This window comes from Vicia villosa, linkage group LG6, assembly GCF_029867415.1.
Source record: "Vicia villosa cultivar HV-30 ecotype Madison, WI linkage group LG6, Vvil1.0, whole genome shotgun sequence".
NCBI classification, from domain to species: Eukaryota; Viridiplantae; Streptophyta; class Magnoliopsida; order Fabales; family Fabaceae; genus Vicia; species Vicia villosa.
The window spans coordinates 121,894,318-121,956,419 of record NC_081185.1 but is presented as its reverse complement, the minus strand read 5'-3'; the positions used below and the strand labels follow the sequence as shown (position 1 = coordinate 121,956,419).

General features: G+C 36.0%; 2 protein-coding genes across 3 annotated transcripts; both read right to left on the bottom strand.

Moving 5' to 3' along the window:
• Positions 1-3,603: 3,603 nt before the first annotated feature.
• LOC131609802 (DNA ligase 6-like) lies at positions 3,604-23,800 on the bottom strand. The gene is made up of 20 exons (XM_058881599.1): positions 22,576-23,800; positions 16,241-17,584; positions 15,972-16,089; positions 15,762-15,843; positions 15,022-15,124; positions 14,836-14,932; positions 14,062-14,164; positions 12,493-12,621; positions 11,272-11,319; positions 9,999-10,096; positions 9,792-9,857; positions 8,689-8,848; positions 8,482-8,589; positions 7,247-7,296; positions 6,549-6,583; positions 6,369-6,430; positions 6,113-6,274; positions 5,925-6,013; positions 5,007-5,106; positions 3,604-4,109 (listed from the first exon to the last, which is right to left on the bottom strand). The coding sequence occupies exons 1-20, from the start codon at positions 23,516-23,518 to the stop codon at positions 3,801-3,803; spliced, it is 4,206 nt and encodes a 1,401-aa protein (XP_058737582.1). The 5' UTR covers positions 23,519-23,800; the 3' UTR covers positions 3,604-3,800.
• A 10,533-nt stretch (positions 23,801-34,333) lies between these two features.
• On the bottom strand, positions 34,334-37,152 carry LOC131612242 (SAGA-associated factor 73-like). 2 transcript variants are annotated; one of them, XM_058884053.1, is made up of 7 exons: positions 37,065-37,152; positions 36,725-36,895; positions 36,530-36,595; positions 35,198-35,436; positions 34,897-35,010; positions 34,704-34,769; positions 34,334-34,622 (listed from the first exon to the last, which is right to left on the bottom strand). In XM_058884053.1, exons 2-7 carry the CDS (start codon positions 36,873-36,875, stop codon positions 34,551-34,553), a joined length of 708 nt encoding a protein of 235 aa, XP_058740036.1. In that variant the 5' UTR covers positions 36,876-36,895; positions 37,065-37,152; the 3' UTR covers positions 34,334-34,550. The 2 variants fall into 2 exon arrangements, with proteins under 2 accessions (XP_058740036.1, XP_058740037.1); XM_058884054.1 differs by having other exon boundaries at positions 37,029-37,079.
• Positions 37,153-62,102: the final 24,950 nt, after the last annotated feature.

Genomic DNA, 62,102 nt, shown 5'->3' with positions numbered 1-62,102 from the left:
CTAAAGGTTTATCTTGTACCTGTGACTAAACCTGCCCAATTAGCATATGTGAAGATAGAAAAATTTATTTCACTAGTATTCTTAAAAAATAAGCCTTTTCCAGGATTTCCCTTGGTTTTATCATGTTGAACTAGATTATGAGCTATGCTAATAGCAACTTTACTGTCAAAGTATAATTTCAATGGAAGCTCAAATTTTATCTTAAGTTCTTCTAGGACTTTAAGGATCCATAATCCTTCACAAATACCTTGAGACATAGCTCTAAACTCGACTTTTGCACTACTTATTACTATAACTCCTTGTTTCTTGATCCTCCATGTCACAAGATTACCCCAAACATAGGTACAATATCTAAAGGTTTATCTTGTACCTGTGACTAAACCTGCCCAATTAGCATATGTGAAGATAGAAAAATTTATTTCACTAGTATTCTTAAAAAATAAGCCTTTTCCAGGATTTCCCTTTAAATAAATCAATATTTTATTGAGTGCCTTGAGATGTTCCTCGTAAGAAGAATGCAAAAACTATCTTACTACACTAACTGAGAAAGCAATATCATGTCGGGTGTGTGACAAATAAATCAATTTTCCAACCAATCTGTGATATCTTACAGTATAAACAGGAACAATACCATTCTTTGACCGAGCAACCTCCATACCAATAAAATATCTCATGAATCCCAAGTCCTTGTCATTTCCACTATATCGTCTCCAGTAAGGACAATATCATCAACATAAACAATCAGGGTAGCAATCCCGTCGTGGGAGAACTTTGTGAACAAGGTATGGTCAACCTGTCCTTGAATGTATCCTTGTTTCTTCATGAACTGGGTGAACTTTTCAAATAAAGCTTTAGGGGACTGCTTTAATCCATACAAACACTTATTTAGTTTGCATACATTTAATCCAAATTTGTTTACAAAGCTAGGAGGAATGTCCATATATACTTCTTCTTCATGATCGCCATTGAGAAACGTATTCTTAAAATTTAACTGATATAGGGGTCAATCCAGGTTAGCAGTAAGAAATAAAATAATTATGACATCGTTCAATTTTGCAATAAGGGAAAGTGTCTCTAAGTAAAACCTTTAGCCACCAAGCGAGCCTTGTACCTTTCAATTGACCCATCTGAATTATACTTCGTAGTAAACAACTATTTGCATCCAAATGTCTTCTTGCCATCTGGTAGTGTCATTACACTCAAACTTTTTTCTTTTCAAGAGCTTTCATCTTCTCAAGTGCAACTTCCCTCTACTTTGGACTTTCTATAGAAACCTGTACATTTTTTGGAATTTCAACAATAGACAATTTTGAGGTGAAAGCAGGAAGAGATGAAGACAAATTTGAATATGATATAAAATTGGACATGGGGTGTTTAGTGCAAGATCTAACAGGTTTTCTAATGGCAACATGATCATATGTATAAGGATACAAAGTATGACTCTCAGAAACAGAGATAGACTTACCTTTCCTTTTCTTAGGAGGTTAATCATTTCTTAATTAAGATTTCTAACAATGTTGAGATATGAACTCATCCCTTTCTTTGTTGTGTTTTTTCACAAAAACTTCCCTTTCCAAGCCATGTTTCCTAATTCAAATCTATTTTCTTGAAGTGACTCATTATTCTGTTGCATTTCAATTAGATCGTCACTATCACCATCTTCAGGATTCTCATTGTTTTCTATATTATTATCTCATTGTAGCATTTCAATTGAGACTGTTTGTGCTGATATTCCTTTATTTGTTAAGTATGTGAATGAAACGTGGCTGATACCTTATAAAGAAAGGCTTGTTGCTGCTTGGACTAACAGAGTCACTCATGTAGAGAACACAACAACAAACAAGTACAAGGAACATGACAATTTTATGTTATTACATTACTAATCATAATTTAACATTTATGTCAATTTATGGTTTTTAGGAAGAAGTCTGCTCATTGGAGACAAAAAATTATGTTGCCTACAAGTTGGAGAGATTTATGCCGAAGTTGGGATGTTGTGAATATCATGTTGAAGTTGCATCTAGGTTCAATCAGAGTGTCGTTTCAAAAAAATTTTGCCGACATTGAGCATCGTTATAACGCTCTATTCTATGCCAATTTGCACGGTTTTGTTCAAGACAGTGTATACTGCTCATTGGGAGAATGATGAGGGCTCACAGGAGAGTCAGACTACGAAGAGATCATGCACAAAACCAACTGCAAGTCAACCATCAAGTATGCTGATTGGTAGCTAATTGTCCACCAAATCTTCAAGACATGTTTACTTATCACAGTTTCCTGATTTCTTACATCCATACATTGATGATATTATTGATCTTGGTGATTATGGAAATTGTAGTTTCTGTGTTATTACACCTTTACTTGGATGGGGTGAAGAGTCATGGCCTTTGATACGGACGTAGTTAGATACTCAAGTTCATCAACACTCATTTGTTTTCCAAGTTGTTTTATGACACGGTTTCTACTATAAGGAATGTGTTACGAGTAGACTATTTGGGTGTGCAGGGTATCGATAAATGGATGACGATTCCTTATATGGGTTACCATATTGCTTCTAGATACAGTGTTGTATTTATCTCCATTTCCAAAAGACTTAACATCACATTTTTTTCATCTTGCCTTAGCTCCGCCTATGTATACGAGCAACATAAAATCATTGATGTTGGTTTTATCAACAATAATCATTGGGTTCAAGTAAAGTTGAAACTTGATTGCTCATTGCCTCCCGTCACTGGCCGTTTGAGACAAAATTATACTGAAGATGCAAAAGCATAGGAATCAACATATGCAGGTCGCTTTAGGCATTGGGAATCATCCTAATTTGTTTTGTATCCTTATATGTAGCACAATTTTTGTATGTATATATTTTATCGAGTATTTTTTTATCAATTCAGTTATTCGAGAAAAAGTAATAGCAAAAGTGGATTTTGGCAATCTCATGCTATACCGGAAATTCCATATTTCTGGAATTGTTTTGGTAAATTTGGTAAATTTCCGGTAAGATGGTTCTTCTAGTAAAAAATTTCAAATTTCCAGTACCGTAAATTTCAAATTTCTAGTACCGTAAATTTCAAATTTCCAATACTATCACATCTGTTACAGTAAAAACTATAAATTTTTTGTAAATTTCCGGTAATAGACAATATTTTTTAGAAAATCCATATTTACATGAGGGTATAATTGTGAAATCACTATTAATGGAGGGTGTCAGGTACAACTTGGAGACGACAAGTTAAATCCTCTTACTAACTAATGTTGTTGTTACTAATATTTTGCAAAGTCGTGGTGAAAATGTTGAATTAAGAGAAAGTGAAACTTCAAACAATTCAACTTTGGTTAATTATGAACGTGTTTCATCTGGGCAAAGTTTGATGATTATAGTTAATTATGATAATATTGGTAATGGTGATTTCAGTGGAGCTTGGAAGTTTAAAGTCACTGGCATATCTATTTTATGACTTTTTTTTATGTAGTAGCCAATATAGAAAGAATTCGTACTTACGTCATTACAATAGGGAATCAAAATTCCGGTTTTGCCAAAAACATGAGAATTGTTCCCAGGCAATGGCAGAGTGAAATATCGTGCTCAAAATAACAGCCAGGTCAAAAAAGGTTTCATCATAGTGGATTGGCATTAATCAAGTTTCAAAGACATATACATGGGAGCAAAAAAGCCAAGAAAGATGTTAAATACACTCTAATGTAACGCCAAAGTACTAAACATTAAAACATCTACAGTAAGCTGCCTAGAAATACTTTACAATGAGAACATAGTATGTATATAAGAAACAAACCAATGTTCAGCCTTCGGTTGTGACATCCATCTTCCGAGTCTGCGAATGAAACATTTCAACTATATCGGCAGCTGTGCTACATTCTTCTGGATTTCTGTCTGACACGCTGCAAATAAATCTTGGAAATCTGATTGAGATGCCTCGAGATGGATGAACTAAGCCAATAGCAGCATGATGAACTGGGGATACTGTGAAGTCTGCACCTCTTATTTCCCAAACAAGCTGCGGACAAAACCACATGTCTGGTGTCTCTCCTGTTTGATAATATGGTGGCTTTTTTGACAAGACTTTGTCCCCAGAAAAGATTTCTTTCATCTGCATCACAATATGAATCATGCCAATGATGATAAAAGAATGTTGCCACCAAGTCAAAAGTTTCAAAAAGAGAAGTTATAGCAAGCACTTTGTGCATCTTCAGTTAACTAGCATTTATGCAGTGTCTTGAAAACTCTAGTTAAAAACTGATGATGAGGGGTCAATTTAGTCTTGTGCAATTACAACAGTAACAGGATATAACTCATGATAACAGTAAAAACTAGCTTCACACTAAAGTCCTCCTTTGGCTCTGCTCTCACTTCCTCATCCCTGGCTTCATTTTTCTTTCTTCTACCTAAGCCCAAGTTCATGCCAAATGCGGCTAGTGGGCTGAAGCAAATGCATAGTAAACACTAAACAGTAAATGACTTTCACAGGTCAAATTTTGTTTCATAATAAGTTAGTTCTAAGAAGATTTCTACAAACTTTCACTTACTACAGACCGCAAAAATATTCTCTACAGATGATTACAAACTAATTTCAAAAACACAATTTCCTCAAAGAAGTCCCAAAGAGAGCGACCAGGGGGTATCCAAAATATGTGATTTTCTGCAATTTAATTTTGAATATATTCTAATTATGTAACAACATAGGTTGTTTCCTCTGCCATGAAAAATTGCTCTGGTCTTTACCTCGAGTTCTACTTTAGGGAATATTAATGACTACTAGCTTGTAAAAGTCTACACAAGCAAAAGTAACATTGATATTTGATATGGCATATCGACGACTTTAAGTAACGTGAAAGGACCTTCAAATAAAGAATTATGATAATATCCTTCAACTTTCTAGATGAAAATATGTCTAGTGTACTTTAGGGTTAGCTGGCAGCGTCTTCTGCACAGATACATAATTAGCACGCCCAAAGTATTTTAAAGCATATGTCAAAACTACTTGTACCTCTATGTAAAAAGAGTCTGAGAACCCAGACATCACTCGGCATACACTTTGATACTCCTCAGTTTCAGGATTGAAACATGCCATGAGAAATGGACTATACCTGCAAAGTAAAATATTCAGACCAACTACAGTGCAGCAATTCACTCACTTATAAAAAAGGATTATCATAAACAAAGGGGAAAAGGGTATATAATTCCATCAAGCTCCTGCCATGGCAGGATCTAAGGAAGGGTCAGAGGTATTGCACATCCATTCTTGACATCTCTTATCATACATTTTGGAAGAGATTGATTCCAGAACTGGAACCCGTGACCTCTAGTTAGAAGTAACAGCATCAAGCTCCCTCACTTAAAACAAAATATCATAAAGCCACTGAGAAATGCTGTCTTTTTTCTGCCGCTTCCTTTTCCATTGGATGTATGTTAACGAAGTTCTTAAATATTACATGCAGTTCTAACGTTGTTTATCCAATGAAATTGTGAATGGAGTTGTGAAAAGGAGATGCTCACCATGAAATACAGTTTAACCTAAACTAATTAACTTGGAATTTCTTATCCAGAGTCCAGACTCTTCTTTTTTATGATTTAATATCTAACACATATTCTTTCTTGGGTCATCTCGTGTTTGGTCAGGCCCAGAACTAAATACAATCACCAATTTTACTGATTGGAAGTAACTTATGTTATTCATAAAGTTGTTCCGATTATATTTCTTTCCTTTACCAGTTGTGCCTTTAAATGCCACAGAGCTTCTCAACATGCAAAACCATTCTTGGGTCTCCAGCTAACAGTCTAAGCATTTAGAGAGCTGCTTATTGATAGAACTAATGTAGTAATGTGAGAGAAAATGCTTTAAATTTTAGGCCAGTTTCTTTGCAGTGTCTTAAAGATTTCAAAAGACAAAAGAATGATAAACTACCATCCAGCTTTCCTTCCATTTCCATGCCAAGCACCAATTGGTACTAAATCAAGAGTATCATTTAATCCTTCTACATAATCTCGCTTGACCTATAAAATGAAGCCATGGGATATTAGACAGGTGCAATACCTCTATCTCTGTGTGTATCTTGTATAAAGCAACAAAAGTCCTGTAAGACAAATAATAACCTTTAACCATTTGTCAGATCGCTTCGATGGAGAATACCCAGCATCAATATCCAATGTTTTCACCATAATTCCTTCACATGAAGAGCGGAGTGCATCTTCAAGGAAAGCATTTATTCTAGTTAATGTGGCTTCACATGTTAAGCAAGCATCATCTGCTTCGATCTAAAATTGAAGTGTTCATTTATACATTAGCACATTAAATGAGTTTCACTCAAGAAAAAAAATAATAATAATAATAATAAATTGAAACACCTACAGTTGTTTCTTTTGCATATTCAAAATACCCAGGTCGTTCATCATAGAACAAATCCTTCAGATCTGATAATTTTGAAGAGATGAAAAAGCATTATTGGAAGTAAAATTATAAGCTATCGTAAGTTATTGTCTTGCCTGAAAATGCAGAAAATTCATAATATAAATGACCAGATATGCATACACTTTCGTCTTCGGCGGAGTGGAAAACCCAGTAACCTGCAAACAGTGCTTCAATGGATCAGCACAGACTGTATTTGAAACGCAATATCCACTGCTTGACACGAATAGTCGTAGTGTCTTAAATATTATAAAAAAATAAACACTGCCTAAACACATCTACTTTCCTTTAACTTGAGATCCACGTCTTAATTATTATTGATTAACTGCAACACTAATTAATAAGTATAGAAAATGCCACATTATTGCCCTATCTGTTTTTCTAGATCTAAACACAAGATAACATTAATTACACCATCTTGCATTCTATCAATCAATACACCAAAAATATGATAGACTAAAGGCTTATTAAGTACTGTCAATCGTGGATAGCGGATTGTTAAAAATCTGCTGCACAATAGGGCTATATGCCTCTATAGCTGCTTATTAACAATATATTGTACCAAATGGCATATCGCAGAACACTAGTTGTTTGTCTAATTTTGCTGCGCTATGGCGGTATAGGGTCGTCATTTAACAACACTGGTTTAGCATATACTATTTTTCTAATACTGATTCACTATATTACACTGCCTTATACAGTCCAGTGAACCAAAATGGCCAATGCAACAAAAGTCACTTGTAAATGGTCCATCAAAATTTCTAACAAGTTTGCAAATAATTCTCATAAAATTGGGTAAAAGAAAATTTTAAGATAATTACTGTTCTCCATTTGCAAACATGATATCGAAGACAAAGACGCAAATGCCCACCTGTAAAAACAATATATTAGAAAGAAATCCTGAGAATTCAACTAAAAAGAGTCAAAGAAGAGAAGTACAAAAAAGTGTTAGAAATCTCCCTAGAACAGCAGCAAAGGCTCAACACTTCTATTAAATGTAGGAGAAAATGATATGGCGTGATGCTTATAAACTAAGATACCACAATGGAAGTTTCAATTGTTGTTCATGAAATGAACACTTAAACAGAAAATGGACAATATCCAAGATGTTTGTGATGAAACCAAATTTGGCTAGTAGAATTCTTGTGGCACGTGATTCCCACTCGTTGGCACATGAAGCAGAAAAGCAACAATTGGTAAATGCGTGCTGTGCCTTACCAGAATGATCTTATATTCTTATGAGAGTTTTAGGAGTACAAAATAATAATGATATTCCATTAAATATTTAAATATTTATCAATCCTACTACTAAATTAAAAGAGTTTTAGTAGGAGTACACAATAACAAATGATACTTCACCATCCTAAAGGTGGTTTATCCATTTCATAAATATGTTTAACTAGTTGTCTAGTTTTATTCTCCAAGTTGCCTCAAAATCACTGTCCATTATTGTACTTTTAATGTATCAATATTTCCTAGAACTTAGCTTAGGGACTCAGTATTTCAAATTCCACTTTTTGAATAAAAAGACGACAGTTTAGGAGGATTTGTCACCCTTCTTTCTCTATGCAATTATTTTCCTTTCTTAATAAATTTATTCTTTTTTCTACAAAAAGATAAATCTTACCGCCAACATTACCAAGAAACATTTGATAGAAAACAAAAAACTCAGTGGATGATATCCTTGCCAAGCCTTTGTCTCATCCATGTTTCAATTCAATCAGAGACAAACTCGGTGTATTGACTACTTCTAAACCACCCTGACTTTGAATAGAGAATGGTAAGAGTTACTCATCATGCACACGGTTAAATACTGGGTATCATAAGTATGCAAGTTCTAGGGCACTCGAGAAAACATCAAACTTAGCTATTGACTGTTAGTGGTAATTATGTTAAAGACCTAGTTAGATCTGAAATAACTAACAATATTCAGAACATAATTCGAAATAAATCCACAGATTCAGATTTTCTTTCCACAATTCTCTCTAGTCTCTATCATGGAATTCTTTTAAGCATGAATGCTTCTTTGTCTCTTTTGTGCATGCAAGTTACTGACCTTTATGCTCTCTTTAGTAACTAAAGTATCTTTGCCTCCTCTCTCGCGTGAAGATAGCTCCTGGAAAGACATAATTCTATATCCATTTTTTCTATCAATACCAACAACCTGAAAGGAACATAAACCAAAAAATTAGGAGGGAATTACAGAAGATAATTAACCAAGAAAAATAAAAGTTATTATATGGAAGAAAACAGTTATGTACACCTCTGCATCGATTATGAAAGTTGATGCAACTGGCTTGCAAGATTCCCTTATCGTGTCAATCAGATCAGGGAATCTTGAAGTTGATTCATCTCCATTTCTTGAAAAAACATGAATTGATCCATCGACTAATCTGTGAATTTGAGCTCGCTGACCATCATACCTGGAATTATACTTATCTCAGTTTAGCAAGTCATATGAAAAAGAGGTATGATTCGTCCCTTAGCAACAGAGAGGCAAGTAATGCCGGAGGATATCAATATATTTAATAAAATCACTAAATTTAAAAGTATTGCCGCTAGAGGGGACATATCAAGTGAAAATGATTTTTTATATGAGAATGAAAAGAATAAATGTGAGCCATTATATTAAATTGGATGGCTAAGATTAAAACATTTTTTGAGTGAATCTTGTGCCATACATGTGGAGTTTGATAGCAATAATTAAAATAGAAGTTCTTCAAATCATGCAAATTCAAAATTCAACATCAACGGCACATGATTCACTTAAAAAAAGGTGTTGATCTTAGCCATCCAAGTTAATCTAATGGTTCCTATTTATTCTTTTTATTCTCATATAAAAAAAAAAAGTCATTCTCACATGATATGTCCCCTGCCAAAAGAATAAGCAAGATCAGAAATTTTAAGTTTTCTCACTAGTACTTAGGAGTTCCAAGAGTTTATACTTGTTACACAGAAAACTTAAATTACAAATGTTACAGTTTAATTTTTTGCATTTCTTACCACTTCATTTTTGTAAAACAGTGGAGGTAGTATATGTACAACAAGCGTTGCCATTTTTTTGGACTGTATCATCAAATGTGCAAAATTGGGCTTATGAAATGTCAGAAAATAAATGTATATGTTGATTTAAATATAACTAAATGTAATAGTGTATTATTATTATTATTATTATTATTATTATTATTATTTTTTATTTTTTTTTTTTATTTTTGTTTTTATTTTTTTATTATTATTATATCCAAACATGATTTTAGATGACTACTTGCTACATTGTGTCCATGGTTATGTGCAATGAGATGTCAAGGGAAACATGAAGAGAATAAAGATAAATGGAATGTAACATATTCAATAATAAAGACATACTTATATTCACATGTAAAGGCTTTATTTTGAAATAGCTTCAGTGCTTGGGGAATGCCATTGGTGATCCTACAAAGAAAAATACAAAGTAAAAAAACCAGAGGTTGTTATCAAAGTGAGTACTCTTGTGTTAAGAGAAGAAGATTTTAGAAACTTTGAAATTAATCATAAAGCACTCAAAAAAGGGCCAAAATATGGAATGGTATATACTTTGCAAGCATAGGCTTAATTGGGATTCCTGGAACCATTGATAAACTTGAAACTGAAAACTCAATGCCTTTGTTCATGAGAGATGGGACTATGATATCCTGCATAAAAAGACAACGAAAATGTGAAACATCACAAGAATACTGCATTCTTGGTCATATAAGGCCAAAACTATTTACACAAACAAATAAGGCTTGTTAAGAGTCTCACATTGAATGATATATGGCTAGAAAATATGTTTACAAGTGGTGGACAATCCTGCCTTAGAAGCAGATTTTGTATTAATTGGGTTAGGCCCAACATAAATTCTAAGAAGACCATCAAGAGTAATTAAGAATGTTTTAACATGAACGAAGTTATAGGATATTCACATTGCTAAGAGTCTCCCATTAGATGTGATATAGCCTGAAAAATTTTATAAGTGAAACCCAAATTCTTAGTTAGAATTCCAATCCAAAATCTGTTGGACCACCCGCTAACAAATTGTTCGGATCAAGCTCCAAATGTTCAATCCTGGACATGAAGACTATGTGTTGAGAGTCTCACATTGAATGTGATATGACTAGAAAATTTGTTTATAGGTGAGAGTCATCTCTCACCTTATGAGTCACTTTTGTAGGGTTGAGTTGGAACAAACACATTCTAAGATGCATAATAAGCAAATCAGCAATTACTAGTAAAAGTTATATTCAACATAAATAACTATTTGGTCACATTTAATATTGGTGACGTAAACCTATAATGTTCATGTATTCCGACCTTTAACAAAGCTATTTAGAAACACAAATACATGCACACAAACATTTAGCACCAAACTATATATCTTTTAATATGAGAGTAAGAAAAGTGAGAGCAACACTCTCTAATACTCTTTTCAACACTTCCTCCTGGGTGGGTGAAATTCATGTGATCCGTCTCACCACTTTTGGGAGTCATTTTCAATATAATGGGATCTAAATAAATTGTATCCAATAAGTGAGGGAGTGTTCAAAATATAGTTACTATGACTCCTCATAAGAGTAACGTACAATGGCTTGATGAGCGCAAAATACAACAGTTGCTAGCAATACATTCTTTCAACACCTTTTTATTATTGACTGGTATTCATGTGGCTCTCACCGATTAAGGAGTGAACTCTACTAAAAAGAGAGTGGAATCCACATAAATTCCATCCACTAATTAAGAGTGTGTCACTAACATTCCTCTTAGTTTAGTTATACAATCTATATGTAGGTAAGACTAATTATTCAAAATTTCAAATATATTAAATACTTACCAAATTTGGCAGTATGTTATATGCTTCAACAACTGCCACAGAAAGGACCTGGAGAGATGGGAAAATTCATTATTAAAGATATAGATCGATTTCAATTGGAGTGTTTTTGGGACACAAAACAAGCCCCGCGAACCTTGTGAACATGTAACAAACTATTACCGTCAATCCTAATAAGCACTGCATCCCAAATAAAAGTGACAACTTTGCACGAGGATTCATCTTTCCACAGTTTTTAAAGCTTATTTTGGAGAATGGTTACAAGTCATAATATATTCATATAAAAATTGACAATGCAAAACAAGAATGGTAAGCCTTCAAAGTTTGGACCAACAGGAATGTTAGATAAATGAAAAGGAACCCAGAAACCTAATAATTAAACATAATCAATAGATTGCCAAATCATTGAAGATACACAGAAAGTTGGAAGCTGACATACAATTGTTTTTCCAATACCTTGGAAGTAAATGCAAAAAGAATAACTTTTTGGATCTCACAAATCTAGGCTTACCTTCTGGGTTTGATAAGATGATTTGTTTGTCGTAGAGGTTTTAGCAGGAATGTAGAAGATAAATATCTCATGAATGTGAAATATTTTTGCTGCTACTTGGTGAGAGCATGGCGAATGAATAATTAAGAAGTTCCTTTCATCGGTTTCCCCTTTGGACTGAATTATTTATTTATTTGGAGGGGGTTCAGAAAAATTTAGGGCCTAGGGCATCTACCCGTGGAATCACATTTTCATCGGAATTACATAATAATTCAGATCAAGTACATGATTATACAGTATAGATAGGATTGGCAAACTTTGCATAACTGATGTGCTTTCTTTTTTATCATCGTGTATTACATTTTTCTTTCTCTAACTACAATGTACAATCATCTGTTCCTGAACCTCTTTTTTGTAGTATATTTCATCATGCTTCTACTTTTGTCAAGTATCACTTTCCTAGGTATACAAATGGATGGAATTTTTATTTAATTGATGTCAGCGTGTGTTATTCATGTATATCTTTCATCATAGATTCTCCAATGAGGTAATCCTGTTTCCTAATGTCCCACTAAATGAAAGCTCTTCTAGACCTCTACAGAAAATGGCCAATGAAAAGTAACCATTATGACAAAAAATAATATCAACCATTGCAAAATAGGCAGAATAGTAAAATAGCATATTAATATGTAAGCTTGGTCATAGTAAAAAAAGAAAATGATTCCATAATGAACCTGAAGCGCCGCTTTCAAATTTTCTGCCGTTCCTTCTTGGCACACAGTATGGCGAGAATTCAAAACAACAGCATGAGCCAATGCAGGCAAAACAGTTCTAAGCATTGCTCCAATCCTCAAGTTCCTGACCTACACAAAAAGAAAATTTGAGAAGCAAAGACACTTGCATACAGATAGAATCTAGAAAAAAAAAAGGATATTTGATAAATATAATCAGCCACCACCATATTTGTTTACTCAGAATAGTAAATCTTGAAATATGATGTGTTGAGAGAGGAGACCATCAATCTAGCCAGGTACAGTAATTTATGAAATAACTTTACATAGTTCCAGGATTTGAGATAAAACAGAGAATGGGAAGTGATATAATATAACTTCACATAGTTCCAGGATATGATATAACTTCACATAGTAATTTATAACTCTGGTGACAACGTAAGGTATAACAAGCATTTTTAAGCATCAACGATTGCAGCTCTCAGATCTCCAACTTGAAGGTGGACAAAAGATAGATATGGGATGCAAGGGCACTGTCTAGTTCTCAACTTGATTATAGCAAAATATAATTTATTTATCGTTCCTTGGTAGACTTACTAGAGACGGAAGTTGTTCACATCACCATATTAAAACAGAAAAGTATTCAATTTCAAAGAAAGCAGAGTCAAATACTTTTGCCTTTTCACGTGAAGGACCCCACCAATATGAAATGGTTAACTTAAGAAAATAGGATTCCCTCGGTGCCATTTTTCCCTCTTAGGTAGGGTAATCTTTAAACAAAAACATAAACATATTTTCCAAGCTTCTTCAATAAAAATATCTGGGATTAATTATACACAAACGATATACATTATACAATGGAGAAAAACAAAGAGGAGTAATAAAAAAAAATGAAGAAGCTGAATAAGACCATAACAAGAGAAACCCAATGTTAAAATAAAGGCAAATGCTATTGAATGCCCTAAGGGCATTGTTTTATAAGTCTAAAAAAGTATACTTCTATGGGAAGTTGTGTTTTTATTACTGAGAGAGAGATGTCTAACTTTTCAAGGAATAATTACCTTGTTTAGAAACCTTAAACAAAGCCCTTAGGAAACTAGTTAACAGAACCAAAGTACAAAGTCGTGTAAATCAAGTTAGTATTGACCCTAGAATCAAGAGTGATAAATTGGTGAAAAACCCTAGGTGATTGATTGTGGAGCGATGGTTTGAAGATTAAACTAGCACATAGGATGGATTCATAAGCGGATAGGCATAAACTGTGGGGCGCTTCATTCTTGGACTATCTCTCTTTCTGTACTAATCAGAAAAGTTGCATAAAACATGACATTCTCATTTTCTCCAATATCAGATAGACCTAAATCCAAAATACTTAGACTCAACAATATCTCTTCTTTTCCACAAACAATTAGTTTACACATATCTACAAATTTGACTAAAATACAAACCAAATACCGAACAATATTAAATTCTAAGCCCTTAATGAGACTTGTGGCTCGCTATAACCTGGAAATGGAATAACCTTCCCTCCCTCTAAACTCCTATAAACCCAAAAAAATGGGGGACAATTACCAAGGTCCGGACAAGAAACTTCATCTCCTTTTCACGGCAGGAACGCATGAGATGAACAATGATGCCTTTCTTTCGTAATGTGCTTCCATTACCTGCTTGCACACTGATGAGCATTATATAAGAACAAGTAGAACAAAACTAAAAGATTAACCAAGTAGAAATAGAAAATAAAAGAATGAGTAGAAAAGGAAAAGCAATAAAAGCACAACAGAAATAAATGTTACAGCTAATTAGGTTTAATACATTTATGGTCCCTTTACTTCATAATTGTTTGATTTGGGAGCAAGTAGCTCACGTTCATGGTTCGCTTGCTAAAATATACTCCCTCCGTCTCACAATAGGTGTCCTCTTTGAGATTTTCACACTTTTTAAGAAAATGATTAATTATGTTGATTTCAATGATAAAATGAGTCTTATTTACTAAAATAACCTTATTAATAATAGGTAGTTGAGTACTTAAATAAATTAAAATACAATTAATAAGGGTAAGTTAGTGGAAAGAAATAATAAATATCACATTGGTATTGTAAATGGACAAATAATTTGAGACAAATAAAAATAAGAAAGAGGACACCTATTGTGAGACGGAGGGAATATATAATTTAAATAATCTAAATCAATGACATGTTACTACCACATCTAGGGTTCATACTGAACCTAAATCTGCAGTAACAATGCTCAACTAAACATCTGAGGAGCAAACCACTGAGCGGTATATTAAACTATACCCCTAGTAAGGTTACGAGTTACAATACGAAACAGAACTGTTGACACCTTATCTTTCGTAGAGCAGAGTAAATATCTTTAATCAGAAGTGGTGTAGGTGGTGCGAGCAATCTCTGTGTTTGACGACACTCTTGAGCAACATCACCTTTAAAAACCAGATTATTTCAATTATTCAGAATCCTCAAGAGCTAAATAGGTTTAGTTAAAAAAATCAAAACACCAACAATATCCAACCCAGGTCGCCAAGTTTGTTATACATCTCCCTAATTTTCAATCGATTTGTCCCGCACGCCTCTTCGAGTGCTGTAGTGACTAAACTTCCACCAATATTTAGTTCCTGCATTAAATGCATGCCGCGCAGAACTTCATTAGTGCATAATAACCCTCATTGCCACATAGTAAACTCCTATATTTAGTGTCAAACATGACGTTTGTCATCTTGAAGAAGCTAAAGAAACATAAATAATTAACAATCAGAAATAGTGATGTACTTTTCCATAAGAAACCTCAATAAATTGACCATTAAATTGGCTTCTGGATTACAGAGACAACTTTTTTAATTAGTACTATGAATCCCTGCTCCGTACATGCCCATGTGTTATTTACCATCAAATTATTAATAAGTAACTGTTGTCTTGAAACCAAGGTTACACTCCTTGCGCTCATGACTCAGAGAAAATGAGGATCAAAACAAGAAGGGAATAAAAACTCAAAAGCTAAGAGATGAAAAAGGGTGGGTTTTGATCCAAAGAGGCAATAAAAATGAAGGGCTAAAATGCAATAAATTAATGTGTTCTTTAGGAACTCCGGTTTGGCACTTTCAAGTGAAGAGAGCTTTTAAGTCTTGACACCACACATAAAAAAGCACAAGAACAGTATAAACGTTCGGAACTTTCAAGTGAAGTTTCAATCATCAAGGCTAAATACGGTGATAGTAAAAACTTCCAAAATATCAAGACTGAAAATAAACCTACCACGTTTTCATGGTCTGCAGCAATTTTGTTTGTACATAGATACACAGCAGGAAGCACATCTTCTGGAGACAAGGCCAACAAACTATAGAAACATTGTATGTACATTATGTTTCTAAATCAGCCAAATGCTGGTAAAACTATTTCATTATTCCAAAAAAAAAAATGGAGGGGAGATGGATAATACAGAGAGTATGATCGGTATGAAAGGACCTTCTGAACATGTTGCATAGCATTGAAGTAGCTTTTATCTTTCCTTTTTCATCCTCAAGCAAGCTGAAGGTTCGTGCAAGATGTAAATATGGTGCAGGCTGTCCATCACTCCAACACGCTGCTCATTTATGCCAGTTGTAAACATATTTTACAAAACAGATCTTGACTAAAAAGTGCAAATATATAGTTGAATAATTACTTCTAATTTATAAAGGGAGTAAATTTAGTGGTCATGAGGAGGAATAAAATAAAATAAAATCAACACAAACCATGTTCTTTGGGGTTGTATTTATCAGATGGTAAAGATACATGAGTTGCATCTACATTATCTTTTAACACTCTATGCATAGAAATATCAGATATAACTCTCAATTCTTGCGACACATTCTTCTTCTCTAAAGGTCTGTTGATATTGCACTCTCCTTGAACTGATATTTCACTTGCACCAAGATTGCCAGAACTACAATAATATATATCCAATGCTTTATTGATATCTCCTTTTGCCTTTTCAATTATAGTAGCTGCTTGCTTTTTTAATGACTCGTCCCCGTTCATTATTTGTATAAACTGATCAATCTCATGCTTATACAAGTTTCCATCAGCAGTCGGTAACAATTCTTCAACTTCGGGGCTTTCCCCCAGATTCGTTCCGCATTGATCAGATTGGGTATCACCAGGAATCTCAGGCATTGCTTTGCTGAAGAATTTTGTTATCGTTGCCTGCTTTGAACCACTTGATTCTGATTTTGCTTTGACTTTGACTTTCTTGTTTGGCTTACTTTCACTACTCCTCTTTCTTTTGGAAGGGGAAATCTGACTTGGTAGTGTGTGCCTTAGTTTAGTCAATTTGGAGTTGGTCAATTTAGAGTCTTGACTTGGAAAAATGTCCAAATTTTTTAAAGGGCTGTTTGTATTGTTGAGGTTTGATTTTGAAATAGGACTGGAGTCATTCGATGGGCAACACCTGGGTGTTGAAACTGAAGTTTGACCAGAATTTACTTGCTCATGAAATTCAGTTTCACGTTCAAAGAAATTAGAAACTGCTTCAACGACATTGCTCCCAAAGATGCTGATCAAATCTAACACCTGGCTTCTGGTGACCCACGTGGGCAAACAACTACTCAGTTCTTGAATGACCTTCTCTTTTTCTTCTTCATTTAGCAATGTAGGATCTTCTATGCAAGTTTCTCCCATACAAGATGGCAGACTCACAATAACATTTGGATTACTACTATCCTCTCCCACATCAGATGGCTTGACCTCTTTCTCGATGCTCGACCCTGGTTCCAAATCACCAGTTACATCCTTCCCAGTCTCAAAACCCACTACACCAGAATCACACCGCTTAAACCCCTTTAAAAACTCTTGCTTATTGGCCGTCTCATCAACCAAACCAGCAAAATACTTCCTCATTTTGTCAACATGTTTACTATCACTCTTCTCAACATCTAAACCCACAGTCGGAACAACCCTCTTTGGTTTCAAAAACCTCACATATTCCCTGAGCTCATCATAGTTCGAATGCTCACTATACGGCACAAGATGAATCTGACAAGAATCCTTGGACCTAACCGCAAACTTATCGCGCTTCACTTCATAAGTCCATCCAGTAGTGTTTGAGTTAGAAAAATGCTTTGCATTCATTTCAAAATACACTTTGTGTATATTCTCCTTATTCTGTTACAAAGACCTATAGCTACCTTTATATAGTACACTTTGTAAACTGGAAGTATAACTAACTACCTATTGTACTATACTAATCACTTATTGTACAATACAGTAGAGAATACATATAAAAAGGAATGTGAGATAAAAACCAATGTAAGGTTTTATCTCCTAATACTCCCCCACAAGATCAGTGTGGTGGCAGTGGAACCACTTTGAGCTTGTTCCTTAGTTCATGAAATGTTGCTGTTGAGAGTGGTTTAGTCATGATGTCAGCTAGCTGAGCTGAGGCAGGTACATGTTGTATCTTCAATTTGTTTGCCATGACTCTTTCTCTCACAAAGTGAATGTCCAGCTCTATGTGTTTAGTTCTTGCATGGAGGATTGGATTGTGTGAGAGTAGCACAGCACTGAGGTTATCACACAGAAGTATAGGAGAGAAAAACTTCACTTTTAGTTCAGCTAACAGTGATTCTAACCAAAGAACCTCTGAAGTAGTGTGAGCCAAGGCTCTATATTCAGCTTCTGCACTAGACCTTGCTACTAGGGTCTGTTTCTTAGAACTCCATGAAATCAGATTAGGACCAATAAAGATGCAGGTACCAGAGGTGGATCTTCTGTCATCTGGGTCATTAGCCCAGTCAGAGTCACTGTATGCCCTTAAAGAGAGAGATTGGTTAGCAATAGCAGGAGACAGTAGTAAGCCAAGGGAAGATGTACCACTTAAGTATCTCAGAATGCGTTTTACCATACTCCAGTGGCTGTCCAATGGATTGGCCATGTATTGGCAGGCTTTATTCACACAGTATGCTATGTCTGGCCGTGTGAGGGTGATGTATTGAAGAGCCCCCACCACAGATCTATACATAAGAGGTTCTTGCATGACATCACTTCCAAATTTGCTGGGTTTGCAGTTGCTGAGCATAGGAGAAGGAACACCATTGGCATCCTCCATGTTAACTCTGGCCAAGAGGTCCCTGATATATTTAGTTTGAGTGAGGATAAGAGAACCATTGGTTTGGTATTTGACTTCCAGGCCCAAAAAATACTCAGGTTTCCCTAGTTTCTTTAGAGCAAACTGATTATGCAGTTGATTGATCAGTTTATGAATGAGATGTGAGGAAGAACCTGTAACCAAGATATCATCTACATATACCAGGACATAAATAACTATACTTTGATGATTGTAAGTGAAGAGAGAGTGATCACACCTACTAGCTACAAACCCAAAGTGAAATAGTGTTTGATGCAGCTTCTCATACCAGGACCTTGGGGCCTGTTTTAGGCCATATAGGGCTCTATTTAGTTTGCAAACAAGACCCTTGTTATCTGCTTCAAACCCTGGTGGCTGCTGCATGTAGATTTCCTCTTGTAAGTTGCCATTGAGGAAGGCATTGTTAATGTCTACCTGTTGAATCTCCCACTTGTATGTCAAGGCTAAGGTTAGGATGACCTTGATGGTGGCAGGCTTTATAACAGGGCTGAAGGTTTCATGAAAATCAAATCCATATTGCTGATTGAAACCCTTGGCTACTAACCTGGCCTTATGTTTGTTCAGTGTACCATCTGAATTTTCCTTCAACTTGAACACCCATTTGCAGCCTATGGCTTTTCTATGGGAAGGAAGAGTAGTGAGTGTCCAAGTGTTTTTGGATACAAGAGCATCATACTCTTGTTGCATAGCTTTGAACCATTCTGGCTGAGCTAGGGCATGTTTAATGTTTGTTGGTTCACAGTGAGCAAGAAATGTTTTTGGTTTGAGGTGCCCTGTCTTTCCTCTTGTGAGCATAGAATGTGTATTAACAGGTGCAGTAGGTATGTGAAGAGAGGACTCACTGGTTTGTGGAGAGATGATGGCAACATCATGAACCTGTTGAGTGTGAGCTGAGGGACTGTGTGTGTTATTAGTAGCATTAGTTGTAGGATTTAAAGAAGCACTTTGTGCCTCTTGTGGAACAGACCTTTGTGTATTATCTGAGCTGTTCTGTACCTCCAGACTTGTAGATAGGGACTTGGTGGGTGTATGAGCTGGGGAGTTGTCAGTGAGGTTGACAGGTTCAGAATAGGGCACAGTGGACTGAGCAGTGTTGTTGTTGTTTGTCTGTGTATGGTCACCATCAAGAGGTACACTCTGCTGAGTTATGGAGAGAGGAATGGACTTGCAGGGGCCTGCTGTACCAGATGTACTTTTTACTGCAGTGGTTGGGAACATGGTTTGATAGGGAAAAGTCCTCTCATCAAAGGTCACATCCTTAGAAACATAAATTCTGCCTTCTTGACTAAGGCATTTGTATCCCTTGTGAAGGGGTGAAATTCCCAAATACACACACTGAGAGCTTCTTAGTTGTAATTTGTTTTTGTTGTATGGTCTCAAGTGAGGAAAGCTAGAACATCCAAAGGTTCTGATTGTGGAGTAGTCTGGGAGTTTCTTGAACAGGGCATGAAAAGGTGATGTGAACTGAGGTAGAGTAGGTGTTGGGAGTCTATTAAGCAAGTGAACTGCTGCAGTGAAGCTATGATCCCAATATTCCATAGGGAGATTGGCATGAGCCAAAAGAGTGAGCCCCATTTCCACTATTGTTCTATGTTTTCTCTCTACTGTGCCATTTTGGTGAGATGTGTGAGGGCAAGTGAGTCTATGTATAATACCTAGCTCATTAAGGTATTTTGAAAAGGGTCTATATTCTCCACCAAAGTCAGATTGGATGGATTTGAGTGTGGTGTCAAACTGTGTTTTCACATAGGTAAAGAACTGCTTGAATGCTCCTAGGGCCTCAGATTTGTGTTTTAGAAAGTACACCCAGGTGTACTTAGTATAAGCATCAACAAAAGCTATATAGTAAGAAAAGCCTTGACTAGATGGATTAGGGGAGGGACCCCATAAATCAGTATAAAGTAGTTCAAAAGGAGCAGAATATATAGTTGATGATAAAGGAGCATAATGTCTATGAGATTTACCTAAGCAACAAGAATTGCAAAAATCAATAGTATCTTTATTGCTTAAAGAAAGATTACACAGTTTGAGGACAGTTTTAACTGCTACAGAATTGGCATGGCCTAGCCTATTATGCCATAGAGAAAATTTATTAAAAGCAGAGTCTAAGGTATGTTGCACCTGTGTAGAATTAGACAAACTAGCAGTGTTTGCAGCAGGTTGCAGAGTTGATTCCAAAGACAAATTGGGAAAACAATAGAGGCCATTGGCATCAAGAGATCCTTCTAGGAGTACCTCCTTAGATGCCTGAGATTTGACAAAGCAACGGTTAGCATGAAATTCAAAGAAGACTCTATTATCCTTAGCAAATTTGGAAACAGATAGTAAATTGCGAGTAATGCTAGGAACATGTAACAGCTCAGATAAGGCTAACACAGGATAAGGTGCAGTGTGAGTTTTAATATTGGCTGTGCCTACAGAAGCAATGTGTAAAGATTGTCCATTCCCAACCAATACTTTATTGGAGCCAGTGTATGGTTGTATGTGCCTAGTGTGAAAATTATGAGGAGTAATGTGATGAGAGGCACCTGAGTCAGCGAACCAGGCCTGAGATTCAAGATTGTTTGGGACGGAGAGATTGTCTTGGTGAGCCAATAGAGCTGATGCGTGAGTGGAGTTTGTTGCTTTGTCTTTCTGATCCTCAGTAGAAGTGGATTGTTGATGTGTTTTGGGTGGCACAGGCTCAAAATTCTCATCATACCTGTGCCAACAATCAATCACGGAATGTCCATACTTGCCGCATAGCTGACATGTAGGACGATTGCCAGGAGTGTATGTGCCACGAGCTCTGCCACGGCCACGTCCTCTGGAATAGCTGCTTCTTCCACGCACTTGTTGAAAGCCACCTCTGGTGGTTTTGTTGCTCGAGTTTTCTTCAGTGTGAGCAATGTTTGCCGTAGCAGTAGTGATGGCAAGTTCTTGACGATATTTGTCTAACTGTGCCTCTTGAACATAAAGAAGAGCTTCGATATCATAGATGGAGGAGAGTTCACCTTTGCCATAGGTCATCATCACAAAGGGATTGTATTCTTCAGGAAGACCTTGGAGAATCGCATCAATTTGATCTCGATCTGAGATAGGATCGCCAATTGCAAGAAGCGCATCAGCAATCGCACGAATGCGTAGCACATACTCAGAGATTGATCGATTGGCTTTCTTTGTTGTCTTCAGTTCAGCCCTGAGTTGGTGAACCCTAGCTTTCATTACTGCATTGAAATGCTTGTGGATCTGGTCCCAGATTTGATACGAGTGTTTGCAAGAAAGCACTCGTGGTAACACCGATTCGGAAATTGTGGAAAGAAGCCAAGAAAAGAGAGCTTGATCTTGCACGATCCAAGTCTCATATTCGTCTGAAACTTTGTTTGCAAGACGATCTTCATCGGTTTTGTAGATCGGCGGAATCTGTGGATTTGCCACGAATTTGTGGAGTTTGTGGGAGAGGATAATACCTTCAACTTGTTGATTCCACAGCAGAAAGTTGTTTTCTTGAAGTTTGATGGATAGTTTCGGTCCAAAGACGCTATGATTGGTGGAATTGGAAAACGAGCCAAGAGCAGAGCTTGGTTCAGGTGGAGTCACCATGGATGAAAGAAGGAAGAAGATGCGAAATCAAGAGAAGGAGCTTCTCTGAAGCTCAGAGTTCAAGAAACGATGGAGATGGTGAAAACGAAGGTTAGCGGAAGAGAAAAAGATCGCAGGCGATTGATACCATGTTTGAGTTAGAAAAATGCTTTGCATTCATTTCAAAATACACTTTGTGTATATTCTCCTTATTCTGTTACAAAGACCTATAGCTACCTTTATATAGTACACTTTGTAAACTGGAAGTATAACTAACTACCTATTGTACTATACTAATCACTTATTGTACAATACAGTAGAGAATACATATAAAAAGGAATGTGAGATAAAAACCAATGTAAGGTTTTATCTCCTAATAAGTAGGCACAAAACCAACAACCTTAGAGTACCCTCTCTCATTCATAATCTCCTTCATCCTAACAAAATTAGGCCTAAAATAAGGCCAAGTCTCCCCCAACACATTCCACCCAACAACATGAATATTAGTCTCTAAAACATCCTCAGTAAACTCCCCACTCTCTCCATACCCAAGAGCCCTCAAAACCTCCATTTTCTTAGCATCCACATGCACCTTCTTCCTAAACTTCCTAGCAAGCTCAAGCAAAATCTTCTCCTTCCCAATAACATAAGTGGCAACAAGAATCAACACATCATCACCATCACACTGGTTTACAGCATCAACAACATAATTAATAGACTCGTCTTGCGAAGGGAAAACAAACTTAGGATGACAATAAGTTGTATCCAAAAACACAGCATCAGCGCCAATAAATGAACCAAGTGCAGGGTCCAATTTCATTTCAGGAGTAAACCGAAAATCGCCAGTATGAACATACCTCATGGATTGTTGTTGTTCGGACAATGGAACATGGAAGAGGAACTGGACGGCACCGGGACAGTGATTGGCGTCGATGAGGGTGATAGAAGAGCCGTCGATTAGAACAGGTTGGTGAAGGGGGAGAGGGTAGATGAAAGAGGGAGGGATGTTGAGGATGCGGATGAGGAGAGTGGCGGTGGTGGCGGAACAGAAGATGATACCGCGGGACCATGAGGAGGTGAGTCCGGTGTAGTGGTCGGAGTGGAAGTGAGAGAGGAAGTAGGAGACGGAGAAGTCGCCGGAGTGGCGGAATGCGTCGATGAGGAAGCGGGTGTTGGGAATGAGTTTGGAGTGGGGAATGGAGGAAGATGATGATGGTGATGGGAGTGGAGGGAGTGGGAGGGAGGGTTTTGGGAGATTGAGGGATTGAAGAGCGGTGGTGAATAACTGGGTGGAGTTTAAGTCTAGGGTTTGGGATTTGGAAGCCATGAAATCGATACAATGGATCGGTTTTGTGGTGATGATGTAAGGATTGGGAGTGGAAATGTAATGAAATGGGAAGTGGAAGAAGAATCAGGTTCGTGCTTCGGCCGAATGATGAGGAGAATGAGTTATGCTTCCCCTTTGAACAGGGTGGTTAACCTATGGCGCCAAAACAAACTTCTTCCTTTTGCTACCACAATTCTCCTCTTTTTTATTTTCTTCTTCTTTTTCTTAGAATTATTTTTTTGAACATGTAGGAAATTCTTTCTTGATAGCACAGACCCTTTCACAGAGCATTTAAGCTTGTGAGTTTTTTTTTTTTTCATTACTTTATCCACCCTATTGAGTGAGAGCAAGTCCACTAAAAATCTGATTTAGCTTTTTTTTTATATTTTATATTTTGGAGATGTATTTTTAGACGTATTTAGTATACACAAAAAAGTTATTGCAAGTGAGTCACACTCGATTTATACCAAAAACTAATTCGGAAATACATTTTCGAAATAAAAAAAAAATGTTGTAAGTGTCTCACTCAAAAATAAAAAAGGAATTAATCATGTAGGTCCCTGATGTATTTAGATTGCATGAGAAGGAGAGAGTCGTGAGAAGTAGAGCTGTCAAAATGGGCTAGTCTATATGGGCCGGCCCACCAGGCCCGAAAAATTATAAGGCTTAGGCCTTAAAATTAGAGTCCATATTTTTTAGGGCCTTTTTAGCCTAGCCCTAAAAATCCCGCTACCCATTAGGGCTAGCCCATATGGGCCGTGGGTAGCCCTCAAACCTGCATAATTATAAAATCAAAAAAATATATAATAATATTTATATTGTTTACTCCAAAATATCATATTGATTTTTCTCTCCTCAGTAAATTTTATCTCTATTCTATTCGATCTTTCACTTTTAAATATAATACATTAATATAATCAACATTCTTAGATTGTATTATATTAGTTTTTCCGTTATTTTAAATATTCAAGTATTATTTTATACAATTTGAACATATATTGTATTTAAAAATACATTATAATATTATGAGATAATATAGTACTTAAAAATGTATTATGTTTAAAATACTATAATTTTTTATTTTAGTTATAATAAATATAATAGAATTTTTATTTTTATTTTTATTTTTTTAATTAAAAAAACTCGTTTAGGGCCGGGCAGCCCGAAGCCCATCTAGGGTCGGGCTCGGGTAGTAATTCTCGAGCCCATATTAAATCGGGCCTTTTTGGCCCAACCCTAAAAAGCCCAGGGTCCGTCAGGGCCGGCCCATTTTGACAACTCTAGTGAGAAGCATGCTTGACCTCAATGCCTAAAAATTAGTCACGGTCACCAAGATACTTGAGTGAGAAGGCAAGATTCAGTTTATAGACTATGTCTTTAAGCATGTCTTTAGAACCACCTGTTAGGATGACGTCATCCATATATAATAGGAGATAGATGGTGTGACCATTGGAGAAGTATGTGAAGAAAGAGTGGTCACGCATGCTTGCCTTGAACTGAAGTTTAAGAAGTGCAGTTTGAAGTGTTCAAAACCATTTTCTAGGGGCTTACTTAGGTCGTAGAGGTCCTTGTGCAATTCGGACCCAAGAAATGGATTAGAACTCACTAATCCTTGAGGTTGCTCCATGTAAACCACTTCATTAAGGAGTCCATTCAAAAAGGCATTATTGAGATCAAGTTGTTGGATTGATCATTGATAAGTAATAGCAATAGTCTAACCATTAGGAGGAACGGGAATCGAGGACCAAGTTTTATTGTGTATCTTGGAATCAGATTCAACTTGCATAGTCGACTTTCATTGCAAGTCAGCCAGGGCTTGCTTGACTGTCTTAGGATCAAAGTGTGTGAGAAGAAGCCTAGGTTGAGCAAATCCATACTTGGTTGTGGTTTGCATGTTATGAAGGTTCACATGCTCGGATGAAGTAGGTATAGCTAGGGGAGGAATTGATTGCATTATCCGAAGATGAAGAAGTACTATAGGGAATGGATTGGTCAGAAGGTCTGAATTAAATTGAAGGACAATATTGGTCAGAGACATTATCAGGTGTGAGACTAGAAGGTGCAGACACTGAAGTGGATACATTTAAGAACTAAGAGACTGAGGTAGGTTCATTTGTGGGGGTTTAGCAGAAGTTGTTGGGATGGGAATGTTGATAGGATCAGGTGAGTGAGGTAGGTTGGTTTTGAAGGATGAGGTTTTTAGAATAGAGTAAGTGGAGGGACCTGAGGATGAAAAAGTAGGATGAAACACTAGAGGGGACAAAGTAGAGTATTTGCTAGATTAGAGATCAAGGGTGTACTTGAGAAAAGGCTCAAGAAAAGGGAACATACACTTATTAAATATAACATCTTTGGATATGTAAAGTCTTCTACTAGGGGATAAGCACATGTAACATTCGTGTGAGGCTGAATAACCAATAAAGAGACACTCTTGGGACCTAAATTCAAGTTTATGAGTGTATTGTAAGGCCTGAAATGAGCAAAACAATCACATCTAAATACATTTAAGAAGTTATAGTCATGTTTGAGTTTGAATAATAAGGTATAAGGGACTTGGAAGTTAATGGAATATGAAGGTAGTCTGTTGATGAGATACAGATCAATGGAAAAAGCATAATCCCATTAGGATAAAGGTAAAAAGGCTTGACTTAGGATGGTGAGACCAATGTCCACTACGTGTATGTGTTTTCTCTCAACCGTGCCATTTTGATAGTGTGTGTAAGTACATATGATCCTATGAATAATGTCTAAGTCGGCTAGGAATTTAGTAAAAGGTATGAATTCCCTCCCCAATCTAATTGTATAACTTTGATAGGGAAACCATGTTGAAGTTCAACCATAATTTTGAATTGTTTAAAGATAGAGAACTTTGGACTTGGGGAGATAAATCTAAGTGAACTTGGAATAGGCATCTACAAAAGTCATATAATAAGTAAAGCCTGAGGTGGAGGGGTTAGGAGAGAGCCCCCACAAGTCACTATAAGCAAGTTTTAAAGGTTAAAAATATGCAGTGTATGAAGCATGTGAGTGAAGTTTATGGGCTTTACCCATGCAACATGCTGAACAAAATAGAGTATGCAGTCTTTATTATAAAAATAAATATTATAACTTTGCAACACAAGTTTTAAGGCATGAACATTAGGTTGACATAGTCTAAGATGCCACACATTAGGCAAATTAGTATCTACACTTATATAAAAAACACTAGGTATAACTTTATTAACAAAAAATGGAGATGGAAATATAAGGGACTTAACAGGATTATACATGGCTATAGAATGGAACTCATAAAGGTCATCACTCCCAACATGACTTTATAGAAAGACAACACTAAATACTTGTGATTTGACAAGCCATTTGTCAATAGTAAATATGAAATATACATTTTTATCTTTTAAGAATTTGCTAACACTCATGAGGTTTTTAGTTATGGAGGGAACAAGAAGAAGTTTATTAAGTGTGAGGCGTGCATGAGGTAGAAAAGGGGAAGGAGGACTGCTAGAACCAGTAGAGTGAATGTGTGAGTCTTGGTCATTGCATATGTAAATTTGATCTTGTCCTTTAAATGGAGTAAGTTGCTAAAGATTATTTGCATCACTAGTAACATGATAATAAGCCCTTGAATTAGAAAACCAAGATGCATGAGTGAAAGGTAAAGTGTTGGCCACAAATGTGTTAGAATGACTTAAAAGAGGAGAACCATGTCTTGGAGGTGGAGGTGGCCTAGTCTAAACATTGTTGCCATAAGAATTTGGATAATTCTATCAAGAATCTTGATTGTGGGGATTGCCATTGAAGGAAGCAAGATGGAATTGTTGATTGAATCTATGCAAACAGTTTAAAATAAAGTGCCCAAACCTAAAGTAAACTTGACACTGGATGTTAGAAAATTGACCTCCTTTACCTTTACCATTTCTATCACGACGACCAAGTTTAGTGCCTCTGAAGGCTAGGTAATCATATTCAGGAGTTTGTTGAGTGACCTGAGGAGGAGGATGAGGAGGTTCATAACTGGAAGTTTGAAAGTCAACATGACCAGGTGAAGAAGGCACAATGTGATTGATATTCAAGGAAACAAGATTTGGAGTTGATGCTTTCTTGAACTTGGCAAGCCTAAGCTCATGAGCAACCACACTAGAATCTCAACTTCATCCAAGTCCAAGATGTCAAACTTACTCTCAATAACCGAAACAATTGGAGCATAATTTGAGAAAAAAATTTCAAGTATCACATCTATGTGATGTAAACTTGGTAGAGGATCACCAATAGAGGCTAAGGCATCAACAATAGTCTTAATCTTGAGCAAATAGTCCTAAATTGAAAGAGCATCCAGCGTAATAGCATGAAGTTCCAGACACAACTGATGAGCTCTTGTATGAGTTTTCTTTTGAAAATAACTAAACAAACAATCCCAAAGTTGGTGTGCGTGTGGACATCCTAGCAAGCGAGAGAGGATTTCGCTATAAAGCATAGGTTGAAGCCGCGATAACAACATTTGATCCTTTTGAAGCCACATTGAGTACTCTGGATTCACATATCCATAGTTGCGAGTCGTATCATCAACGAATTGAGGTGGAATTCGTGGGCAAACCACAAATTCAGTGAGATTGTGCACATTAATGTAAGGTTCAACTTGTTGAAGCCAAAGATGGAAAATTCATTTCATCCAATTTCTGCGCAATCTTAAACAAGAAATTTAGATGTTGTAGTTCATCATTTGTAGACATCACTTTCGACGCCAAAGCTGTGGAAACTTGAACTGAAACAACACTATCATGGTATACGCCATGCCCTAGGATCGCATTAGCAATTTGATACCGTGATAGAATTTGCACTTAGACTGTTCATTTTTAGTTCTAACTAACTTTTAATTGATTGAATTTTGATTAATTACAAAAGAGAGCAACTGGTTGCATTTATAGAAGTAACCAATTGACCTAATATAACAACCAGTTGTATTTATAAAAGTAACCAGTTGACTTGATAGTAAAGGTGGGATATATTTCCAAGCTAACACATGAGAAGTTATGATAATTCTAACTAACTATCCTAGATATATTTTTGTGTACTATCTTGCAAGTTGTCATTACCATCCATAAAGTATAATTCGATTAAGAGTAATGATATTCATACATCAAATTGTTACACCAATACTTACACCCAACCGTATTTTACAGTAGTCACTAAATTTGGTTAATGCAGTGTAAAAACATGGTTAATGCAGTAATGAAGTTGGTTAATGCAACATCCAGGTATTAAAAATGATTTTTAGCAGTCACCAAACTTGGTTAATGCAGTGTAAAAACTTAGTTAATTTAGTAATAAAGTTGGTTAATGCAACATCCAGGTATTAAAAATATTTTTTAGCAGACATCAAACTTGGTTAATACAGTGTAAAAACTTGGTTAATGAAGTAATGAAGTTGGTTAATGCACGTCCAGATATTAAAAATAAACGTCCGTACATGAATAGTATTCGTCCGTACATGAACAGTGTCGTCCGTACATACGGTGTAGGTGTAAGATTTGGTGTAAGAATAGCATTTTTGTTCGATTAACCTCATTCAAATGGTATAAAAAATGTGGGTGTTTGTTTTGTGTGTACTATCTGACTATAATATAAAATTAGGATGTAGTTATTCCTAGGTGAAAATTGTCCAACCACCACTCTTCATCTAAGAAGATAGTCTTATGCAATGGCTTTAAGAATACTTCCATCGAGATGCATAGAGCACACTACATACATCAATTATTTAATAAATTTACATACATTAATTATTCAATAAATTTATAGATAATTTAAATAATCTTTTATTTATACCAGTAACCGGATAAAGTATATTTTTAAGTACCAATCTAATGTGTATTTATGCAATAACCGATTCTTGTATCTTGTATGGTAATGGATTATGACATTGATTTTTTTTTTTTTTAGAGAAAACACATAATAATGCGAGGTAAAATTTTTTTTAGTAGTTTTTTAAAAGAGTAGTGTTATTTATTATGAAACAATTTTAAGAAAGACAAGAATGTATACATGTTATTATTTTAGAGAATAATATTTAATTTATTATAAATTTAATTTCTTTTTTAATAGGAACTAGTAAGATACTAGTGCTTCCGCACAAATAAATTTATTTGATATTGTATAGTATATTTAGACACATGTAAATTTGAAAAGACTTGACTTAATTATAAATGAACAATAATCATATAAATTCAATTGTATAAACAACCATATAAAAAAAAGGACACATAAGATGCAGAAAAAAATAAAATTTTAACTTTTGAAAATAAAATTTTTCTCTCAAATAAAGGTAATTGTTGATTAAAATAAAATAGATATTGTGTTGATAATGACCTGTGAGAAATAAAAAATTATTTGATGCGATATAAAATGTATTTAGATACAAATGGGAAATTTGAAATAATTTACTTAATTATAAAATAAACAATAATCATATAAATTTAATTATATTAAATAATCACGCAAAAAGAAAAAAAAATATTATGAGATGGAGATAGAAAAAAATTAATATTTAAAATAAGAATTTTGTCTCTCAAATTAAGACAATGGTTAATTAAAATAAAATTGATATTGTATAGTGACCCATGAGATAAATAAAAATTGATTATTAGTATTTTTAGTGATAATAAATAAATAGAGAAAAAAATTAAAATGAAAGTAAAAAAATGTAGGAAAATAAATGTGAGAGAAATTTGAAATTTTAATTAAGAGAAAAAATGTGTATGTTGGGGAAAAACGTTGATCAATGAGGCCAATAAGTAAATAACACTTCTAGGACAATGTGAGAATTTTTTTTAAAATAACCATGTATTAAAAAAATTACACAAATAACCACATTTCATAGAAAATTACGCAAATAATCAGGTTTCAGAAACCTTTTACACCAAGTCGCCATCTGAGATGGCCTTTTCACTTTAACTTTGCCCTAGGCGCCATCTGACATGACACATTCAGTACACCTAAGCCATGTCATATGACGCCTCCACTCATTTTTTAGGAGGAGGAGTCATCTCATATGGCTCCTCCTTGTATATGTGTTTTCTATAAATAATGCCCCCTTTCTCCGCAATTCTTCACACTTTCTCATTATATCTTCACATTTCCTCCCAACTTTTGTCAAAATGGGCTATAAGATTTTCACAAGAGATGGCTATGTATTTTTCTCTCCCTTGAAACCGGCGATAAAAATGAAATTTTGGCACATCCATTCCATGGAGCGTCTTAAGAGAGAGTTGAAACGCTGGTTAGACGGGGACATTCCAAAGGGTGAAGAAATTAGAAGAATCTAGAGAAGAAGAACCGCCACCTCGCTTGCAAATGGAACGTCTCGCACTTGGTTGGAGGAAGTTGAAAGAGATAGAGACGTAATGATGATGATGCACGGTTCTGATGCATTGTTTTGGTGCTTGTCATTTCGTAGATATTTTGTCGTGTTGTTGACATTTTTTTATTCGCTGTATGTGTTGTTTTTTAGTCGTTATGTCATTTTATTTTTAGCAATCGTATGTGTTGTAACAAATGTTCTTAATGAAAAAAAGCCATGTTTAGATCTTAAAAGAAGTGTGCATACAAATTTCAGTTGGTTGAACCACTAGCACGAGTGGGACATTTTTTTTAGTGTCCGACTTGACGACATAAACCACAATTTCTTTCTAGCTTGTCAAGCTCGTCCATTTCAGTTGTGATAGGCTTGCTTTTGGGACGAACCTTTTTATTTCTCCGGATTTGGTCGTTTTGCCAAACAATTTCCCCCTCGTACGCAGGCCAATAATCTTCTTTTGCTACCACTGCAAAGCCATTGTTGTATACGTGGAGCAAGGTCTCGGACTTGTAAATGGGAGACATAAGTGTTAATGCATCTAAGTGAGAATGGGCACATGCTGCAATGACATGGGAGCAAGGCATACGAAATGCTTGAAACTTTCCGCAATCACACCAACGTACTTCTAGTAGAACCCTATACTTTTGTCTTGGTAGCCCCTCGTTATGGTCGATTGTCTCTTTGACCATGATATTCTGGTTATGTCGGTCAAACCTTGTAACCATATGTGTGTTAGCTTTGGCACCTTCTGCCTTGATAAATCATATACAACATTCACTCCACAATTGTCCAGCACGTAACACCGCGTCCCACCTTTCACCTCTTTGTGCAAACAATGAAGCCGTCCTAAAATATGTTGATTTTACCAAAGCGGTTACAGGGAGGTTTCACATACCTTTAAAGACATCGTTAATTGATTCAACAAGATTTGTTGTCACGTGTCCCCATCATTGTCCATTGTCGTATGACCTAGTCCATTTCTCCACTGAAATATTATCAATCCAACTACCTGCATCTGGATTTGATAATCTGATCTCTCTGCGATAATGTTTGAACGGTGGTTGAGTTAATGCATACCCTGCGTTCATAACCAATTTGCGAAAAGCTCTGTCTTTAATCTTTTGCGCGAAATTTTGTACAATATGTCTAATACATAAGACATGCGTAAAAAGGGGGTCATTCCAACCATTAGTCGGGTTATTGTATGCACTCACAATAGAAGCATGTCTATCAGAGATCAAACAGAGACCAGGTTGCGGAGCCACGTGTGTTGTGAGATTTTTGAGAAAGAAACTCCAACCCCCAGCAATCTCTCCCTCGACTAGAGCAAAGGCAATTGGGAAGACGTTACTGTTGTCATCTTGTGTGACTGCCATCAGTTGGGTGCCTTTGTATTTCCCATACAAACATGTTCCATCTATTTGAATAATAGGTTTGGAGAACGCAAACCCTCTGATGCATGGTTGGACTGCCCAGAATAGATGACGGAATATTCCATTTCCACTTACCGAGTTAAAATGCAGTTTGGCATGCTTCAAGATATTTCGTCTGACCCAACTTGCTTGGATCCTTGGCATCAAAAAAGGGTTGATGGCCAGTGGAATATTGATAATTGGCAAGATTTCGCACCGGAGTGGTGTAGGATGTGGAGGAGATGTGCCCGACATGTGTTGTTGTTTCCTGTTTTCCCCGATGAGCATCGTATGCAACACACACACATCAATATATCACATGGTACAAATCGGTTACTAACCCTGAAATGTTTGTGGCTGAGCCGAGGTATTTAGTTGACCCACGCACACGCTGGACATAGACATCAAATCAACAACAACAATACCAACCACCGTACACCACCCAACAAGCATACCAACAAGAATACCAACAACCTTACACCACCCAACAAGAATACAAACAACTGTTCATCACCCAACAACAATACGAACACCAAACCCAACACGCAACAACCTCCCACCAAACACAACGACGACAAAAATCCACAAGCACCCAACCCCAAAGCCAATATCAAAACCAATACACCCACATGCCCCACACCCAACCCCGATGCGGGCCCTTCATCATCTCATCCAAGCCCAGACATGGACATACATGAACAATATTCCCCAACCGACCCAACATACAGCCAACCATCACACCGTAGCAACCAACAAACATATGTGTACCAAACTCCACAAAATCCAATTCCAACTTACCCCACCTTTCCGGATGAGCAATGCTATCGAGTTGGCATGGACTCCACCCCTCACCGATGCGACCAAACTTTGACAATATGGGTCAACGATTATTTGCAAGCTGGACTTCGAAAGATTTTGATCTGACGAATTTCATAGACGCTGAACACATTGATTTCAAGGGGGGCCCTCGACCCAACCACAACAAGAAGGTCCTAGAGTGCAACAACGAACTAGGCGATCTCGCAATAGTCGTTTTCAAAATCCGAATGACAATTAAATTCTATGTAACTTTATTCCTATTATGTAATCGTCTTATCTTAATGAAAACCGTTATCTCATTTCTCAATTGTCATTTATTAAAAAAAATTAAAAAAAAGAAAATGCACTTAGGCGCCATCTGAGATGGCTTAGTGCAAAACAGATGCACGTAGGAGCCATCTCACATGGCGCCTCCTCTAAAAGCTACAATGGAGGCGCCACTCCATATGGCTGATACACTTTAGCAATTTCTGAAACCTAATTATTTATGTATTTTTCTCTGAAACGTGGTTATTTGTGTAATTTTTTTAATACATGGTTATTTAAAAAAAAAAAATTACAGTATGATATGGAGAAGAATTTTAATTGTGACATTTAGTATTTGCATAGCCCTTTTAGTAGTGTAATAATTTAGACAAGATAGGATAGGATAATTTAGATTAGACAAGATAGGATAGGATAATTTAGACAAAGCATGCAACTGATTTTTTATAGTTAGATATTAGATCATGGGATACTAATGATAATGAAAGATTGAGATTCATTCTTTGCTATTCTTATTTTTACTTTTTCACAAATATGCATTTTCATTTTTTAAAAGATGCAATGTCAAAAGAAAATTATGAATTTTTACTTTTTTTTTTTTACAAATAAGCATTTTCCTTTTTTAAAAGATGCAATATCAAAAGAAAATTATGATGCCGAATATAAGAAACGAGATAAGTTATATAAATAGGAAATGACTGTTATGCAAGGGTAAACCAATTAAACTATCCAAAAGAAAAGTTGTGGGGTTTGGAGATATTAATTTAAGTCATATACTAAAATAAAAGTTTCAACCGCAACAAGATGCGCACACATCATGATTCAGTATATTTGTGATCCAATTCAACAACTAATCTCCAAAACACAGCAAGATTCATCCTCAATATATCATAATCATATTAATATCTTTAACAAGGAAGCTTTGAATTTAAAGTTACACTAATATGTTAAGACTAACAAAAAGTCAAATGCTGTTGGAAATTAATTACTATAAGGGGAGGGCAGTAGTGAGCAATTACAATCCAAATGGAAAGGAAACGCATAAAATTGTTGAAGAGACATGAAGGGAGATCAAAAAAGCCATATGTAGAGCATACATTAGGGTTACACATGCTTTGCACACAAAGGCAAATGGTAGTTGCAAGAAAACTTGCTCGACAGAATGTTGAATACAGACATATTTCAGTTCTTATTTTTTACGGCTTCTTTTAGATGACCCTTTTGATGACCGCATTTTCCTTGAGTTTGGTTTGTCACGTTTCTGCCATTCAAGATTTATATTAAACTTTACAGTATCAATATAATTACTGTCTGAAAATTGAAATGCTAGTGTTTTTTTTACCTTCTTTTTGAATCTCTCCTTATGCGGCTTCGGTACTTTGTCATTCATCTTTGGAATTGTATCATCCTAAAAAAGTAAATAAAATATTAGTTTTCCTAGCATGTTTAATAATAAATTCGGTTCTTCAATCGGATAGGTCTAATATTTTGATTTAGCCGAGTTGCAAATGCAATCATACTGTTGAAGAACCAACCTCAGTATCTTCGGTTTCTTTCTCCGAGTCCTCTTGGTTCTCTATCTCACCATCGCTGTTGAGCATGGTCTTCAGTCTGCCTTCCTTGTGTTGTTTTTCAGATCGAGCGTGTCTCTATAGTAATAACAAAGCCATCATTAGATCAACATTGAAGGCAAGTAAAATTTTGACATTTCATCAGAGATGCATAAGAAGGACCGCAATAGTTGAGAGTTTATGACATTCTTCTCAGGCTATAATAGCACAAATAGTAAAGATTGATGCGTAAGGATATTGCGCAACCAGAGAAAAAATGCAGTACCTTTGATTGAAGATGATTCCGCAAAGTATCCTCAGTCAAACAAATGATCCGAGGACATAGCCTGCACTTAAATACTGATTTTATTTGTACGACAAAAGCAGACTGTATATCTGCTGGTAGGGGTTTCTTTTCAGGCACAACATTAAACTTCTTAGAGTCACGTTCACTAGAAAACTTCTTGTTAATAAACACTTCCCTATCATTAATAGTTCCAGCATCATCTTCACTAAATAGCGGACCTGGAGTAATACCAATGATTAAACAATCATGAGACAGTGAGGTGACTCAAACGTCCTCTGTGCAGGAAGCATTTGTGATAGTGAGCTGGTCATAAGAAATCTCATCAAATATATATTCAACAAAAGTGAGTTGAATTGATTTTGACTGAATTGATTTTGTAAAATTAATTCCGGCTAAAAGTGAGTTGAATTGGATCTAAGTGGCAATATTGCAATTTGTACGAGCTTGTGAATTAAAAAGCCAAAAGTTGAAATGTTATTGAAAAGGAAATTCTATGAAAAAGAAAATTCTTATATCCACTCAAACAACATCACCGTGTGATGATAAAACAAAGGGATAGGAATCATCACATGTTAAATATGGTATTTATCTCACCCATGAAATTTCAGTTTCAAATCAAGTTAAGGAAACAACTCTTTCATTATATGGTTCATGGAGTAACAACGAGAGGTTAACGGTTTGTTTGAGTTCACGGAATTGTAGATATTTCAAGTTCGGTTACTAAACTGATAGAATAAAGGACATCTCAATTTATAAATTATTTTAACAGTTCAGTTTTTCTAATGGTAGTTTGGCTCAGTTCATGGCTTAGTTTGAATCTAAACAGTTGTTTGAACAGCCCTACTTCTGTATACGTTCTGCTATACCAGGGCCTAAATCGCACTCTTCTATACACATTTCATCGCTGTTCAGGTCAAAACAATCAGATGTACAACTCTCCAGGTTCCACACACTCCTGCTACCTCACATTCATGAAAGTGTGACTTTTAGACTCCACAAAGGAGACAAAATGGAAGTGAATAAGCAAAGAATAAAGGGACTGATTAACAAGAATAGGGCAAGGATTGTCAATGTATACATTAATAACTTCTATAGAATCAAGGTTGACAAATAAAATTAAGAGAGGGCCGCATATAGATATGATCCTTTTTTTGAAAGCTAGAATATGAAACTTAATCACATACGATACGAGGGGACTAACGTTCTCTAACATTGCTGATGGAATTCGAATTACAAATATCATATCAATACAAATCAAAAAATTGAGCTGAAGGATAATAACTCAAAGCAGAAATTACAAACAAACCCTACCTGCAGAGTTTGTATCAACAGTGTTTGCATCAATGTCATTGGCAGAGCTATCCTCACTTTTATACCCTACATTTAGGTTAAACAAAAGGTACAAAATTTAATGAATTTAGAACATCATGTAACTAGTAAGTGCTAATACATCAACAATAAGACTTTTTGAGAGAGAAAAAAAACAAAGTGAATGAAAGAACGAACCAGATGGTGAGCTAACTTCATTATCATCATCATCACTCTCCTGGCTTACTTCTGTAGTTTGATTATCATAATCTTCGTCTGAGGATGAAGAAGAATGATCTGAACCATCCCTATCGCCATGATCAACCTTAAAAAATCTTCTCTTTATCATTGTTTCGTTTCAACAGAAAACTGTTGCAAAAAGCCACAAGTGATTCTGTAAGAAAATCTAAAAAAAAACTATACAGGTTACAGTTAAATGGCATGCATTGATTAAGATTCAGAAATAAGAAACATGAGAACAAATGAAGAAAACTGAAGATACCGCAAAGTAAGTGTTTGGTTGAAGTAGAGAACTTACGGTGTTACACGGAGAAGAAGAAGTTGGGAACGACGGCGAGAAAAGTTGTAGACAGAGAGAGTGAAACGGGTGAAAGTCTTGAAACTGAGATGGATACGGATAACGGGTTTAGAACCTTGGGCTCAAGTAGGCCCATACATATGCCCAAATTCTTTCGGTGGAAATTTCGCGTGAATTCTACTTGCCAACCCAAAATTTTAAATGCTATCTCCCATTTTTCATTTTTTCATTATTTCAAAAATGTTTTTGGTAAAATAGGAATAATTTATTCCGAACGAAATTTTTGATAATTAATTGAAATTTTTGGTAAGTTGCAATTAGTTCCGGAAATTTTAAAATTTGTGGTAAAATCCTATAAATTTTTGATAATATTCTGAAAAATTTTGAAATTGCTCGTAAAATCTCCTGGAAATTTCAAAATTTCTGGTAAAATCTCCCGGAAATTTCAAAATTTTCGATAAAAATTTCACTTTTAAAAAAAATTGGTATGTGCTTGAAATTTTCGATATCGCCCAAAAGATTTCAATTTACTTTGTGGAAACTTTGAACAAGGTTATTTTGGTCTTTTCATACACTTTGAGGGGGTGTCAGGTATAAGTATGGGGGTGGCAGGTTAATTTTTCAAATTTTGCCCTACTCCTATCATTATCCCCTCACCCCTACAATTTTTCAAAATATTACAATTCTACCATTTTCATCTATTAATTTTATGCAAAATCTCTTTTTTATCAGGTCACCTTAGCGGCGGGAGAAGATGGTGTACCATTAGGGCACTTCACATTCGATGATTTAATTCATAAATTAGATATAAATTCTCAAGTTTATAAACATTTAATTCCAATACTTATCCAAATAAAGTTTTATTTAATGTTGCTCTAACAACTTCAATCATCTTCAATGTTGCTTTAGTTCATTATTGTGAAAATACACATAATTCCTCTGCATATCTTGCAAAATTATGAAAAATTCACCAGACACATCATTTCTCTTCCTTTGTTTCTCTATAGATTTCAACTTAATTTTGTCATATTTCTCAACATTCATAACCAAACCCTTCACTGCTTTAACTTCATAAATCCCATGCCTAACCGGCAAATATCAATGAATTCTCATTATCTCTCCAACCACTTCATCAACCAAAATCCAACACTCAATCTCTGTAACAACCTTAAAACTTCAAAAATTTCAAAACTAGAACACCATAATAAAAACTCAGTTGGAAAATTCTAGTTCTAATTCAACGCTAAACGACAGAGAAGAAACTATTGAAAGTTCATTTGGTTTAAAATCTCATGATCTAAATTATTTGATCCTTGTGCTCACGAGTTTTTCTATTTGTTCTTGTTGTTCTTCTAGTATCACATAATCTCCATGAAAATCTGGGCATGACCCTTTTTCTCTCAGTGAATAAAACGTATACTTGTTCATTCTCTCTTTGTTTCAATCTTCTCCAGAAGCTACAAGATCATGCCACCACCTCGAAGGTTCAATTCATTCATATGCAAAACCATTTCTTTGTCTCCTAAGAAATCTAAAATTCTAATGTTTGATTGATTTCAGTTATTATGACAATTTCTCAATTACGGAACAGTTTCAAGAATTCTAATATTTGATTGATTTCAATTATTATGGCAATTTCTCTATTTCGGAACAGTTTCAAAAACTCTAATGTTTGATTGATTTTAATTTTAAGAAAAGAGTAATAGTTCTTATGAAGCTTAGAAAAGTATTTTTAGGTTTAATGTTATTGGTTAGGTTGAATATCTTCTTTTTACAAATAATGAAGATTTTAATATATATATATATATATATATATATATATATATATATATATATATATATATTTAATTTGTAACTTAAATGAAAAAAGTTTAAGTGGTTTGGTGGTATAGTATCTTGTATTGCAACCAATGTGACCATGGTTTGAATCCATGGTGAGGGTAAAATTTTGGAATTTTGATGACCTTAGTGATAAGCATATGTCACATCAGTGCTAGGTGTATGCCAAGTGCCCCTTTATTTTAACTTTGACTAACAGACCTAACAGAAAGGACTAACGTGGCGTTGTTTGAAGACAAAAGGGTTTGAATCGGTCTTTTAAAATTTAAGGAACCAAAATGAATTCCGTGTTATAGATAAGGGACCAAAAAGAATATATTTGTCTTAATTTTATTATTTGATTTTTCAAATAAAATTAACTTTTTCAAAATTGGAGTATTCTACACCCCTACACTAGTGTATCAGAGAGCTTTGCTTAAAGAATTTTGGTATGTAGTTTTCCTTCACCGAATAAACTACAATAAAAAATTCTAATAGACTTATATGTATACTTGATAACTTACATAAAAGTTACTCGGTATAATAATCATTACCGGATAACTTGATTATAAATTTTTGTTAGTTTTCATGAAGTTCACCTAATAACTTACCTATAAGTTATATGTAATGCAAATTTTCACTTTTTTTATGTTTCACTAATATGAAGACCCCATTACATATATACGATAAAGATAAGATAATTAATATATATTAATGATGCATTCTCAACTGCATAAAAATTTGAGACACATTGCTAAAGAATTCTCGAGGGTTGATTATGTGGGAACCAATACCCAAATATGCAGGTGTACTCTTAGAACATCATGTGGGTTTCCTTGTGCTTGCGTGTTAGGAAGATGTAGACTAGATAATGATCTGATAACTATAAATGTTGTTCCTATCATTGGACGAAATTAAGCATGAAAGGTATCTTAAAATTAAATCAATAACAATTAATCACATATACATGTTCTACATATTATGTCATATACTTTAGAGCAAAATATAATAGATGATACGAACATGTATATAGTTACAGGATCTACGACATGTTAGTATATGAGAGAAGAGATTGCAGAAATACTTGGATCTATTGAGAAAGTTTCTGTTGGTGGTAATTACGAAAGTTAGAAAACAAACAACGAATAAGTGATGGTTATATGATTCTTTCTCAAACGGTAATCCTAATGCCTTGAATACTCGTTAGATGAGGAGAAGCGATAAAATGCTTCTGTATGGTATATTGGGGACCATAGCCTATATACAAGGTGATGACCAATTATAATTCCCATTATTGTGAAATGGATCATCTTGGAATCCACGCATATTTGAGTTCATATCCAATTAATTAATAAATAAATTACTAAATATAAATCTAATTAGCCTTTTAAATTTATTTGACCACTTAATTAGCTCTTAATTTAATAAATAACTAATATAATTAAAATATATATATGCCCACATAATAAGCTCTTAATTTGATAAAAAAACTTATATATATATATATATATATATATATATATATATATATATATATATATATATATATATATATATATATATATATATATATATATATATATATATATATATATATATGCCCACATAATAATTATTGGAATATAATAATCAAATAATATTTAAATTATAAAATATTTCAACAATCTCCCACTTGGACAATATATTTTTAATAATTATATCACAATTCTTTAGGCGCACATTTGAATGTTATTTATTTTTAGATTTTAATTTTACAATCTGGTCCACTTCCTACATCAATAATGGGACCACGACGGCTATTGTCACTGACGTTAGGAATGTTCGAGGTGCGGTTTGGGTGATTTTTACGCTAAAAGTCATCCGAACCGCAAGAGAAAAAAACACGTGGTTCGGTTGGATTTTAGAAATAAAACCAAACCAACCCAAACTAATGTGGTTTGAATTGGTTCAGTTGGTTCAGTTTTTAGGAGATTTTTATTGAGTCATACATATACATATATAAGACAACATAACTTTATGTTTAATCATTCATACGTTATCATAAAATAAATTTATTGTCAAAATAAGTTTATACTTTGCTACATAAATATGAATTGCGTCTTACAATTTTATCTTATGTCTAATGAGCAATATACATGAAATTGTATTATTAAAAAAAATTTAAAATACTTTTATATTTCATATATAAAGGGATATGAAAACTTTTTTTAATCTTATCCTTATCAATGTTAACAAATTAAAAATGAAAATAAATAAATATATAGTGATTTCATTTCAAATAAAATTAACAGTATTTATAATTAAATAATATTGTATTTTTTTATTGATATGTAAATTAATATAAATATCATATAAGGAATACGATAAAATATACACATATGCTTGTTGATTTCTCAAAAGAATCAAAAAAATATATATAATGGTTTGTTCAAGTGTACACATTTTCCATATGCATATAAGAAAAATTATATATAAAATTCTTACAACCAAAACGTAGGAAAGTACTCAAGTTTCGATATTCTAAATTTACTTTAAGATAGTTATAATTGAGACCTAGTAGTCTCACTTAATAATTGAAATATCTCAAATATTATTGTATTTCATGTTGAATTTACTTTCAACATTATTGATGAAACTCTTTTGTGATATTTGAAGAGTACCTCTTGAGAATAATATCTAATTACCAAAATAACTTAATACAAAAGATGTTTTCTCGAGATCTTTCATCGCTAAATTTCATTAGAGATGTCTTGGTTTCACATATTAAATTATAGGGTTATTACCATTTAGGATATTTTTGGTTTTTCCCCCGGTAAAATTGTTTTTTTAAAAAACAACCTTGCCATTTCAAAATACTAACAATTTAACTCTTAAAGTCAAAATACGCAGGTTTCCTGTGAATTTTCTTTCGGATTTTCCTGCGGATTTTGACTTTAGGGACTAAATTGTTAGTATTTTGAAATGGCAAGGTTGTTTTTCAAAAAAAAAAAATTACAGGGAGGAAAACCAGAAATGGCCAATATGGCAAGCGGGTAAAATGGTAATAACCCTAAATTATACTATTTTTTCACTTAATACAATAAAATTGACATGTTATTTAACAAACATAAACTTACTCCCATTGACTTTATATTGCCCACAAATTTTCCTCTTATTCATCTCAAAATCGAATGAGAAAACTTAACTATAGAATACCTTTCTTAAAATCAAATATGACAATTATTATCATAATATTCATCTCAAACCCAAATGAGACAATTAACATCATACCGTTTATCTCAAAACTAAATGAGATGATTAACTTAGAGGACTATGTGGTATCGCTAAAGAGATGGTTTTATTAACTCATAAATGAATTTTGTTAATTTTCAAATCATATACTTTTTGTCTATTGACACAAAGTTTCTCACGGCTCCACCATATTATTTCATTAATATTTCTATTAAGAAATACAATCTTAACATTCATCTCACGTAGTTCCAAAATATATATAACGAGCAAATAGTGTCGTGACTAAACATACATAGATTTTCAAGAAAATCAAATTGAGTTCTCTTTGAAGTCAACCATTTATAATACATGGTGCCCTAGTTTTTGAGGTGTTAAATTTGACCTTCATAAATTAATTTATCGACTTGCTTGAGAGAAAGAACCATAATTCTATATGAATTGGTTTATATTTAATTCTTCCTCATTTAATTTTGTTCTTTAACCATATCCTTTCCCCAATCTCAACATTCTCAATGAATTTTGAAGATTCCCCTTCAAATACTTTAATTTGTGGGATCAAAAAATTATATCTCTTAAATCTTTCAACAATTATATATGTTCACAAGTCATAATTGAAAGACTTTAATAATATTTGAATTTAAAAGATAAATTGAATCATTATTTTAAAATAATATAAAAATTATATTGTTTAAAAATAAATTAAAAACAAAAATTGATCCTAATAATGTTTCACCAAATTATCTTTCAAATAAAAATATATGTAAGTGACGAAAATATTTTTTTTTCAAAAAAAATCGCAAATAACCATTATTCCAAAAAATTTACCAAACTAACCACCATTCAAACAAAAAAAAGTTTGCCACACAGAGGATGTATCACTCTGTGCTGCATGCACTGTAAATAAAGAAGAGGCGCCACACTGCATGATACATGCTCCTTTGTCATGTTGTGCAATGTGGCTTTAGGTGCAGTAGCCATTTAGTGCGACTACTCAGTTGTTTTGGTTTTTTTAATTTTATTTTAAAATAAGTAATAAATATAAATAAAAAATATTTTATAACAACATCTATAATATAAGAAAGGAATATGTGCTGGTTAATACAGCATTACCCTTGCTTAATTGGGTGACAAATCTCACTTATGGGGTTAATTGTGGTCCAAAGTTATGATTTGTCAGCCCATTAGCCCATTTTAGTTGCATATTGATTATCTTTTAGCCTATTCCTTCGCTGCATCTTTTTTATAATATTATTCTTCTACTAATCAGTTGCATTTGAACCCTAAAATGCAGAAAAGGTGACTCTGCTGAACAGGTACTCAGTGATGTTGTTCCCAATGACCACACTGTTTGCAGATTGTAATCTTTCTTTCCTCTTCTCTTTCTTTCTTTCCACTTCTCTTTCTTCACTTTTCACATATAGATTTCCTGTTCGGAACAACCCTAACAACCACCAAACTCTTTCTTCACTTTTCACATCTACGTTTTCTTCACTACTCAATCCTTTTATCTGGTTTTCTGGATTTTAATGGCTAGACCTTTTGAGTTGGTGAAGAACATTAACGATACAAAGGAGCTTTGGAAAGTGGCTGTTCTTATCCATCACAAATGGACCGTTGCCAATAAGAACAAGGAACATTTTGAGTTGGTTGTCGTTGATAAAGATGTAAGTTCTTCTATCTGCGATTTTTGTTTACTACTACTTCTGTTCATCTTTTTTGTTATTTTTCCTGCATTTTTTTTCTGAATGGTTTTCTAAATCTCAAATGAAGGCTTAATGATACTTTGGGTTTAATAAAACTTTGGGTTGAATGAAACTTAACAAAGGATGAACATCTACGCACGTCAAGCTGGTTGTGAAATGCGCTTCTTTTCTTTATCCTTTTACTTTTTTCTTGCTTTTTCTATGAAATGTGCATTTTGTTCTTCGTGCTATATCATCCATTTTTCTCTTCAGCTTACTAAACTTTAAAATACATATGTATTTCTAATTTCAGCTTTTGTTAAGACAAACTTCTGTTTTAATGGAAACCTGGTTTTGCCACCTCTGATTAGTTACTTTAAACTTGGTTAATGTGATTGATCTTTTAAACTTGGTTCAACTAACATGTTTCTTCATATGTGTTACCTCTTTTAAACTATGTTCATATGTCGTTCCTTTTTTTATATCGGCTTGCTCTCTGAAACTTTGCTTTTTGGTCTATTATACAGGGTTGTGACATCCATGTCAGGGTTCCACATCCTTTTAAACAGGCTTATGATTCACTTTTAACCGTTGGCAACACTTATACAATCTCAAACTTCCAAGTCTCTGTTAATGATTTGCTTTTCAAGCCTTCAGATCACAAGTTTATGTTGACATTTACTGGTGGTACATCTGTTACCGACAAGAATAAACATCAAATTCCTGCAAAGCCACTTAAATTCACTTCTTTTACTGATATTATGTCTGGAAAAAGGATGTTATGAGTACTGATAGCAATTCTAAACTTATTTTTGGTGGAAAGGTAGTAATATTTGGAGGAGATTTCAGACAAATCTTGCCTGTTATTCCTAGGGGTAGTAGATCCGATATTGTTCACGCTACTATAAATGCGTCTTATATATGGCACTCATGTCAGGTTTTGACTTTAACCAAAAATATGCGTTTGAAGGGAGGTCGGACTGATGAGGAAACAAAAGAAATGGATCAGTTTTCAAAATGGCTATTGAAATTGGGTGAAGGCCGACTTTGTGAGCCTAATGATGGTCATGGTGAAATTGACATTCCACGTGATATCTTAATAGAATAGTTTGATGATCCTATTGTTGCGATTGTTGACAGTACCTACCTCGCTTTCTTGGAAAACTTTAGATCTTTCGATTACTTGAAAAGTCGAGCTATATTAGCATCAACAATTGAAGTTGTTGATCAAATTAATAATCATGTTCTAAACATGATGCCAGGTATAATTTTACTCCTTACATTCTTAACTTCTACATTTAAAGTTAGTATAATAATGTATTTATGGTCTATTTTCTCTATAGGGGAATCCAAAGAATATTACAGTTCTAATTCAGTTGATCGTTCCGAAATTCATGATAACATCATTATGGAAGTTCTAACGCCTGAGTTTTTGAGTTCCCTACGAACATCAGGTTTGCCCAACCATATCATAACATTAAAGATTGGAACCCCGATAATGCTTATGAGAAATATTGATCAATCGGAAGGTTTGTGTAATGGGACTAGATTGATAGTCACCAAAATGGCAAACCATGTTTTGGAAGCAGAAATTATGGGTGGTAAAGGCCATGGAAAAGTAACCTATATACCATGAATGGATATGTCTCCATCACAGTCACCTTGGCCTTTCAAATTAAATAGAAGACAATTCCCGATCATTTTTTCGTATGCAATGACCATCAATAAATCGCAAGGTCAATCACTAGATTGGGTGGGACTTTATATACCAAAGGATCTTTTTAGCCATGGCCAACTATATGTGGCCATTTCAAGGGTAACAACCAAAAAAGGGATCAAAATCTTGGTACATGATGATGATAAGAGACCAAAGTCTACAACAACAAATGTTGTCTACAAAGAAGTCTTTGCAAACATTTAATTGGTAAATACATCTATTAAATTTCTGAAGTTCTCTGCATTGTTGCATTCAATATAATTGGTTGATTCAATTATAAAATTTCTAATTCTTCTTCTGCATTTTGTTTCAGGCTTTGAATGTTGCAGAGAATTGATCTATCATCTTAGCTATACTTCAATTTAACACTTTTGTTACATATGTTCAATTTCAAATTCAGTACTCCAATGTTGAATTAAAACCATTTACTAAATGTTGTAATTAAATTTTAACTCCTGTTATGAGAATTTTAGACGTATCTTTAATTTCATATATGTTTTCATTTTTGATATATCTTTTCATCTTTACTATAAGTTTTCATATGTAGATTTTTGGAGTTAATCACAATCAAAGTTATGCCAATTATGCCAATTAAACAGTTTGTCAATAGAAACATTACTATATAAAACAGATGAGATACCTTTCAATAAGATTAATAACAACCTTTTTTTAATATACACTACTACTTCAATATAAATTACCAGACTTTTACATAATTTCCATTGCCATCCAACCTACTTAATATAACACTAACAATAACTTACATAGTTCCAAAATATAACAGTGATCAGTATTACAAAAAACACTGCTTGAACATTTTTAACCAACCACCACAAATTATGTCTTCATACTAAATATCTTACACCCTATTCAACATACTTCTAACTTCTTAATATCTTCAGCCTGGATTTAGCGATTCAACAAGGTCACAACCAATCTTGTAGCTGAAGGATCACGCAGCTTAAAAGACAACCTATCACCCCTTTTGAGTTGCTTCTCCCGGGAAAACTCATACCAACCATGTCCTATATACTTTTCAACACAGTATTTTCTCTCAGCAACTGTTAGCTGAAGATTTCGTTTTATGTTGTTTATCCTTCGAAGGAGTTGAGAATCGAAGGAAAGATGGTTACTGATGGCCATCCCTTAAAAAATGGCTACTGATGGTCATGCTTCGGAAAAATAAAGACTTCTAAGTTCGATGAAGATAAGTGAACGCTGAAAGATTAATGAAAGCATATGTCTTCGGGACTTAGACAAAATTCATAGAATATGTATTCAAGTATTACTACTTAGCGTGTTTTTTAGTAGTGTTTGTTTAATACACTGCCACGCGTCGAAGATGGACTCAGGCGGGAAGATTTGAAATTCGAAGACGGTTTCGTAACCGTTCAACAACAGATGGCTTCGCTGGAAGTTCTGATGAGAAACGTGGCAGCAGATTAGTGTAGGACCGTTAAGGTCGAAACTAGTATAAATAGGAGTCTTAGTGTTAGGATTCTGTGTGTTCATTTTGTAGAAATCACTCACATATTTACTCAAGTATCGAGCGTTAAGAGAAAGAGTTCGCTGAGAAAATGTACGTATGACACCACCATTTTAATACATGTGTATTATCTTCTTGTTTTTATCTTTCAGAATTACTGCATTTCGTTTACTTCTTGCCATTTACGTTTCTGCATCTTTACTTTAACGTCATTTACTTTCGAATTACTTTCACGCTATTTACTTTCAAAGTCTTTATATTTCTGCAGTTTAAGATTCTTTATGTTTCAATTGTCCTTTTAATTTTTTATATCATATCACTTCATTGAGGTCACATTTATATATAACAAAGTGATTGTCAAGACTATTTGTCCTGTAAATCGAACAACGCTTATTGAAGAAGACAAATAATGAATATGGTTCGAACAAACATTGATAACAATCTTCTTGACTATGTGTCCTAGGATCAATCTAGTCGATCCTGCAAGTAACCAAATCATATTTATTATAGTTTGGAAGACTAGCGGTTGTTTACCGGAAATCACCGTAAACAAATTGGCACGCCCAGTGGGACAGTGTCAAGCAGATTGTTTTAATCAAGTGCTTTATTTTTGTCTAGACAATATCAAGATCTTGTATGAACCTTAGGAACGGTAAATTAAAGAACAGTGCACAACCGATTCCCAAACGAAGGTACAACAGGAAAATGGTCGTTACGGCCAGTGCAGGGGGTAATCAAGATCCCCCACAAGGTTCAGGATCAGGAGCGGCAAATTCGACTTCTACTCAAGAAACACGAGATGCAACGGGTCCAAATGGATCGAGACCCGCGGATAATTCCCAGACTATGCCTGAAAATAATACAGCACCCTCAGGGACTGTTCCAGTTTCAGTGTCGACAACCGCACCCTCATCCACAAGCGCAGAGGACGTATTGTTTGCTTCGACAAATGCTGCAAACAATTTATTTGGTCAAGGTACGAACTCCGCTTTCGAATGGAGACCAAATAATCCATACGGAATGCCATACCCATATGGAACAGGCGTACGGGGGACAGGACATATATATGCCCCAACTAACAATGCGACATTTTCACCAAATGTTAGTTCAGTGGGTCGAAGTGCACATAACACTGGTTTCTCTACCCAGATGCCTCACTTTACCACAAATAACCAAGCAGCATTTCGACAAGAAATGGATGCAAGCAACCATGATATGGTAGGGGTTTTGGCCAGAGAATTGACTTCAGTTTTAAGCCCACTAATGGCAAATGTTACTACTACGAATAGAGAAAACATGGAGACTTTCCAAAAGATATCATCTCAGATGAATCGAATGGCAGAATTCATGGGAGTAACGCCACCTAAAAGGAAAGACAAACAGCCTTCGAATCAAGAAGAGAGGCCCATTTTAGAACGTGTACAAGACATAGTTCCATCATCTAGGACGCCTACTAGGGATGTAGGCCCCTCACGAAGAACAGAGGTGTTCGAAGGAACTCCAATAATTAACTTAGAAGCTCCAAATCAAAGAACTGTCCCCGTCCGACAAGAAACGGAGGAGGAGCAACCCAGATTAAGGATTGTGGGTAGGAACGAACACCCAGATGAGATTGTTCAAAGAGTCAGAAGAGAAAATCTGGCTACAGAAAATAACTTAACTGCCATGATAGAAAGGGTTATGGCCAACAATGGCCTTAGTACTGGACTTAGACGTCCAAACTATACATCCCCTATATCAGATTATATCATGCAAACAGAACTGCCTAGGGGCACCAAGGTACCCAATTTTACAAAATTTTCAGGCGAAACGAACGAGTCAACGGTGGAACATATTGCTAGATATTTGACGGAAGCAGGAGACTTAGCGGGAAACGAGGATTTAAGGATTAAATATTTCCCTAGTTCACTGACAAAAAATGCCTTCATTTGGTTTACTACTTTGCCACCAAATTCGATAGATGCATGGGCATACTTAGAAAGACTTTTCCATGAGCAATTCTACATGGGCCAAACTAAGATAAGTTTGAAAGAATTGGCCAGTGTTAAAAGAAAATTCACAGAAACAATTGATGATTATTTAAATAGGTTCCGTCTGTTGAAATCAAGGTGTTTTACAACAGTCCCAGAACATGAACTTGTTGAAATGGCTGCAGGTGGTCTAGATTATTCAATAAGAAAGAAACTAGATACCCAATACCTTAGGGACACGGCCCAATTAGCAGATAGGGTTCGACAAGTCGAACGCCTGAAGGCAGAAAAAGCTAGGGCAAATAAAAGTTATAAGAAAGAAAGAGTGGCATACGTCGAAGCCAAGGACGCGGAGAATGAGTCTTTCGATGACTCGTATAGCCCTGAAGAAGTCGAAATAGACTTAGCTGAATTGAAAGAAGCGCCACCTTATGCTTGCAAACTGTTAAATCCTGCCAATGGAAAAAATCCAGTAGAAAACGATAAGAATGATAGGTTCCCTAAGAAAACTTATACATTCGACATTACCAAGTGTGATGAAATATTTGATTTATTGGTAAAAGATGGCCAAATGATACTACCTCCAAATTCAAAAATTCCTCCGTTGGAACAACGGAAGAAAAGAGGTTTTTGCAAATATCATGGGTTTTTAGGCCATAAAACTTCTCAATGTTTTCTTTTCAGGGATCTAATTCAAAATGCTCTCAATGATGGAAGGTTGAAGTTTGCCGACAAGACCAAGAGTCATATGAGGGTCGATACCAATCCCCTAAACATTGCTGACGCTAGCCTCTGCGAGGTAGAAGATATCAACATGGTGGAGGTTTCTGAAATCAAGGTTGTGGAGACTAAAGCAATGTGCAATGGAAAGCAGGCTACCGAAAGCCTAAATAGTGACATAATCTTCAATACTGATGTTGAAGAATCTTCCGAGGCAGAAATGACTGAAGCCTCGAAGGAAGAAAACAGCGAGGCCACTGAAGACCTCAGGATGAAACTCCAGAAAATCCAGATTTCTGAAGTCCCTCCAGCAGCGGTTAACATGGTTAGCGCCAGACGACCAGTGTCTGAATTTGGCGAACTAGAGACATGGCTGACGAGGAAAAATGGGGGCATCGAAGTTCCTCCAAGAACCGAAAGCCTCAAAGAATATCTCTGGAATTGCCACAAGAGAAATGGTGGTAAGCAATGGATGTGTCCAAGGTGTTCGATCATGCTGAATCGAAGGGTCGAAGCCAACTTCGAAAGGGTTCGACGCGAAAGGTGGGAACACCCAGGAAGAGAGCCAAATCCCCTACTACAACTGTACCCAAAGATGGAGGAAAGCTTGGTAGAATTTTTGGTCAGATGCCACAAAGAAAACACTGAAGTTGCTCTCTGCCCAAGATGTGGGGCAGTCTATGACGAAATGCTAGCACGATCATTCGAACGTGTGTATTGCTACATGAGTCAAGAAACTCAGGGGTTGCGTCCCAACCTGTACGGTTTCGACATTTGGACTCCAACAAAGAGGCCTGATAGCCCACATCCTAGGACTCGAAGGGTGACGTTCAAAGTCCCTGCAAATGCACCCAGGGATAGGTGGGTACAAGCTGATGCAAGAACCAACAAATGGCGAAGTTGGGACCAAGGTGGTAGAACTGCAATGGCATATAGGAAACAATTTCAAAGACCAAATCGAGAGGCATATCGATTGGAGAATTATAAAGGAAAAAATCCTATGTCTCGATCCCAGTGGAGAAGGCATCAGAGAATAAAAAAGGCTCAGAAGGAATACAGGCCAAGAGAAGCTGGAGACTCTAGTAGCAACCAAGTCCCATACCAGGGGGCAAAGTCGAATAAACCTCCGGTGGAACGCAGACTATTCGAAGCTGAAAAACTCTTGGATGAAGAGGACAAGATGCGTTCAAATTCTTGGAAAGAAGAGGATAGAATGACAAATGATTTTGACTCTGATGGAGTGTCATCTATAAACTTGAATTGCAATGTTGTCTCGGTACTCCCTCATGAGTTTAATCAGGAGACTGAAGTAGAAGACTGTGAAGAGGCTGATATCGAAGAAATGGCAAAACACAGACCCGTGTGTTACTATGTGCTGAATAACGGTGCAGTGGAAGAACAGAATGCTTTCTTCGAAAGGCCTGATGAAGGTATGCGAAATCATTTGAAGCCACTCTATATCAGGGCTAAGATTGAGAAACGTGGCAGCAGATTAGTGTAGGATCGTTAAGGTCGAAACTAGTATAAATAGGAGTCTTAGTGTTAGGATTCTGTGTGTTCATTTTGTACAAATCACTCACATATTTACTCAAGTATCAAGCGTTAAGAGAAAGAGTTCGCTGAGAAAATGTACGTATGACACCACCATTTTAATACATGTGTATTATCTTCTTGTTTTTATCTTTCAGAATTACTGCATTTCGTTTACTTCTTGCCATTTACGTTTCTGCATCTTTACTTTAACGTCATTTACTTTCGAATTACTTTCACGCTATTTACTTTCAAAGTCTTTATATTTCTGCAGTTTAAGATTCTTTATGTTTCAATTGTCCTTTTAATTTTTTATATCATATCACTTCATTGAGGTCACATTTATATATAACAAAGTGATTGTCAAGACTATTTGTCCTGTAAATCGAACAACGCTTATTGAAGAAGACAAATAATGAATATGGTTCGAACAAACATTGATAACAATCTTCTTGACTATGTGTCCTAGGATCAATCTAGTCGATCCTGCAAGTAACCAAATCATATTTATTATAGTTTGGAAGACTAGCGGTTGTTTACCGGAAATCACCGTAAACAAATTGGCACGCCCAGTGGGCATAAATAAAGTCCTAGTTGATGGGGGAGCAGCAGTGAACCTAATGCCTCAATACATGCTAAAAAGAATTGGTATGTTCGATACGGATATAAGGCCATATAACATGGTTTTGTCTAACTACGAAGGCAAAATAGGACAAACTCTGGGAGTTGTTCAAGTCAATTTGACAGTAGGCTCAGTTACCAAGCCAACCATGTTCATGGTTATACCAGCAAAAGCAAACTACAACCTTTTGCTTGGTAGGGAATGGATTCATGGAGTAGCGGCTGTACCCTCAACCATGCATCAGAGGGTGACAATTTGGAGAGATGACGGTATAGTGGAGAATATCGAAGGTGATCAGAGTTATTATATGGCTGAGGTCAACCAGGTGAACAAAAACAACTTCGACAGGAACTTGGCAAACATAGGCCCTTGTCATGCTGCTGAAGAGATGTATACCCCAAACAAAAATGCAATGTACTATTTGACTTTACACCCAAATGGATTCCAATGGGATAGGGAGATCATGGATGGTCCACCAGATCCAGCACCATCGGAGAATTATCCAACAGTACGGCCAACGGGCTGGGACGATGACATTAATCATGTCTGAGTCTGCGTTCTTCGAAAAGATTTCGGCCTATGTGGCCGAGAACAAAAGGAAAACGGCTCTCGAAGCCGAACTATCAAATACAAAGATAGATACAGCCCTAACCAAAGAAGGAATATCAGAATTGGAAATTCGTACGAGTTTCGAACTCTCTGAAGATATGGGTCCAGTCGAAGAGACCATAGGAGAAGAACCAAGTCAAAGGTTAGATGCAATATATGACAAAGAACCGTTGGGATTTGAAAAAGACCCGATGGCGTCGAACATAAAGATGTTGACCCAAGATCCACTTGAAGAAGTCAATCTTGGAGACAATGATCAAAAGAGAATAACATATATCAGCGCGAAACTAGAACCAGAATTGAAAGCAACGGTCATCAAAATGTTGAAAGACAATAGAGATTGTTTTGCTTGGGATTATGATGAGATGCCTGGTCTCGAAAGAGACTTAGTCGAATTGAAATTACCAATAAAAGAAGGGAAGAAGCCAATAAAACAAACTCCCAGAAGATTCGCGCCAGAGATTCACTCGAAGATTAAAGCAGAGGTCGAAAGACTCTTACGGTGCAAATTTATCCGAACTACAAGGTATGTTGAGTGGATTGCTAATATAGTACCTGTAATTAAAAAGAATGGCTCATTAAGAGTATGCATAGACTTTCGCGACCTTAATGCAGCTACTCCGAAAGACGAGTATCCCATGCCTATAGCAGAAATGTTAGTAGACTCGGCCGCAGGTTTTGAGTATTTAAGCATGTTGGATGGATATTCGGGATACAATCAAATTTTTATAGCAGAAGATGATGTATCCAAGACAGCATTTCGTTGCCCAGGAGCAATAGGCACTTACGAATGGGTTGTGATGCCTTTTGGTTTAAAAAACGCAGGGGCAACTTATCAAAGAGCAATGAATTCCATATTTCACGACTTCATAGAAACATTCATGCAAGTGTATATAGATGACATTGTGGTAAAATCTACCTCGGGTATGAGTCATCTCGATCATCTGAGCCAATCATTCGAAAGAATGAGGAAACATGGCTTGAAGATGAACCCCCTTAAATGTGCTTTCTTTGTGCAGGCAGGAGATTTCTTGGGTTTCGTAGTCCATAAAAAAGGGATAGAAATCAACCAAAACAAGACAAAAGCCATTATGGAGACCAAGTCTCCCTCCACGAAGAAAGAATTACAATCATTGTTGGGTAAGATAAATTTCTTAAGAAGATTTATCTCTAATTTAAGTGGACGCACGCAAGCTTTCTCACCTCTACTTCGGCTTAAGCAAGGGAAGTTCGAATGGCGTGCTGAACATCAAGAAGCTTTCGATCAGATAAAGCAATACTTGACTTGTCCACCAATTCTATCTCCCCCAAATGGGAAGAAGCACATGCGCCTATATATTTCAGCATCAGATAAAACAATAGGCAGCATGCTTGCCCAGGAGGATGAGAATGGCATCGAAAGAGCCATTTATTATTTAAGTAGAATACTCAATGATGCAGAGACTAGATATACTGATATAGAAAAACTCTGCCTTTGTTTGTATTTCTCCTGTATCAAACTCAAGTATTATATAAAACCAGTTGATGTTTACGTTTCATCTCATTATGATGTTATTAAACATATGTTATCTAAGCCAATACTACATAGTCGAATTGGCAAATGGGCTTTAGCCCTTACTGAATATTCATTAATATTTCAGCCTCTCAAGGCAATGAAAGGTCAGATTGTGTCAGACTTCATTGTCGACCATGCGGTGGTTGAGAATCATCAGCATTGTGTAGATTTGAAACCTTGGAAGTTATATTTCGATGGTTCAACGCATAGAGAGGGAACTGGTATTGGAATGTTGATAATTTCTCCTGATGGAATTCCAACAAAGCTCAAGTATAAAATCGAAGGTCCATCATGCTCCAATAATGAAGCTGAATACGAGGCTTTAATTGCTGGACTTGAGGCTTTGTTAGAATTGGGGGCAACCAGAGTCGAAATTAAAGGGGACTCCGAATTGGTCATCAAACAATTGACAAAGGAGTACAAGTGCATCAAAGAGAATTTGATCATGTATTTTATCATCGCAAATAGGTTGCTCAAGAAATTCGAATACGTGGAATTAAAACATGTACCAAGGTTGAATAACCAGGAAGCAAACGACTTGGCTCAATTAGCTTCGGGATATAAAGTACCAAAAGAAAAGTTGGAAGAGTTGATTGAAGTAAGAGGAAGAGCAATGTTTACTAAACTTTCGCCAAGTGATCTGGAAGATTCACAATTGGGTTATGCCAATAAAGAACAATTCGAGGTACTAAATATAGATTCATTGGCTGACACAGATTGGAGGAATCCAATTATTAACTATCTGAAAAATCCTTCGATGGATACAGACAGAAAAATCAAGTATAGAGCCCTGTCATATTTTCTGATGGGAAATGAATTGTTCAAGAAAACTCCTGAAGGGGTATTGTTGAAATGCTTGGGAGAAGCAGAAGCATACTTGGCTCTGTCGAACGTACATAGTGGGGCATGTGGTGCACATCAAGCAGGGCACAAAATGAAATGGCTCTTGTTTCGTTATGGGATGTATTGGCCTTCGATGCTAAAGGATTGCATAGAGTTCGCGAAAGGGTGCCAAGAGTGCCAAGAACATGCAGGTGTCCAACACGCTCCAGCAAACGAACTAAGTACAATAGTAAAACCATGGCCTTTCAGGGGATGGGCACTAGATTTGATTGGAGAGATTCACCCCAAGTCATCCAAAGGGCAAAGATACATTTTGGTAGGAATAGACTATTTCACAAAATGGGTTGAAGCAATACCACTGGCAAATGTGGATCAAGAGGCGGTGATTGAGTTTATTCAGAAACACATTATATATAGATTTGGAATTCCAGAAAGTATAACAACTGATCAGGGATCAGTCCTTACTGGACGAAAAATGCAAGATTTTGCCAGAGAAATAGGTTTCAAGTTATTTACTTCTACACCTTATTATGCCCAAGCGAATGGACAGGTTGAAGCAGCAAACAAAATAATAATTGGCCTTATCAAGAAGCATGTAGGAAAGAGACCCAAGAATTGGCATAAGACTTTAGATCAAGCACTTTGGGCTTGTCGAACATCTCCAAAAGAAGCTACGAACACAACTCCTTTCCAGTTGACGTTTGGACATGACGCAGTACTCCCAATTGAGATATGTTTGCAATCAGTAAGGATACAAAGACAAGCAGACATTCCTCCCAAAATATACTGGGAATTAATGATGAATGAGTTAGTAGATTTGGACGAAGACAGACTTCGAGCGCTGGAAATGATAAAAAGGCAAAAGGAAAGAGTGTCCAGAGCTTATAATAAAAAGGTGAAAGGTAAAACTTTTGTTAATAATGACTTAGTCTGGAAAGTTATTTTACCTATAGATCGAAAGAATCAGGCACTTGGTAAGTGGTCCCCACATTGGGAAGGACCCTTTCGAATCCTAAAAGTATTCTCAAACAATGCTTATGAAATTGAAGAATTAGCAGAAGATCATAGGATCTTGAGAGTAAACGGGAAATATTTGAAGAGATATAAACCAAGTATGCACGAAGTAAGGATTGCAATGACGTAGATACCCAGGGTACTACGAAAAGCCAAAATGGTCAGGCACCAAAATGGCTTCACAATCAGGAAGAATTATGGAAAGAAAAATCAAAGAAGACACCAAAATATTCTTTTTCATTTCAAGCATGGGAGTACATTCATTACAAAAAGATCCAAAGAATAGGATCTGAAATTACAAAAGAAGGAAGGCATAAATATAAATTAAAAGATTAAACCTAGGGAAAAAACTTGCTAGTCAATCCTTTGGTTTAAATTGTCCAAAGACAACACGGGAGAAGGTTCAGCCTCGAACATATCCATGGCTCCAGCAGTACGCATCCTTCTCACTACGCCTTTCTTAAGAAAAATATAGCTAAGGAGTCTCCCGTATGGAAGACAAGTCACAACCCCTCGACGGTCAACACCGGCAGAGACAGCTTTAACAAGTCCCTTGAAGATCATCAAAGGGATGTTAATTTTCTTCCCTCGAAGACCACAGAGGATAAACTCCAAGTCTTCAACCATGATGTCGTTTTCGTCAATCCGCCGAGGTTGGAAGTTCCCCACGAGCATCTTGTGCCAGATCCTGATGACTTTGGCACTGAAGCGGTCATTTTCTACAAGAGCTCTCAGCATGAGATGAGTAGTCATGTTGAAACTATTGTCATCAAAAGTTTCACCAGAGTTATTGCATTTTATCAGATTGGCAATAGTGGTGGGAGTAATGCTGAGACGAGCGTGTCGAATTTCAGAGTCAATGGTGGTCCTACCTTCAGGATCTATGCGTAAAGACGCATTCATCCAGAATTCTGCCACCATGTTGGGGTAAATAGCACCCTCCAGGACTTCCTCAAAGTAGAAGTCTAGTTCCTGGTTAACAAACAGGGTTTCGATGGTGATGAATGGCGAACAAGTTCATCCTCAGAGATTCTGAACTCGCCTCTAATGAGGGCTTTGATGTTGTTAAAGAAGAGAGGTTCAGCCATTGCAAGGTAAGAAAGTTGTTCTGAAAGAGAAGTTGTGTGTTTTCTTTTTTCTGTGTTTAGTTTGGAGAGAAAACGCATGAATGAGAAATAAAGGTGATATTGGACCCTTTATATAGAAGGGGAATACTGAAGGGTGGGTTTTAATTGCCAATGAGTGATTGGACTGCGGTTGGTTTTCCAAAGAAAGGAGTTATGGCTTCCGCCGTTTCCCGCCCTTGGAAGTTGAGAAGTAATCATTAAAACTGATGCACGCACGTCTGAAAACCGACGTTTTGGAGAAAGTGACGTCACTTTTAATAATGATTATGGCTAGAAGAAGTGGAAACGTCAAGTCTAGAGGCAAAAGTGCTGCGAAGGATGTTCAGGTTCTACATGTTGCATTTAATAAAAGCACTGTAGGAAATCTAAAGATATATCTTGACAAGAAATTGAAAGATTTGCTAAATCAACAATGGCAAATATGATAAAGATAAAAGGGAGTCAAGCGTACAAATATTATATGTCTACAGTGGCCTCGATTACAAAATAAAGGTGCAATAAGTAACAAGATCGAAAACATTTAGTTGAAATCCTCAGGGAGATCCTTTTTGATCTTCAAGTATTGAGTCTCCCATGAAGACATGCGAAGTTCAATTAGTGCCCGGTGTTTCTTCAACCTTTCGATTTCTGGCACTAACTTTTGCGCAGCCTCAAAATGTTTCATTCCTGACTGCACCACTTCGAGCAAGTCTTGTTGAGTAGACTTTTGTAGGACTGCTTGACAACTTTCAGCCTCCTTTATCTTGCCCTCGAGTACTTTGATTTCTTGTTTCCAAGAGCCGATTTTCTTCTCATAATCATCAATGGCCTTCTGATTTTCTGAATGTTTGAGCCTGAGGGCCTCACCTTGTTTTGTTGCGTCCATAGCAAAATTCCATGAGGAGTCATGAGAGGCCTTTGTCTCAGATAACTCTTTTTCGACATTCTGCCTTCGAAGGATGTTAGCTTGAAGTTGCTCGAGTAGAGAGCCCAGCAGAACAATTACCTCTGAAACTTCTGGGGATACTTGAAGCAAATCTACTTTCTTTAGAAGTTGATTTAGGTTGTGGCTCTTAATAGGGTCTCGGTTGAGAACATCTACAAGATTGACCCCAAAAGAATCTTTCTTTTATTTGTCGAAGAAGACTGGGAATATCTTCCTTGCCACTAGAGTCCGCAGTAACAGCTGTTGAGACATTAAGCTCCGGAGGCGAAGGAGTATTCACATTCATAATGGCCTTTAAGAAACTGAGAGGATCAGTTTGCTTAAGTTGTTCAAGCTCTGAAGGAGTAAGCTTTGCAGGGGCAGGCGTCGAAGTTGTCTCATGAATGGTTTTGGCGTCAAGAGTTGAAGTTCCATGAGAAACTGGTTTTTTAGGCTGAGAAATTTCTTCCATAGCATCTTTCTCCGACGCGGAATCTTCGTTGCCATGTGATTGCTGATTCACATTATCGCTGCCTGAGAATGGATGATCCTCTTCCAAATTTTTGCCTTGATGGGTAGGTGGGGATTCGTCAGTAGAGTGGCTTTCTTCGACTGGTTCATTAGGCAATATGGTAGCAATTGGCCTAACGTCTTCGAAGACTGGTGAAAGAACACGAGTTTGGTTTTGAGAGGTACCTATGTTAAACAGAGCAAAGTTATTCAAAAATAAATAAACTTTTGAAGAGTTTAGTTAACGAAAGTTAAAGTTTGACAACTACCGTAAAGTTTGTCAACATCAATGGTGAGGCCAGGATCCTTAAAACCGGAAGTAGCAGTGCCAGCATCATCCTGCAATAACAAGGTAAAGTGTCAGTACAATAATGTTAAAATCATAAGATGATATGTGGGACAAACCCAAAGTACCTTGGGTGGAATATTGTCTGGACTTGAATTATGGCTTTCCACAACGAAAGCATTACTAGCAGCTTTCAAAGGAGACTCTTCAGAGGACGCTTTATCACCAGGAGAAGCAGCTTTGGAAGGACTTGCCTTTTTCCCTTTTCTCGAAGGGGTAACAGCTTTATATTTTTTCTTTTGTCCTTGTCTAGTTTGAGGAGGGGATTTATCTTCGCCATCCGAACCAGTGGTCGAAGAAGCTTTACGCTTCGAACCCGTTGGGGGTTTCGAACTCTGGAAAGTGGAAAATGAGAAAGATGAGTACTAATCACATGTTGTACAAGATTGAGAGTATGAGATAAGTATATACCGTGGGCTTCTTATCAGTGACGAGGGAGTCACTCCCACTTGGTTTATTGCTTTTAGATGTCCCAGAGTCTTTTAGGGCAGAAGCTTCCTTAATCTTCCTCCTTCGTGCAACAGCTGTAGTTGAGACTGAAATCAGTATATCAATAAAGAAAAGATAAGTCAGTCGAAAAGATTGCCTTAATCCAGACCTTCAGGTATTGGAGTCAGGACACGAACATGTTTAAGATCTATATGAAGATGTCCTTTGAAAGTATCCAAGGTATGCTTAGTCGGAACCACTCGTTCAGCGCGTTTTTTGGTACTCTCTTGAAGAATTTTGAGAGCATTCCCACACACGAACCAGTCTGGGAAAGGAGGACTTAGAGCCACACCAAAATCAGCACTTGGTAGTGGGGGGAATTTTGGAGGATTGAGTTTGAAAGCCACTTCATAACGTAGTTCTGGTCGAACATACGAGGGCAATTTCAACTTATTTAGTTTGGCGGAAAACTTTTCGCGCAAAGTAACTGCAGCCTCACGAACAGTCCGACTAAGATCATCAGGCCTATAGATAGTTTCAAAGAATTTTTGAAAAGCTTGGATTTCTTTAATATGAGTGGAAGTACCTTTTTGGAAGTTCTCCTGCACATCATTGAAAGCTGCAGTTAGTTCCTGAGCAAGGCTATCAGCATCAAAAATTTGAGAGCTATAATACTCTGTCCACCATTGATGAAAATCTGGTGTAGAGTAAAAAGAAGGTTCAAAAGGAATAGGAGAAAGATTGGTGATGTCAACGTATTTGTCGATTTTTTGTTCACATTCTTCTTCAGTCAAATACAAAGTATGGAAACACATATGGTTCCTTTTCTCATATAAGCACTTGGGTGTTATTTGAGTTAGCCCAAATTGTCTTGAGACCAAGTTCGGTTGATAGCACATGAGGATACATTGACCCTTTGATGGTCGAAGACGGTGGGAAAACAATTTTGGAGTCAGAAAGGCTTCCCAAATTTCCATAGATTCAGTTTGTTGATCCTGAGATGTTGGTGGAAATTTTCGAGTAAACCATTCAGGACCTATTGTTCTGTGTACAAATGGGGCCATAGAAGGATCGAACTGGTCACACCGAGCAAACATCATCGAATACGCCAGGAAATGTTCATGAAGCTTTCCCATTTCTTCTTTTGGAGTTAGGTAAGCTAACCTGGTCCCCTCTATAGTTCGATTTTTGATTATGCTATCCTCCTCATTGACATCTCCTCGAAAGGGAAGATGAGTTTCGAATGTAGCATTAAGCCACAGTTGCAATAGCCAGAAAGGACCAGCGTAAAGTAAACTACCAGATTTGAAATTCTTGGTAAGGTTTGCAGCTTCACTAAGGTTTTCATAAAGAGACCCTAGAAGTAGTTGGCTGAGGTTGAGCTTTTTTCCAGCATGCAATTGATTAGCCATGCAAAGGTACCTTTTCGCAACTTGGATATACCTTGAACAAAAGGCACATCGTGAAAGCCATAATGCTAGAAAAGCAATATGCTCTTCATCAGATACTGTCGCTTCAGTGGTAATATGATGCTTCTGGATGAATGCCGTATAAGTGACTTGCGAATCGTTAAAACCAATAGTGTCATTATCCATGTCATTGGGGTCGAAGGTTTCACCAGTTGGTCGAAGTCCTGTAATAGCGGCCACGTCGAAAAGCGTGGGGGTAACCATTCCACATGGGAGATGGAATGTGTTGTGAGAAGCATCCCAAAAATGAACCGCTGCTACTAACATGGGTTGGTTGTATTCTAAACCCGTTCTTGACAGTTGAATCAAATCGTATATTCCTAATGTTTTCCAGAAGGATCCTTTTTGTTTCTCTACCCTTTCTAGCCAGGCATAGTACAAGTCAGGATCTTTGGCTAAAGGGATTGACCTAAACACTTTTACAGAATTGGTCATATAGTTTAACCTAATTTTGTTTAAAGCTAAAGGGATTGCTGTTGAAGTTTCCTCAATATTAGCAGATTTGCCTAAAGGAGAGCGACCGTCTTCATCTATCTTAACTTTGCTAACTAATGGTCTAGTCTTGTAGTAAGCAGGAAAAAACTTATTCATAGATTGGATATTTTCACTCGGTAACGGACCCATAAAGGCAAGAGTTTTTCCAGAGAGTTCAAAGGGAATGATTACCTGGGAAGCGTAAATAGCGCGTATCTCTTCAGTGTTAGGGTTTGGAACGAACTCTCGTTCCCCAGAACGTGTTGTTGATTGGAGCTTCAAAGCGGGTTGAAGAACATTTGAAGATGAAGCCATGAAGAAATTTTTGATTAAAAGAACAAGATTCTGAAAAGAGTGAAGATGTTTAAATTTTTGGTGAAGAAGATGAATGAAAGGCGGTATAGAGATACAAGATCAAGTATTTAAAGGTTTAACGGAAACCTTTTTAAATCTTTTGGGTAAAACCCGAGAGACACGTGGCGGCTGGTGATTTAATCCAACGGCGGTCGAATGAGTTAGCTTCACTCCTAGTATGTAGGAGTAATGATCAGGAAGTAAGGTTAAAACGTGGGAATGTAGGTTATGAGAAGACATCTTTGAAAATGACAAGACGTCTCGGAAACAGTGTTATCAGTGATTATGACGCTAGTCAGCAGTCTTGGAACTTTCAAGGATCATAAAAACGAAATCTTATAATGGCAAGAAACGCCTATTTCTGTTGATTCTCGAAACAGGCATTTATTGGGGGCAATTTGTTAGCTGAAGATTTCGTTTTATGTTGTTTATCCTTCGAAGGAGTTGAGAATCGAAGGAAAGATGGTTACTGATGGCCATCCCTTAAAAAATGGCTACTGATGGTCATGCTTCGGAAAAATAAAGACTTCTAAGTTCGATGAAGATAAGTGAACGCTGAAAGATTAATGAAAGAATATGTCTTCGGGACTTAGACAAAATTCATAGAATATGTATTCAAGTATTACTA

Coding starts and splice junctions, on each gene's coding strand:
- LOC131609802 (XM_058881599.1), bottom strand. CDS start 23,518: ATGGCTTCCAAATCCCAAACCCTAGACTTAAACTCCACCCAGTTATTC. Junction 16,090..16,240: donor ATACAACCCCAAAGAACATG/GTTTGTGTTGAT, acceptor ATAAATGAGCAG/CGTGTTGGAGTGATGGACAG. Junction 4,110..5,006: donor CAGACTCTTTTTACATAGAG/GTACAAGTAGTT, acceptor ATTGTGATGCAG/ATGAAAGAAATCTTTTCTGG.
- LOC131612242 (XM_058884053.1), bottom strand. CDS start 36,875: ATGATAAAGAGAAGATTTTTTAAGGTTGATCATGGCGATAGGGATGGT. Junction 35,011..35,197: donor GGAATCATCTTCAATCAAAG/GTACTGCATTTT, acceptor TTATTACTATAG/AGACACGCTCGATCTGAAAA. Junction 34,623..34,703: donor AGGAGAGATTCAAAAAGAAG/GTAAAAAAAACA, acceptor CTTGAATGGCAG/AAACGTGACAAACCAAACTC.